This window comes from Sus scrofa, chromosome 12 (assembly GCF_000003025.6).
Source record: "Sus scrofa isolate TJ Tabasco breed Duroc chromosome 12, Sscrofa11.1, whole genome shotgun sequence".
Taxonomy (NCBI): domain Eukaryota; kingdom Metazoa; phylum Chordata; class Mammalia; order Artiodactyla; family Suidae; genus Sus; species Sus scrofa.
The window spans coordinates 21,375,335-21,445,588 of NC_010454.4; the positions used below are offsets into that span (position 1 = coordinate 21,375,335).

Genomic DNA, 70,254 nt, shown 5'->3' on the forward strand with positions numbered 1-70,254 from the left:
TTGTTGTTGAAGGCAAGAGGGTAAATCCAGTACCTGTTGCTCCATCTTGACTGGAAGGGTTAGTCCCTCTCTTCTGTTTTCTCTTTTTTTTCTATTCTTCCATTTTTTATTATTATTATTATTATTATTGGCCACACCCTCTGTGTGCAGATGTTTCCAGGCCAGAGATTAAAGCCAGCCCACAGCAGCGACTTGAGCCAGGTCGGCAGTGACTACGCTGAATCCTTATTTACTGAGCCTCTAGGCAACTCCTAGTCTTCCATTATTTAAAAAAAATAATTTTAATGCAAGCAAATATAGTTTCTGTATTTGTTTCCTTGGCTTTTAGGACACTACAGATGCTTTTCTTCATCTGCTTTATTGTCTCTTAACAATATATCCTAGGAGTTCCCAATGCGGCTCAGTGGGTTAAGAATCTGAGTAGTATCCACGAGGATGGGGGTTCAATCCCTGGCCTTGCTCAGTGGGTGAAGGATCTGGCATTGCCACGAGCTGCAGGTGTGTAGGTCACAGATCAGGCTTGGATCTGGTGTTGCTGTAGCTGTGGTGTAGGCTGGCAGCTGCAGCTCCAACTCAACTCCTAGCCTGGGAACGTCCATATGCCATGGGCACAGCCCTAAAAAAAAGAAAAAAAAAAAACAAAAAACAACACAAAAAACAACGTATCCTGGAGAGTACCTCATAATAGAATACAGAGATAGTCCTTATTAGTTTTCCTGCTGAATAGTACTTCATGATGGGAATGCATCATAGCTTATTCACCGGTACTTTATTGAAGGACATCCAGGTTTGTTGCTGCTTTGTTTTGTTTTTCCAAGTAGCACTGCTATGAAAAATCTTGCATATTTTCATCTTTTCATATTTTTGCTCAGCCCCTTTAGAATCATTTATAAAATGGGGATAGCCAAGTCAAACAATAACACTGCTAGTTATTGTCAAATCCTCCTAAGAAAACTATGAGCGTGCCTATTCCCACATAGTCTTGCTATCAGAGAATGTTGCCAAATTTTGAATTTTTGACATTCTGACAGGTGAGAGGTAATATCCTATCTAATTTCATTTCTATCCTTATGCATGAGATTGAGCATTTTATATGTTGAAGAAAGATTTGCATTTTATTTTTCCATCAGATTTTGGCCTTTTTTTTTTTTTTTTTTTTTGTCTTTTTGCCATTTCTTGGTCCACTCCTGAGGCATATGGAGGTTCCCAGGCTAGGGGTCTCATCAGAGCTGTAGCTGCCAGCCTACACCAGAGCCACAGCAACGCAGGATCTGAGCCGCGTCTGCGACCTACACCACAGCTCACGGCAACGCCGGATCGTTAACCCACTGAGCAAGGGCAGGGACTGAACCCGCAACTTCATGGTTCCTAGTCAGATTCGTTAACCACTTCAACACGACGGGAACTCCAGGATCTAAGTCTACTGTTATCTAACTTCAGATTTTTGGCCTTTTATCTAACTGAATCTAATTAAAAGTGCTTCAGACATTAAGGCTATTAAACCTTTGCCCTTGATATACATTGCAAGTAGTTTTATTTTCATTTAATCATTTATCTTTTTACTTTGTTTATGGAGGGTTTTTTCCCTATGAGTTTATTTCATACAAATGACGGAATTTTCACTATTAGACATTGATTGCCAAATGCGTGTGCAAGTAAGAGTGAAAAAAAAGTGGCATTCCCATGGTGGCTCAGCAGGTAAACGACCCAGTGTTGTCTCTGAGGTTGCAGGTTCGATTCCTGGCCTCACTCAGTGAGCTAAGGATCCAGTGTGGCCACAAGCTGAGGAATAGGTCATAGATATAGCTCAGATCTGACGTTGCTGTGGCTGTGGCATAGGCCTCAGCTGCAGCTCTGATTCAACCCCTAGCCTGGGAATTTCCATATGAAATAATAACTTGCCCCACACAGACCTAATTCTTCCCTGCATCGGGCTCCTAATTTCGCACCCTCTCCTCTACCACAGCTGTTTTCTGCTGTCACTCCTTCAGCTGCAAAGCAGATGCTTTGAAAGTATAAGCTATGACACTGAATTTGGTTACCATGGTGTTCAGCTCGGGGCTGAGACAGGCATCTTAGTGACACGTGTTTGTTGAGTGAAGGAAGGCATTTTGACAGCATAGGGACAGGTAATCATCCTTTAAAAATGTATGTCTTCGCACTGATGGAGAAAAGAGAGAAACATTCCAAACGAAGGCATCACGGCTACAAATGAGGAAAACCACAAGATTTACATGACATGTTCCTGACACCCGATAAAACCCTTTTCTGGAAGTGAAGAGTCTATCTTTAGAATGAGACTTGTTTACCGGTAACCATGGACACCGATGCCTCTATTAACATAGAAATAAGATGGGAAAGACATTAACCCCCCCCCCCCCAGTGGTGACACTGGGTCTCCTTCAGCTCTAGACTGCCCAGTGTTGCCCTTGCTGCTGGAAATAAACATCATTACCTGTTGAAAGCCAATCAGCCAATAGGATCTGCTGAACATCTACTGTCTTTGCTTGAATTCCACCCAAAGCAGAACCTGAGACAGAGGCGCGGTGGCTGCAAGATCCGGGAAGCACAAGTGAGGAAAAGGGAAGATAAGGCAGGAGAGAAAGGGAAGCCCAAATGTTGGTGTTAAGGAGGGGGTTACCGCTGTGGGCTGTTGGGGAACGAACCTGAGGACATGCCTGAGGCTGGAGGCAGCTGACACCATGCTCTTCTGCCTGCCTAGAAGATCCCGCAGAATCCACTGAGCACGCGCGTTAACAGTGAGTGAAATGAAACACAAGGCAGACTTAGACAATCCACAGATTTCTCATGTGCTTAGTCTTAGGGCAGCCGAGTCGAAAGGGACAGAGACTGGAGCCATGAGATCGCAAGCAGGTTTATCGACCAACAGAGTGCCCGGGAGCACGGAGCAGAGAGAACTCAGGCTCCCCGCCAGTAGGGCAAGGGCATTTTTCACAGGCAGGGGTCTGCGTGTTGGGTCATCTGTGTGTTGGGTCACGTAGTCTTAAGGGGGAAGGGAGCTTGGGAAACAGAGAGGGAGGATTTGGGTCCTCCTGCAAAACTGCAACAGTCCCTTTGATTCTGCTTCTGTTGAGGTGGACAGGTCCTTAGGTTATCTTTGTGCTGGGGCCCCCATCCCTGCTGGGCTCTGCTTCCCGCTGGCTTGGTCAGCTGAAACCCCATCTGGAGCCTGGGTGGACTTTTGATGATATGGCCTGGGTGCTGCAGAGCTGACCTGGACACAGGGAGAGATCAAGCTTCCACGGAGGGTCAGGGGACATCTCAGCAGGGTCCCCGAAAGGGGGTGTGGCCTCGGACACAAAGACCAGCTCTGGCAACCCCTGGGCGCTTTCAGCAGATCTGCCTCATTCAGTTACACCCCCTGCCCGGCAGTGCAGGCGGCCCCTCTGGAAGGCAGACTCAAGCCTCTGCTGGAGTTCTCACCATCAGAATAAAGCAGAACAACTGTGTATGAGGACAAAGGAGTCACTGCGTGTGACTCGAAGTAGAACCTGCAGAGACTGGGCTGAACTCTCTATTGGCGCCTTTCATAGGTGAAAAAATATAATAAAATGAAATAAAATAAGATGAGATAACATAAAATACATGCCCCGAAAGCTGGGGTTTTAAAAGATCGTGCATTGTGTTCGATCTTTCCAAAACTTTTCTCCTCTTACTCTATTTCTGTCTCTTTAAAAATGTTTTATTTAATGATTTTTATTTTTTCCGGCAGAGCCGGTTTACAGTGCTCTGTCCATTTTCTACTGTACAGCAAGGTGACCCAGTCACACATACGCATACGCATTCTTTTTCTCACATGACCATGCTCCGTCGTAAGTGACTAGATGTAGTTCAGTGCTGTTCATCAGAGTCTTATCGCTTATCCAGTCCAAATGCAAGAGTTTACGTCTATTAACCCCAGAGTCCCAGTCCATCCCACTCCCTCCCCCTTGGCGACTGCAAGTCTCTTCCCCAAGTCCATGAGTTTCTTTCCGCAGAAAGGTTTATCTGTGCTGTATATTAGATCCCAGATATAGGTGGTATCATGTGGTATTTGTCTTTCTCCTTCTGACTTATTTCACTTAGTTTGAGAGGCTTTAGTTCCATCCATGTTGCTGCAAATGGCATGATTTTATGACTCTATTCATGGATGTTTTATCGCCTCAGGTTAACTCTCCCCCCGCCCCCCGCCACCCAAGGACTAGAAAGTGATGTGTTAACTTGCCTACTTTCCAGACAAAACTAGACAGGGATCCATGTCCTTTAGCATTTATGGGAAGTTGACTAATCTATGCTGTTTGGCAGGGGTAGGCAAAATACAATTACTCAGGACCCAAATGTAAAATCTTTAAAAGAAGAAAGAGTAACAATCACATTCCCTTTTCAGTGCTAGGAGAGACGTTTATTTTCATACATGGAAATACCAATACATAAGCAAAAGTTGTGCAGATAATACCCAGGAAGACTTCGAGGGCTGCTGTGCCAGGGGGTGAAAACCTGTGGCCCCACCAGTGATGGAGCCAGATTCCTGAAGCAGGAAGGATGGATTCCTGAAGACAAGGGGAGGAGTGTAGGGGGAGTTTAATTTCCGAGGAGGTTCTGAATGAGTTCCCTGAGAAGGGAGGGAGTTTGGACGGAAGTAAGAACGTGTGCTCAGTGGGGCTGGGGTCTGCTCTGGAGACCCAGGAGATCAATTCTCGCGAGCAGGCCGCATTTAAAGAGGAGAATCAGCATCTTTGGGGAGGGAGGAGATGAGGAAGCAGTGTGTCCAAAGGAGAGATTCAGCAGCAGGAGGAGGCACAGCACGTGGGGCGGGGGCAGGTGGAGATGACACAGATGGGGCGGTAGCAAGTGGTGTGGCAGGAGACCCGGCCACAGACGGGGCGCAGGCAGCAGCAGGGGTGGCAGCAGCTGGAGCCACAGGGGCTGGAGCCACAGCAGGAGGGCTGGCAGCACTGGGGCCTGCAGCAGCTAGAGATGCAGCAGCGGGGCTGAGAGCAGGAGGGCTGGCAGCACGAGGACTGGCAGCACGGGGGCCTGCAGCAGCTAGAGATGCAGCAGCGGGGCGGAGCAGGTGGGCTGGCAGCACACAGACTGGCAGCATTGGGGCCTGCAGCCGCTGGAGATGCAGCATCTGGGGCGGCAGCAGGTGGACACACCGCAGCTGGGGCGGCAGCAGGTGGTCCTGCAGCAGGTGGTCTGGCAGCAGCTGGGGCTGCAGCAGGTCTCCTGGCAGAGGTCTTGGCCACAGCCCTGGTCAGAGCAGACGGAGCCACAACACGAGCTGACCATGGTGTCCGAGGGTGGAGGTTGGGGGTGCGTTTCCAGGGCAGTGAGCTTCTCGAGTTTGGGAGGCTCCCTGGCCCTTAGCCCCCTTTATACCCTGCTGAAGGGCTGCTCGGATTATGTCATCATTTCCTTGTTATTATTTATCCTACTAGAAAAATTAATCACGTAATCACCCAGTGGTGTGCTTCTGGTTAAGTATCCAAGATGGAGACAGTAACCATTTCCTTTCCCCGGTGCGCCCCCGTCTCCCACGGAAAGCCTCGTCACATTTCCTCCTTGGTGGTGTCACCTTTGTCCCTGGTGGGAAAAGCACTTGTCACATGACTCTGACATTGTATCTGGGACTGTCATGGTCCCTCCGCCCCCTGCCCCCTGAATATCGTGGAGACTAGTTCTGAGGCTGCTCGTATATCTTTTATTGTCAGGGACGAGGGGAACGTGCGAGAGGCTGGAGAGGAATTAGAAAGAAAGACACACTTGGGGGGAGGGCGTCCCACCTGCCACGAGGATGCCTGTGGGCCTGTGGGGCATCTTGCTTGGGCGGGGAGAAGGCTGGACCCCAGGGAAGGTCCCAACTCCATGTCTGATCTTATTCCACTGCCTCAGGCTGAGGCGCTGAGTGATTGATGACTCACGGCATCTATTTATTTTACTTTTATTGTATTGTGTTGTGTTGTCCTTTGACTAAGTCAGAAATGTTTGTTTTTATTTGTTATCCAAGTGTAGTGGATTTACCATGTTGTGCCTATTTCTGCTGTGCCACTTAGTGACCCAGTCATGCATATACACTCATTCTTTTTCTCATACTATCTTCCGCCGAGTCCTATCCCAAGAGATTGGATATAATACAGTAGGACCTCACGGCTTAGCTATTTTAAATGTAATAGTTGGCATCCATTAACCCCAAACTCCCAGGCTGTCGCTCTTCCCCCCCCCCCCCGGGCAACCACCGGTCTGTTCGCTCTGACTCACTACTTTTCAATAGTGAAAAACACATTTTTGCTCTATGTCTTCCAGGACAGGCATGTCGAGTGGGAAGTTTTGCTTTCTCTTTAAGTCATCAACCTTATACAAGGGATATTTATTACAGAAGCACTCATTATATGCAAACCATATTTAGAGTGATTACGCCTTCCATAATATGTATCCAAGGCATTTTGTGGGTATCAAGAGAACCTAAGAGACAAACCGTCATCTTTTTCCTGTAGATATTTGAATAAGACACATGCATAGGAAAGAGTTTGGCAACAGTGAAAAGAATGACAATTATTTAGATGCAAGAACTAAAATCAGGAGTTCTCGTCATGGTGCAGAGCAAACAAATCTGCCTGGGAGCCAGAAGGACGCAGGTTTGATCCCTGGCCTCACCCAGGGGGTTAAGGATCTGGCGTTGCCAAGAGCTGAAGTGGAGGTCGCAGATGTGGCTCGGATCCCGTGTGGCTGTGGCTGTGACGGAGGCCAGCAGCTGTAGCTCCAAGTCAATCCATAGCCTGGGAACCTCCAGATGCCTCAGGTGCGGCCCTAAAAAAGAAAAAAAAAAAAAAAAGAACTGAAATCACAATATGGAGTGTGTGGGTATGTTCTATACACCTTCAGGAAAAGGTGAGGAAATAAAAACACTTATCGGTTGTAAATTATTCACTCTGTACTGGGCATACAGAGTGAATATCTTCTTATATTTGTTTTTAATCTTGAAGGTGACATATAAAGTAGTGTGTATTTATGCTACTCCTTTAAGCAGTGGGCAAAAGAAGCATAGAGAACTTAAGAGGAAAAAAAAAAGCTGTGCAGAATTAAACAGAAAGTGAGAGTGTCTTAGTCTTAGGACACCTGAGGAAAGGTAAAGAGTAAAATCTGCAAGCCTTTGCTGAAGTTGCTTCATCTTCCCGAACTGTTTCTCCTTTCTTCTCATCTCTGCAAACTCCTATTCCTCTGTCAAAACCCCAACTTCCCCCTTATGCTCCCCCCTCAATAATAACTTGCCACATACAGACCTAATTCTTCCCTGCATCGGGCTCCTAATTTCGCACCCTCTCCTCTACCACAGCTGTTTTCTGCTGTCATTCCTTCAGCTGCAAAGCAGATGCTTTGAAAGTATAAGCTATGACACTGAATTTGGTCACCATGGTGTTCAGCTCGGGGCTGAGACAGGCATCTTAGTGACACGTGTTTGTTGAGTGAAGGAAGGCATTTGGACAGCATAGGGACATGTAATCATCCTTTAAAAATGTATGTCTTCGCACTGATGGAGAAAAGAGAGAAACATTCCAAACGAAGGCATCACGGCTACAAATGAGGAAAACCACGAGATGTACATGACACCTTCGTGACACCCGATAAAACCCTTTTCTGGAAGTGAAGAGTCTATCTTTAGAATGAGACTTGTTTACCGGTAACCATGGACACCGATGCCTCTATTAACATAGAAATAAGATGGGAAGGACATAACTCCCCCCCCAATGGTGACGCTGGGTCTCCTTCAGCTCTAGACTGCCCAGTGTTGCCCTTGCTGCTAGAAATAAACGTCATTAGCAGTTGAAATTTCATTCAGGGCAATTGCTAAGTACCGTATCTATTAAGACGAATCAGACACTGTCTGATCTCATGGGTGCAGATAAAAGAATTGGAAATAAAGATGCAAATCAATTATCACGTGTGATACCCTACATCACAGGCATATCTTGGAGCATAAGGGAGGGAAGGATTCATTTTAAATGTGGCAGATGTCAAGAAAAATATTAGAGATGAGTTGGGATCTGGACTGGATGTTTAAGTATGAGCAAGAATTTGATGAGATGACAAAGGGAGAAATCCTATTTACACAAATGAAAGTATTAATCTATATACCCTCTTTGAACATCCCGCAGGAAAACCACCTTCCCTGTTGACTGTGTGACTTCAATCTCTCTGAGCCTTAATTACCTCATGTCTGAAGAATTAAGAAAATTGTATCTGCCTCACAGAGTCCTTGCCCAATGTAAACAAGATAACAATTATAGAAGACTCGGAAAATTCCTAACAGACAGCAGGCACTCCAAAATAGTAGCTATTAGTCTTGTATTTCTTTAGAGGCTTGTGAATTTAAATACATAATTGTTATTTTGTTTACTAATCACTCAACCCTCTAAATTTTTACCAAACTTTTGTTTGTGTGTCTTATTTGCTTTACTTAAGTGCCTCTGGGACAGAAATTAAACCTTAACCCCTTAATCTCTCATTTATATCAAGGGAAAAAAAACTCAACTCTATCTTGCAGAGATAATGCCTCAGAGTATAAGAATATATTTCCATAACACTTCAATTATAGATATCATTGGGTATGCTGACCTACCAAAACATAGATAAAATATACTCACTTACCATATGTTATCTTTGAAGAACACGTCCACAATAATTTAATAATTTTATGAAGGACTCATCCATCAGGCACATATGTTTTTTACTACTTAAAAGTGGTGAATCACTGCACTAGAACACTTTGAGTATGAATAGATTCAAGAAGGAGAAAAGAGGAATTCCCGTCGTGGCTCAGTGGTTAACGAATCCGACTAGGAACCGTGAGGTTGAGGGTTCAATCCCTGGCCTGGCTCAGTGGGTTAAGGACCCGGCGTTGCCGTGAGCTGTGGTGTAGGTCGCAGACACAGCTCGGATCCCGAGTTGCTGAGGCTCTGGCGTCGAAGGCCAGTGGCTACGGCTCCGATTCGACCCCTAGCCTGGGAACCTCCATATGCTGTGGAAGCGGCCTAAGAAATGGCAAAAAAGACAAAAAAAAAAAAAAAAAAAAAAAAGGGAAAAAGAAGAAAAGAAGAAGGAAAACAGATAGGAAGTCTGTCGGGATCTTTGCACTTCACTGACTCTCCAGGAAATACAGAGAAATTGGAGCGTTCTTCGCTATAACGAATGATTCCTTCCCTCCAACCCAGTTCTGGCTCCAAGATGGGTCTTTTATGCATTTTCCTATCAGCAGTTCATGTGACTTAACCCCTTTGACAGCAGAGAAGACTTAGTCCTCTTAAAATCCACTCTCGAGAGTTCCCATTGTGGCTCAGTTGTAAGGAACCTGACTAGCATCCTTGAGGGCGCAGGTTTGATCCCTGGCCTTCCTCAGTGGGTTAAAGATCTGGCGTTGCCATGAGCTGTGGGGTAGCTCAGGATCTGGCATTGCTATGGCCAGCAGCTACTGCTCTGGTTCGACCTCTAGGCTGGGAACTTCTATAAGCTGCAGGTGTAGCCCTAAAGAGTCAAAATAAATAAAATAAAATAAAAGTAAAATCCACTCTCAGTGTATTATCCTGGAGTTAAGTACATGAAGAAGTTAATACCTGTGAAATCCAGTGAAACAAAGTCCTGTAATGGGTCTTCTTTAGAAGACCCATCAGATAAGGAAGAAATAGGAGAGTTAATTCACATAATAAACAGGAAAAGGAAATATGCCTTATCTATATTTAGGACTATTTACCAGATACACACAATTATCTAATTTACTGAAATGAATTAGTCTTCTATTAAGATGAAAAACAACAAAAAGAAGGGTCCTGCACCTGGTCAAAGGAGCCCTCAGTAGGGTATAAAAGGGACAGAGGACAAGGGGAGATCACACTCAAGAAGCTCACTGCCCTGGAAACCCACCCCCAACCTCCACCCTCGGACACCATGGTCAGCTCGTGTTGTGGCTCCGTCTGCTCTGACCAGGGCTGTGGCCAAGACCTCTGCCAGGAGACCTGCTGCAGCCCCAGCTGCTGCCAGACCACCTGCTGCAGGACCACCTGCTGCCGCCCCAGCTGCGGTGTGTCCACCTGCTGCCGCCCCAGATGCTGCATCTCCAGCGGCTGCAGGCCCCAATGCTGCCAGTCTGTGTGCTGCCAGCCCACCTGCTGCCGCCCCAGATGCTGCATCTCTAGCTGCTGCAGGCCCCCGTGCTGCCAGTCCTCGTGCTGCCAGCCCTCCTGCTCTCAGCCCCGCTGCTGCATCTCTAGCTGCTGCAGGCCCCAGTGCTGCCAGCCCTCCTGCTGTGGCTCCAGCCCCTGTGGCTCCAGCTGCTGCCACCCCTGCTGCTGCCTGCGCCCCGTCTGTGGCCGGGTCTCCTGCCACACCACTTGCTACCGCCCCATCTGTGTCATCTCCACCTGCCCCCGCCCCACGTGCTGTGCCTCCTCCTGCTGCTGAATCTCTCCTTTGGACACACTGCTTCCTCATCTCCTCCCTCCCCAAAGATGCTGATTCTCCTCTTTAAATGCGGCCTGCTCGCGAGAATTGATCTCCTGGGTCTCCAGAGCAGACCCCAGCCCCACTGAGCACACGTTCTTACTTCCGTCCAAACTCCCTCCCTTCTCAGGGAACTCATTCAGAACCTCCTCGGAAATTAAACTCCCCCTACACTCCTCCCCTTGTCTTCAGGAATCCATCCTTCCTGCTTCAGGAATCTGGCTCCATCACTGGTGGGGCCACAGGTTTTCACCCCCTGGCACAGCAGCCCTCGAAGTCTTCCTGGGTATTATCTGCACAACTTTTGCTTATGTATTGGTATTTCCATGTATGAAAATAAACGTCTCTCCTAGCACTGAAAAGGGAATGTGATTGTTACTCTTTCTTCTTTTAAAGATTTTACATTTGGGTCCTGAGTAATTGTATTTTGCCTACCCCTGCCAAACAGCATAGATTAGTCAACTTCCCATAAATGCTAAAGGACATGGATCCCTGTCTAGTTTTGTCTGGAAAGTAGGCAAGTTAACACATCACTTTCTAGTCCTTGGGTCGGGGCGGGGCGGGGGGGAGAGTTAACCTGAGGCGATAAAACATCCATGAATAGAGTCATAAAATCATGCCATTTGCAGCAACATGGATGGAACTAGAGCCTCTCAAACTAAGGGAAATAAGTCAGAAAGAGAAAGACAAATACCACATGATACCACCTATATCTGGGATCTAATATACAGCACAGATAAACCTTTCTGCGGAAAGAAACTCATGGACTTGGGGAAGAGACTTGCAGTCGCCAAGGGGGAGGGAGTGGGATGGACTGGGACTCTGGGGTTAATAGAAGTAAACTCTTGCATTTGGACTGGATAAGCGATAAGACTCTGATGAACAGCACTGAACTACATCTAGTCACTTACGACGGAGCATGGTCATGTGAGAAAAAGAATGCGTATGCGTATGTGTGACTGGGTCACCTTGCTGTACAGTAGAAAATGGACAGAGCACTGTAAACCGGCTCTGCCGGAAAAAATAAAAATCATTAAATAAAAAATTTTTAAAGAGACAGAAATAGAGTAAGAGGAGAAAAGTTTTGGAAAGATCGAACACAATGCATGATCTTTTAAAACCCCAGCTTTCGGGGCATGTATTTTATGTTATCTCATCTTATTTTATTTCATTTTATTATATTTTTTCACCTATGAAAGGCGCCAATAGAGAGTTCAGCCCAGTCTCTGCAGGTTCTACTTCGAGTCACACGCAATGACTCCTTTGTCCTCATACACAGTTGTTCTGCTTTATTCTGATGGTGAGAACTCCAGCAGAGGGTTGAGTCTGCCTTCCAGAGGGGCCGCCTGCACTGCCGGGCAGGGGGTGTAACTGAATGAGGCAGATCTGCTGAAAGCGCCCAGGGGTTGCCAGAGCTGGACTTTGTGTCCGAGGCCATGCCCCCTTTCGGGGGCCCTGCTGAGACGTCCCCTGACCCTCCGTGGAAGCTTGATCTCTCCCTGTGTCCAGGTCAGCTCTGCAGCACCCAGGCCATATCATCAAAAGTCCACCCAGGCTCCAGATGGGGTTTCAGCTGACCAAGCCAGCGGGAAGCGGACCCCAGCAGGGATGGGGTCCCCAGCACAAAGATAACCTAAGGACCTGTCCACCCCAACAGAAGCAGAATCAAAGGGACTGTTGCAGTTTTGCAGGAGGACCCAAATCCTCCCTCTCTGTTTCCCAAGCTCCCTTCCCCCTTAAGACTACGTGACCCAACACACAGATGACTCAACACGCAGACCCCTGCCTGTGAAAAATGCCCTTGCCCTACTGGCGGGGAGCCTGAGTTCTCTCTGCTCCGTGCTCCCGGGCACTCTGTTGGTCGATAAACCTGCTTGCCATCTCACGGCTCCAGTCTCTGTCCCCTTCGACTCGGCTGCCCTAAGACTAAGCACATGAGAAATCTGTGGATTGTCTAAGTCTGCCTTGTGTTTCATTTCACTCACTGTTAACGCGCGTGCTCAGTGGATTCTAAGGGATCTTCTAGGCAGGCAGAAGAGCATGGTGCCAGCTGCCTCCAGCCTCAGGCATGTCCTCAGGTTCGTCCCCCAACAGCCCACAGCGGTAACCCCCTCCTTAACACCAACATTTGGGCTTCCCTTTCTCTCCTGCCTTATCTTCCCTTTTCCTCACTTGTGCTTCCCGGATCTTGCAGCCACCGCGCCTCTGTCTCAGGTTCTGCTTTGGGTGGAATTCAAGCAAAGTCAGTAGATGTTCAGCAGATCCTATTGGCTGATTGGCTTTCAACAGGTAATGATGTTTATTTCTAGCAGCAAGGGCAACACTGGGCAGTCTAGAGCTGAAGGAGACCCAGTGTCACCACTGGGGGGGGGGGGGTTAATGTCCTTCCTATCTTATTTCTGTGTTAATAGAGGCATCGGTGTCCATGGTTACCGGTAAACAAGTCTCATTCTAAAGATAGACTCTTGGAGTTCCCGTCGTGGCGCAGAGGTTGACGAATCCGACTAGGAACCATGGGGTTGCGGGTTCGGTCCCTGCCCTTGCTCAGTGGGTTGACGATCCGGCGTTGCCGTGAGCTGTGGTGTGGGTTGCAGGCGCGGCTCGGATCCCGAGTTGCTGTGGCTCTGGCGTAGGCCGGTGGCTGCAGCTCCGGTTGGACCCCTGGCCTGGGAACCTCCATGTGCCGCGGGAGCGGCCCGGGAAATAGCAACAACAACAACAACAACAACAACAAAAAAGACAAAAGACAAAAAAAAAAAAAAAAAAAAAAAAAAAAAAAAAAAAAATAAAGATAGACTCTTCACTTCCAGAAAAGGGTGTCATGTACATCTTGTGGTTTTCCTCATTTGTAGCCGTGATGCCTTCGTTTGGAATGTTTCTCTCTTTTCTCCATCAGTGCGAAGACATACATTTTTAAAGGATGATTACATGTCCCTATGCTGTCAAAATGCCTTCCTTCACTCAACAAACATGTGTCACTAAGATGCCTGTCTCAGCCCCGAGCTGAACACCATGGTAACCAAATTCAGTGTCATAGCTTATACTTTCAAAGCGTCTGCTTTGCAGCTGAAGGAGTGACAGCAGAAAACAGCTGTGGTAGAGGAGAGGGTCTGAAATTAGGAGCCCGATGCAGGGAAGAATTAGGTCTGTATGGGGCAAGTTATTATTGAGGGGGGAAGCATGGAGGGGAAAGTTGGGGTTTTGACAGAGGAATAGGAGTTTGCAGAGATGAGAAGAAAGGAGAAACAGTGCGGGAAGATGAAGCAACTTCAGCAAAGGCTTGCAGATTTTACTCTTTACCTTTCCTCAGGTGTCCTAAGACTAAGACACTCTCACTTTCTGTTTAATTCTGCACAGCTTTTTTTTTTTTTCCTCTTAAGTTCTCTGTGCTTCTTTTGCCCACTGCTTAAAGGAGTAGCATAAATACACACTACTTTATATGTCACCTTCAAGATTAAAAAGAAATATAAGATACTCAGCATAATAAATATAAGATATTCACTCTGTATGCCCAGTACAGAGTGAATAATTTACAACCGATAAGTGTTTTTATTTCCTCACCTTTTCCTGAAGGTGTATAGAACATACCCACACACTCCATATTGTGATTTCAGTTCTTTTTTTTTTTTTTTTTTTGCTTTTTTAGGGCCGCACCTGAGGCATCTGGAGGTTCCCAGGCTACGGATTGACTTGGAGCTGCAGCTGCTGGCCTCCGTCACAGCCACAGCCACACGGGATCCGAGCCACATCTGCGACCTCCACTTCAGCTCTTGGCAACGCCAGATCCTTAACCCCCTGAGTGAGGCCAGGGATCAAACCTGCGTCCTTCTGGCTCCCAGGCAGATTTGTTTGCTCTGCGCCATGACGAGAACTCCTGATTTTAGTTCTTGCATCCAAATAATTGTCATTCTTTTCACTGTTGCCAAACTCTTTCCTATGCATGTGTCTTATTCAAATATCTACAGGAAAAAGATGACGGTTTGTCTCTTAGGTTCTCTTGATACCCACAAAATGCCTTGGATACATATTATGGAAGGCGTAATCACTCTAAATATGGTTTGCATATAATGAGTGCTTCTGTAATAAATATCCCTTGTATAAGGTTGATGACTTAAAGAGAAAGCAAAACTTCCCACTCGACATGCCTGTCCTGGAAGACATAGAGCAAAAATGTGTTTTTCACTATTGAAAAGTAGTGAGTCAGAGCGAACAGACCGGTGGTTGCCCGGGGGGGGGGGGAAAGAGCGACAGCCTGGGAGTTTGGGGTTAATGGATGCCAACTATTACATTTAAAATAGCTAAGCCGTGAGGTCCTACTGTATTATATCCAATCTCTTGGGATAGGACTCGGCGGAAGATAGTATGAGAAAAAGAATGAGTGTATATGCATGACTGGGTCACTAAGTGGCACAGCAGAAATAGGCACAACATGGTAAATCCACTACACTTGGATAACAAATAAAAACAAACATTTCTGACTTAGTCAAAGGACAACACAACACAATACAATAAAAGTAAAATAAATAGATGCCGTGAGTCATCAATCACTCAGCGCCTCAGCCTGAGGCAGTGGAATAAGATCAGACATGGAGTTGGGACCTTCCCTGGGGTCCAGCCTTCTCCCCGCCCAAGCAAGATGCCCCACAGGCCCACAGGCATCCTCGTGGCAGGTGGGACGCCCTCCCCCCAAGTGTGTCTTTCTTTCTAATTCCTCTCCAGCCTCTCGCACGTTCCCCTCGTCCCTGACAATAAAAGATATACGAGCAGCCTCAGAACTAGTCTCCACGATATTCAGGGGGCAGGGGGCGGAGGGACCATGACAGTCCCAGATACAATGTCAGAGTCATGTGACAAGTGCTTTTCCCACCAGGGACAAAGGTGACACCACCAAGGAGGAAATGTGACGAGGCTTTCCGTGGGAGACGGGGGCGCACCGGGGAAAGGAAATGGTTACTGTCTCCATCTTGGATACTTAACCAGAAGCACACCACTGGGTGATTACGTGATTAATTTTTCTAGTAGGATAAATAATAACAAGGAAATGATGACATAACCCAAGCAGCCCTTCAGCAGGGTATAAAGGGGGCTATGGGCCAGGGAGCTTCCCAAACTCAAGAAGCTCACTGCCCTGGAAACGCACCCCCAACCTCCACCCTCGGACACCATGGTCAGCTCGTGTTGTGGCTCCGTCTGCTCTGACCAGGGCTGTGGCCAAGACCTCTGCCAGGAGACCTGCTGCAGCCCCAGCTGCTGCCAGACCACCTGCTGCAGGACCACCTGCTGCCGCCCCAGCTGCGGTGTGTCCACCTGCTGCAGGCCTCAATGCTGCCAGTCTGTGTGCTGCCAGCCCACCTGCTGCCGCCCCAGATGCTGCATCTCTAGCTGCTGCAGGCCCCTGTGCTGCCAGTCCTCATGCTGCCAGCCCTCCTGCTGTGGCTCCAGCCCCTGTGGCTCCAGCTGCTGCCACCCCTGCTGCTGCCTGCGCCCCGTCTGTGGCCGGGTCTCCTGCCACACCACTTGCTATCGCCCCATCTGTGTCATCTCCACCTGCCCCCGCCCCACGTGCTGTGCCTCCTCCTGCTGCTGATGCCCTGTGACCCCTGTCTCTGTTTACTTCTGTCGCCAAGTGTGTAGACCCTCCTTTTGTGCTGACCCTTAGTTCACATGGAGTCTGATTGACTCATTCAATTATTTGGGCCCCATGAGTATAAGGAGTCCACCACGGTCCCACTGACCCTGTGAGCACAATCTGGTTCATGTTAAACTCTCTCTTGCCATCTCTTCCTTTCAGTATCGGCACCAACTAGGAATTAACTGGCAATCCAACAGGTAAGAAATAATCCCCACCCTCTATATCTCTCCTTTCTCACTCTGGGGGGCTAGATTGTCCTGCCAACAAGTTGACTAAATCGTCAGCAGCCCCTGGGTGGCACTGACTCATCCGTCATCCTCAGACCCAGGCTCCACTTATACCATGTATTTCCTCCTAGAGGGACTTTCTTATGTTTTGTTGCTTCTCTGCTTTCTAATAAACTTTTCTGCATATAAGAATTCATTGGCATTGTTTCCTATTATTTTCATGATCATGATTTGCACTTAACCACGTGACTTGCTTTGGCCAATGGGATGTCAGAGGACATGACTCCAGCAAAGACTTGAAATGGGTTTGCGTGACTGGGATTGCTCCCCTGTTTGTCTTTTTTTTTTTTTTTTTTTTTTAAGAGTATAGTTGATTTACAGGGTTGTGCCAATTTCTGCTGTACCTCATAGTGAAACAGTCATGCATATGTGTACATATTTATATATATATGAACACACATATATACACACATTTATATATATATGAACATATATATATACACACACATTGTTTTTCTTATCTTAGCTCCCATCATGTTCTACCCCAAGACATTAGACAAGGTTCCCTGTGCTGTAGAGTAAGTCCTCATCAGTAATCCATTCTAAACAGAATAGTCTGCATCTACCAACCCCAAACGCCCCGTCCATCCCACTTCCTCCCCCTTGGCAACCACAAGTCTGTTCCGCATGTCTGTGAGTCTCTTTCCGTTTTGTAGATAGGATCACGGGTGCCCTTTTTAGAATCCACATATATGATATAATATGGTATTTGTCTTTCTCTTTCTGAAAGACATACTTTCTCTCACTTAGTATGAGAACCTCTAGTTGCATCCCTGTTGCTGCAAATGCCATTGTTTTTGTCCTCTTTATGGCTGAGTAGTATTCCATTGTATATAGGTCTTCTTAATCCATTCATCGGCTGATGAACATTTAGGTTGTTCCTGGGCATATATCCAGACACAGTTTCCATTCAAAAAGATAGCTGCACCCCTATGTTCATTGCAGCGTTAGTCACAGTAGCCAAGATGTGGAAAGATCCCCCCTGTTCCTGAGCAGTCAAAAGTAGAGGTGTCAGCTAAAATACAAGATGTCTTGTTAAACTGGAATTTCAGATAAACAGTAAATAGTTTTTATGTAACTACCCCCAAGCATACTTAGATATACTTACACTACAAAATTATTTGTTGTTTATTTGCAATTCAAATTTAACTGAGGGATGTGTGTTTTGTTTGCTAAATCATCTGGCAACTCTAATTCCGAAGAAAGTCCAAAAACTAACCTGCAGCCAGAAGCCAAGGCCAGCTTTCAACAGACAAACCCAACTGGCCCGTAGACAACTGACCAAGAAATAAAATGCTTGTTGTTGTATGTTATGAGAGTTTGTGGTTACTTTTCATGCAGCCATAGCTGACTAATTCGACCACAGCTGCAATGAGAAACTAGCGAATACACCCGTTCCTATGAAAAGATTAAAAGATAGTTTTCCACAAAGAAAATAAAAATTGGGGAGCTCCCAAGTGTTTGTTTAGGGGTTGAGTTTATTTCATCAAACTTTCTAGAGGATCTAAATAATAATCTATAGGTTGGTAGATAAAATTAAGCTCTTATGGATAATAAAAAGGGCATTTATTCCCCTTACATTGAAGGAAAATCCCACTGGATTTTATAAGCATATTTTTTACAACACAGGCTTAGGGGTCAGGCATGCTTGGGTTGAGTCCAAACTCCTGTTATTCAAGAGATGTGTAAGTTTGGGCAAGTTACTTAAACTCTCTAATTTTCAATTCTTCATCTACAAAGTAGAAATAATAATACCCAACTCAGGTGGCTGTTATGATGATTGATAAGATCGGCAAAAAGGAATTCTCTTGTGGCAGAGTGGGTTAAGAATCCAGCACGTGGAGTTTCCGTCGTGGCATGGTGGTTTACGAATCCAACTAGGAACCAGGATTGCGAGTTCAATCCCTGGCCTGGCTCAGTGGGTTAAGGATCTGGCGTTGCCGTGAGCTGTGGTGTAGGTTGCAGACGCGGCTGTTGCTGTGGCGGCTATAGCTCCGATTCGACCCCTAGCCTGGGAACCTCCATATGCCGTGGGAGCGGCCCACGAAATGGCAAAACGACCAAAAAAAAAAAAAAAAAAGAATCCAGCACGGTCACCGCAGTGACTCCAGTCGCTGTCGTGGTGCATGTCCAAAAAATTTAATTCATAAATAAGATACGTAACGATACCGATTACAGTCCCTGGAACATACTTAGTGCTTGATAAATATTAAAGTTCTTACATATTGAGAAGAAAAGCAGGAACTGATATCCAGCTCTGGCAAAGAAACAAACACACCATCCAGAGGGAACTGTTATAAACTGTCCTTAGAGGAAAATGGATCTAAGCTTCCAGGAAGAGCCTGGTTAAGAAAGCAAATCTGAGTCCACGTAAAACTGTGATACATTTAGTTGAAAGCAGCGTGGGGCCAAAAATGTCCACAGAATCTTAATCATAAATAAAAGCTATTTGTAAACAAATCAGAAAATATTATCGTCACATCAAATAAAAAGCTGATGTTGCCTAGAACATTGTATGGAATTCTAGCCACATTCTCTCAGAGAACTATTTCACTTCTACAGTAGAAATTAACTAATAATATAAAAGGAGCCAAGAGGGAATCTTGGCATAAGGACTATAGAGAATGAACTATATGAATTACTGTATAGAATAATTCATATGCATGGTCTCTTCCATAGCCCTGTTGAAGCTAAAACTAATACCCCCATGACAACCACAAAAAGCTTCTCTCTCCATTGAGGCTTGAGGAAGGTAATGGTAGGACAAATGATGTTTGGTGTTTGGTTTGGGGGGGTTTTTTGACCCTTCATTCATCTCTATTCTTTTTTAATTTAATTTTTAATTTTGTATTGGAGTATGGCTTTGCAACGATGTACAATGTTGTGTTAGTTTCAGGTGTATAGCAAAGCGATCGGTTATGCATGTACATATATCCATTCTTTCTCAGATTCTTTTCCCCTATAGGTTATTACAGAATATTGAGAAGAGTTTCCCGCACTGTATGGTGGGTCCTTGTTGACTATCTGTTTTATTTTATTTTATTATTTTATTTTTATTTTAGTATAGTTGGTTTACAACATTGTGCCAACTTTGCCGTATGACCCAGTCTTACATCCATATATATATTCCTTTTCTTATATTATTTTCCATGATGGTCTATCCCAAGAGACTGGATACAGTTCCCTGTGCTATAGCAGGACCTCATTGCTTAAAAGGATGTTTTAAAAGTATTTTATTAGTGATTGGCAAGCTCTCGGCCCCTCTTTTTTCATTTGGTAGTATGTGGTTGACTGGCCAGGATTTTTTTTTTTTTAATTCAAAGGAAAAGGTAAATTGACTTCATACATGAGAAGTAAATTTATGGGAACTCATCATAAAGCATAAGGTGTAGGCTGAAGGTACAAGTAAAAAAAACAATAAAGGAAATTAGCCAAGTGTATAACTCACAGTGCCACCATGCGTTATCAAGGGAAACCAAACTATACTTTAAGATTGCTTGGTTCCCGCCGTGGTGCAGCGGAAACGAATTCGACCAGGAACAATGAGGTTGAGGGTTCGATCCCTGACCTTGCTCAGTGGGTTAAGGATCTGGCGTTGACGTGAGCTGTGGTGGAGGCTGCAGCTGTGGCTCTGATTAGACCCCTAGCTACATATGGGACCCTCCATATGCCATGGGTGCAGCCCTAAAAAGCAAAAAAAAAAAAAGATTGACTCTTGGGGAAAAAAGCAGCACCCCAACTCCAACAGATCAACCTCAATGGATGCTCTGTGCTGGTGCACGGGTCTGACCCAGCATGCAACCCCGGAGGCCCTTTTGGCTTATCTGTCACTGGGGTAAGACAGCTCCTAATTCCCTTCCAGTATCACTTTTAGTGATGCTACTTGAGATAGTACTGTATCTTAATAAAACTGGGGAAGAAGAAAATACTCTTGATGTTCTCCTGTCTGAAGACTGTCATCTCTGGAGCCTGATAAGCATAAAATTCATAGCAGAGGCTGCTTACTGAGGAAGGCAGAGACTGGACCCATCAGGTGCCTATGGTGACCTCACCTGACCTTGCCTGTGAAATGAGGAGAGAGGTCTTTGTATTCTCTGTCATCTCGTCCCAGAATCTAGAGCGACAATGACTAATCCTAAATAAATTACACACGAAAAGTCTTGATGCCTTTTTTTTTTTTTTTTTTTTTTTTTGCTTTTACGGCTGCACCTGCAGCATATGGAAATTCCTTCCCAGGCTAGGGGTCGAATTAGAGCTACAGCTGCCGGCCTACGCCACAGCCACAGCCACACCAGATCCAAGCCATGTCTAGCTCTTGGCAACACTGGATCCTTAAGCCACTGAGCGAGGTCAGGGATTGAAACCGCATCCTCATGGATACTAGTTGGTTCATTTCCGCTGAGCCACAATGGGAACGCCTGCAATGGATCCTTGAGGGTTTTCCAAGCAAGGTAAAAGGTGAGGTTGTCTTGGCAGATGAGGAGGGCATTCTAGGTGGCAGAGACAATGACAACCACAGCAGGACACCACCGCCTCCCAGGCCCTCCCAGGGTGGGGGGAGTAACTAAACTAGGTGGCAGCGATCCAGGGGGGCATGTGGTCCCTCCTCATCGGGAAAACCACAAGGCTGCCTGGCAGTGAGTCATGGAAGGAGATGCCTGAGAAGCAGGTGACCGCTGGGCTGCACTGCCGTGCTGCCATGAACCTGCTACCTTCACGTGCTCAGCGGCTGTAAACACCAAGTCACTGTTTGGATGGCAATTATGCGAGTCTTTGAAGTCCAGGAATAAAATGTGAACTTCAGGGCCAAAGGGTAGGGTGATTAGATAACCCTAATAACTTAGAAAACACATTCTTTTTTTATGAGTTAGGAATATTTCAAAGGAACACTCACTAGACTCTAGGTGTAGATTTGGTGTAAATAAACAATACAAGAAAATGGAAAATATCCCTGGTGCGTCTGCAGGGCTATTTTTGTGGCCCGAGTGTTACCAAAACCACTATCATTAGTCAATGCTAAGTCCTCTCTTAATTGATCAGAATATTCACAAGGAAATGACCTCGTGTGGTGAGGGTCATGAGCACCGGCCAGGGTATATAAAGGGCCCAGGGCAGGAGGAGGACAGTCACACCTGAGAACCCTCCGCTCCTCTCACCAGCTCCACCCACCTCAGCCCCAGGCACCACCATGACCGGCTCCTGCTGCGCCCAGCCCTGCTGCCAGCGCGACCCCTGCTGCTGCCGCCCCGTGTCCTGCCAGACCACCGTGTGCCGCCCCGTGACCTGCGCGCCCCGCTACACGCGCTCCATCTGCGAGCCCTGCCGCCGCCCTGTCTGCTGCGACCCGTGCAGCCTGCAGGAGGGCTGCTGCCGCCCCATCACCTGCTGCCCCTCGTCCTGCCAGGCCGTGGTCTGCCGCCCGTGCTGCTGGGCCACCCCGTGCTGCCGGCCGGTGTCTGTGCAGTCCCCGTGCTGCCGCCCGCCCTGCTGCCAGCCCGCCCCCTGCCGCACCGTCTGCAGAACCTTCCCCTCTTGCTAAGAAAACTCCCTCATTCCCCCAACCTCCTGCAAAATGCCCACAGAGCCACACCCTGGAGCCTAAGCATCTATTCTGCATTTTATTCAGGTTGGAAGAAAACTAGTCATTTTTACATCTTACCGTCCGGGTGCATAAACAGATGTCCACCACCAGTCTGAGTCAAATTCCCAGGTGTCTTCATTAGCAGAAGACATCAAGGATCATAAATCCATCTTTAAAAGTCCCAGGAGTGGGCGATGTTGCAAAGCCATCCTGGATTCCAGAGACCACGCGACCTCCCCCCCTTCATCTTCCATAATATGCTGCTCACTTGTTTTCAATAAACTGATTTTTCCTGTAAACCCCCTTGCTACCCGATTCATTCTTCAGTGCATGGCTGTTAGTGTTCACAGATGAGCAGATGATGAAAACAGAGAGAAGGGGAGCACGAGGGAGACGGGAGAGGGACAGAGGGAGGAGCTAGGCATCTTGGTATCAGGCTTGGGAGGTGGTACAGGACCAGGAGGCTATCCTGGGATCACTCACATGGGTAGGAAATCTGAGCACATCAGGTCCTCTGTGGCCTGGCTTTTGCCCACAACTCCAGGGTCATGTCTCGACACCCCTACTGAGTTCTGCTTTAAGCCACACTGATCTTCTCTCAATAACGGGTATAAACCACCAAGTTCCATGTCTGTGCTTTTGTCATGGTCTTCATTTATTTGGAATATCCTTTCGCCCACCCCTTCCCTCTACCCTCTTCACCTACTCAACCCTGAGTCACTTCCAAGATTCAGCTTGATCCTCCCCAATAGCCCTGTCCTAAGCCCTCCACCACACAAACACACAGGCACATACATACGCACATGAACATGCATGCACACACGAGCGCAAACACACACACACACAAGCTAGGTTAGGTGCCCCCTAACATGTGCCAATAGCATCCTGTGCTTACTTCCCTCCCCCTCAGGCATTGCATTAAGATTATCTTCTCTGGCCACCTGTGAATTTATTTGCTCTGGTTCCCAGGTTTGAGCTCCATGTTTAGAATACAGCTGGTACTAGATTTCTCTCTATTGAATCAAAATAAATTAGAAGAGAATTGGCTTTATGGTAAGAATTCTAAAAGACAGATATTCACTTAAAGCAAAAACTTCAGCATCAGTATAACTTTTAGCTTTTCTGACCCTTGGGTTTCTTTATCTGTAAAATGGGAAAATTAATACTTAGCCATGTAGATGGCTGGATAAATGAAATAGCTTTGTTTCTATAAACTGCCTGGCACATAGTAAGCACCCAGACTGTTACAAAACCAGTCTTGGATCTGCTCACCCATGCACCGTAAAGCCAATCTGTTGACCCTGGGTGGTGGTGAAGGAGGTACAGAGTTTATTGCAAGGAATCCAATATGGCGCCATGCAAGGGGAATAGGAAGCTTACGCTCAAAAGATCTGAACTCCCCAATGGTTTTTAGGAAAGGGTCTTTTAGAGTCAAAGTGAGGGAGAGGGTGCAGAGTCAATGATTAGCTCAGGCTCAATTCTTTGGTTGATGGTAAGGTAACAGGTGATATTCTGGGAATTTTCTGGTCCCAACTGGTCTGTGGTCAGCATGCAGGCACGCAGTTAACGTCTTCCACCTGCTGGGGTTTTAGCAGCTGAAAAACAGTCAGAGGGTATGGCTCAGAATATTATCTATAGCCCTTGAGGAGGAACTAGAGGCCCTTGACTTTGTTTTATGGCTAAACAATTACTATTTTGTTTTGTTTGATTGTTTTCCTTTGTTTCTGCATTTTCTCACTTCTCTAATTTAATTCATTCTTTGGAACTCAGAGGAGGCCAAGGAGCCTAAAACGTTTCTACAAACAAGAAGCAGGCAGGGGACACAGGGGATTTGTCTCTGGGAAGACCCCGCAGGTCTTCCTCAGGTTGATGGCACCCCTTTTTGCACAGTTGACCATCACGCTATGAAACAGCCTCAAAATGTGTGCTATTTATTACATATCATGTCATTCTGAGCAGGAAAAGATTCAGGGGGAGGTTTTTCTTCAGGGTCGTCTACATCCAGGGGCAGAAACAAATTTCCTATTAAATATAATAAAAAAGGCAAAAAAAAAAAATCCTCAGATTGGGGCTGTCACAGGATGCGAGGGCTCTGCAGAGGCTCATCTACAAGTCCATAGGAAAGAGTCCTAGATGACAGAATTTATAAATAGGGGTTTCAGGACCAAAGAAGAACTGGGGATAGTTAACTTTTTTCCTTTAACCCTGAACCACCCCAAGGATTTAAATAACTCAAAGCTGTGAAAGACTCTAGAAGATTACTTGTTTAGTCTCTTGTGATTTTCAGCAGATAAATATTTAAACCACTTGGAAGAGACTTGTCTTTTTTTAATTCTAAAAATAAATCCCACCAGTTCCCTAAATTATGTAGGGTTTTTCTCTTTTCCAACTAAAATAGTTTCTCTTTTCCATTAATAATACCCATCTCTGGAGTTCCCGTTGTGGCTCAACGGAAACGAATCTGACTAGCATCCGTGAGGATGTAGGTTCGATCCCTGGCCTCGCTCAGTGGGTTAAGGATCCTGTTTTGCCCAAGGTGCGGCATAGGTTGCAAATGCAGCTTGGATCCAGTGTTGCTGTGGCTGTGGCGTAGGCCTGCAGCTGCAGCAGTGATTCGACCCCTAGCCTGGGAACTTCTGTATGTGGCAGGTGCAACCTTAAAAAAAAAAAAAGAGAGAGAGAGAGAGAGATCATTTTGGAGAACATGGAATGCATATTCTATTTTCAGAATTTTTTTAATGTCCTAACATCCAGTGGCCCCCAAACTAGTTCTTAACAGAACACAACTCATGAAACTATTAAGATAAGGGTGTGGCTTTTTCTGACCATCGGAAAAGTTCATCAACACCATCTTTTTTTTCCTTCTAATCACAAAACTCCCACAATTTAACACCACATTGGTTAGCATTTACTTGCTCCCACTCTAGTGATTTTGCTCTTGCAGAAGGTCTTGAATTTAAAGAAATGACTAAAAAAGCCCACGTCATCAAGACCAGGGACACATCTCTTATACAACAAATTTGGTCCATTAATGTGCTACAGCAAGGGAGACCACATCGCCTTAGGACCCCAGGACATCCCACCAAATGAACAGCTTTTATAAGATTTTGAGCAATGGTAGAGGAATTTAGGTAACATTACAAGAAATGGTGTCTGATAGAGTCAGAACAAATCAGGCCTTTATGCAAAAGGATTAACATCAAGAGTGGGCTTTCAGGAGTTCCCATGTGGTTCAGCAGGTTCAGGACCTCATGTTCACATTGCAGTGGCTCGGGTTCGATCCCTGGCCTGGGAACTTCTGCATGCTGCTGGTGCAGAAAAAAAAAAAAAAAACCTGGGCTGTGAAAAGGACTTAGTCACCTGAAACTAACATAACATCATAAGTCAACTCTACGCCAATGAAATTTTATTTTATTTTATTTTATTTGGAAAATAGCAAATTAAAAAAAAATTTTTAATTTAAAAAATTTTTAAAGTACTCAATGAAATTTACTACACTTATAATTGTACAACCATCATCACAAGCAAATTTCATGGCATTTCCATCCCGAACCCTCAATAAAATATATATATATAAAAGATTAAGAGCATTTAAAAAATAGAGGCTGGAGTTTCCATTGTGACTCAGCGGAAACAAATCTGACTAGCATCCATGAAGATGCAGGTTCAATCCCCTGCCTTGCTTGGAGGGTTAAGGATTCAGCATTGCCGTGAGCTGTAATGTAGGTCACAAAAGCGGCTCGGATCCTGTGTTTATGGCTGTGGTGTAGGCTGGCAGCTATAGCTCTGATTTGACCCCTAGCTTGGGAACCTCCACATGCCTTGGGTGCGGCCCTAAAAAAAAGACCAAAAAAATTTTTTTTAAATAAACTAATTGATTAAAAATAGAAGAAAAGAGAAGGACTTAGTGTCTTCTTTCTCTAGAAACCACAAGTTAAGGTAACTGGAGAATGTTGTCTGAAAATCTCTTACCTGAAACTCTGCCTCTGGGTTGAATATTGCAACTGCTTCTCTGTGTTACAGTGACCAAGCCCACTCCAGTCAATAGGATATTCGCTTCTTACTGACGTGACTTCAAACAGCAAAGTCTGGCAGTCTATGACTGTAGAACACAGGATTTCTTAGAACTATGCCTTTCTGTTAGCTAACAAAAGCAATGAGTTTACTGATATATTCCTATTCCTAATATCTGGATCTCTCTATATGTTCTTTTTTTTTTTTTTTTTTTTGGTCTTTTTAGGGCCACACCCTCGGCATATGGAGGTTTCCAGCCTAGGGGTCAAATTGGAGCTGTGGCCGCTGGCCTACACCACAGCAACACGGGATCCGAGCTGTGTCTGTGACCTACACTACAGCTCATGGCAACGCCAGATCTTGAACCCACTGAGCAAGGCCAGGGATCAAACCTGTGTCTTTATGGATGCTAGTTAGACTCACTTCTGCTGAGCCTCGATAGGAACTTTCTATATATTCTAAACCAAATAACAATACGCTAAGCTCCAAATCAAGCAAGCTCTGATTTTATTTCCCTAGATGAGAGAATGTTTGATAATGACTAGAACACATTCACTATTTTAAGGTGACTCAGAGTTGGAAAAAGACTGGGGCCATGCCTCAGCGTTTATACTTCACGGCAGACGTGTAGTATGGTTAAAGCTTTGCCACTCTTTTTTCTGTATGACTCTGGAGAAACCAATTTGGCCTCTGAAACCGGGGATGGGTCACAAACTCAAAAGCCTTTAAAGACCAGGGGTAGGGCGGACCAGAGAGAGCATACAAAATGACCACACCAAACAAAACACACTTCAGAGGCAAATTTGATCTGAGAGCCACCCACAACCCTTGGACAAGGTTCTTTTTTAACCTTTCTTCCTTCCACCTTGTACATTTATTTTCTATATGTCTATTTTTCTTAGCTGTGGCTGAAAAAAAAAACAAAAACAAAAAAACAAAGTTATCTTATCAGTCACAAGCACTTAGTTGCTCTTGTTTTTCCCGAGGCCAACTTCACACTTCATAAGCAATCAAAACCCTCAACCAACAAACCAAGCATCTCTACAGAAAGATAACTGGTTCCTTTAGAAATATTTTCAGGGAGTTCCCGTCATGGCTTCGTGGTTCCTGGTCATGGATCCTGACTAGGATCCATGAGGATGCAGGTTTGATCCCTGACCTTGCTCAGTGGGTTAAGGATCCAGGGCTGCCGTGAGCTGTGGTGCAGGTCGAAGACCTGGCTCAGATTCTGTGTTGCTGTGGCTATGCTGTAGGCTGGCAGCTATAGCTGTGATTTGACCCTGACCCAGGGACTTCCATATGCCTTGGGTGCAGCCCCAAAAAACCAAAATGAAAAAAGAAAGGAAGGAAGGAAGGAAGGAAAATATTTTCAATAGGTATTGTAGAACTCAGCAAAGTCCGTGCAAAGTCACACCTAGAAACAACAAATATTCCAATTTAAATGTTATTTCTCAGATTGCTCTCAAGGAGGACACTCATAAAGATACAATGTAAATAAAACTCTACTGAAGAAAAATTGTTCTCCTTTCATTGATTTCTTGCCTTTGTCTTGCCTTCCTAAAATCTGTAATTACTCTGTGATGAGAAATTGAGTACAGCCTTGTTTACTGAGTAAGTGTCCCCTAAGTCACTGTGAAGTTAGAAGCCAACCCTGGTCACTAAACAGTATCACTTCAGTGGCTTTAGTGGACATTCCCTTATAAACAGGGTGAAGCAGTCTGTGGTTTTACAGAAGCACTGGGCCATTCTTTCCATAGCAGAATCAGTACGCATCTCCTTTTATAAGCCATTGTGGTTTTTAGAAATTCTTTCTGCATTTCTCTGTTTATCAGAAACCAGGCTTCTGACTTCATCGACATTAGAGGGGCGGGCTTAGTCATGGACGGTGAACAAGAAGAAAGTGTGATGGTGGCAACACTGGATTCTTTAGCCTTTCAACTTGTCTCTCTGTCACATGACATGGTCTGCTCTGCAATGAGTAATTGCTCTGATGATATTAATCATTAAGTATTCATGCCAGGGGAAAAAGACAGGAAGGAAGGAAAGCTTCCTTCAGTGATGCTGGAATTGCTGCCTCAGCCTTTGGATCCACCAATCTGGGGTTCCTTCTCATTTCAGTGGACAACCACAACTCCAGGAAATGACCTTGTGTGGTGAGGGTCGTGAGCACCCGGCCAGGGTATATAAAGGGCCCAGGGCAGGAGGAGGACAGTCACACCTGAGAACCCTCCGCTCCTCTCACCAGCTCCACCCGCCTCAGCCCCAGGCACCACCATGACCGGCTCCTGCTGCGCCCAGCCCTGCTGCCAGCGCGACCCCTGCTGCTGCCGCCCCGTGTCCTGCCAGACCACCGTGTGCCGCCCCGTGACCTGCGCGCCCCGCTACACGCGCTCCATCTGCGAGCCCTGCCGCCGCCCTGTCTGCTGCGACCCGTGCAGCCTGCAGGAGGGCTGCTGCCGCCCCATCACCTGCTGCCCCTCGTCCTGCCAGGCCGTGGTCTGCCGCCCGTGCTGCTGGGCCACCCCGTGCTGCCGGCCGGTGTCTGTGCAGTCCCCGTGCTGCCGCCCGCCCTGCTGCCAGCCCGCCCCCTGCCGCACTGTCTGCAGGACCTTCCCCTCTTGCTGCTGAGCAGCCCTGCAAGATAGCTTCCCAGGTATTAAGACACACGAGCAAATCCTTCCCACACCCCCGCCCCATGCATGGGCTAAGTGACACCGCTTTTGCAACCTACCTGCCTTCAAACAACCAACAGCAACTATCCACTTTCCCACATAATTATGCAGCGAATCCTGGCCCTCTTTGACCGTCTTTAGACAAATTCCAGCTTTCAGCATTTGAATTCCTGGCTTGAAAAAAAAAAAAGAGTAAACAAAGATCAAAGTTGCTCTTGAATTGGAGCTCTATCCCACTGACTCATCATCACTTTGCTACTCTTTCAAGAGGGGATATTTTTTCCAGGATAATGTTATATTTTTAGGGCTTTGCACAGTGAATAATAAACTTTTATTTCTGGGAAGCAAATGTGTTTCTCTTTATTGTTTTTGGATCTTAAAAAGCTTATTTTTACCTTAAGTGATGATATGCAAAATCAGAAGAACCAAAAGAAGAAGGATTTTCCAAGGACTTTTTTTTTTTTTTTTTTTTTTTTTTTTTAGTTTTAAGAAAAATTCAGGCAAAGGGGCTATAATTTTAATAGCAATTCAGAACCTCTTATGTGAAGCACCTTCCTATTTCAAGCCATAGTTTTCCTGGGGAGGCTGAGGAAATGCACGTCTCTCTGATCCTGAACTTGACTAATGCCTCATCCTCACACAGGTGATGGGTTGGGGGTGGGAAGCCTAAGTCATGATCCCATTTGTTCCCCGATTTAGAAAACTGTGCAAGGATTCACATCCATGGATACCTGGAATTCCTAAGCACTGAAATGCCTGACCTGGAACAACCACTCACTATCCCATCTTTTCCTGGCTCCCTCCAGCCAAGCAGGGAGACAAGTAGTTTCTTTGGAACCCTTCTAACTTAGAACTCGAAATAATTTGACCAGTAAAGCCATGCCAAAGTGTGGATTTGTTTTTGTCATTAAACACTCTTAACCCTGGTCGGGAAACTAAGCGTCGTTGTTTTCCTGAGAAATAAATATTGACGTCCCAACATTCCATCTCCAAGTGATTTTGGAATGTGCTTCTTGTATGCTTGGCTGTGTCTACCTGCCCAGCCAGAGGCATCAAGCAAGGAAAGCTTTGTGAAGGCCCAGATCTTGATGGATTTTGTTCACTGCCGGATTCCCACTGTCCCACACCGTATATGGCACAGAGTATATAATCAAAAATTATTTGTTGAATGATTGCATGGATACGTTCTCAGGGGTGGAACAGAGAAAGACTTCATCTCACCCCAACTCTCACCTCCAGCTAGATACGTGCATTCTTACAATAAAGCCATCAGCTACCTCAGGAAGGAAAGTATTTTTCTTGAAATACGGTAAAGGCTTCTCAACAACTAGCCCCACTACGTTGAGAACTTTCACACTGTCGGTATGCGCACTATGGAGTTTGCTCTTAATTGAGTTTGATTGTTTACTGGTGCAGTTTACAAGTTCAATTTCTTTCTACATATTCTGGATCACCATGTTTCTAAAATTTAAAGAAATATTTTTTCCTTCTTACGACTGCACCATATGGAATTTTCCAGGCCAGGGGTCAAATCAGAGCTGCAGCTGAGGCCTATGCCATTGCCATGGCAACACCAGAGCGGTGCTGCCTCTGCAACCTACACAGCAGCCTCGGCAATGCCAGATCTTTAACCCCCTGAGAGAGGCCAGGGATTGAACCTGAATCCTCATGGAGACTACATGGCGTCCTGTACTCATTGAACCACAATGAGAACTCCAAAAAAATTTAAGTTTTTTTTGGTTTGTTTGTTTTGTCTTTCTAGGGCCACACCTGCGGCATATGAAGGTTCCCAGGCTAGGGGTCTAATCAGAGCTGTTGATGCCGGCTTTCACCACACCACAGCTCATGGCATTGCTGTATCCTTAACCCACTGAGCGAGGCCAGGGATCGAACCCACAACCTCATGGTTCCTAGTCCGATTCGTTAACCACTGAGCCATGATGGGAACTCCTTTTTAAAGTTATTTTTATAAATTCTCCACTACATCTGTTTTCCTCCTCTCAGAATTACCCCTGTGTGCCTTTGAGAGATTTGCCCCTCTTACAATATTTTCTCAGATGCAGAGAGAAATTTGCTTCATACTTCACAATACTTTCTCCAGCATTTGTTATTTGCAGACTTTTTAATGACCGTCATTTGGCCCCATGTGAGATGGTATCTCATTGTAGTTTTGATTCATATTTCTGTAATAATTAGTGATGGTGAGCATCTTTTCATGTGCCAGTTGGCTCTATGTATGTCTTCTTTGGATAAATATCTATTTAGGTCTTCTGCCCATTTTGTTGTTGTTGAGTTAAATGAGTTGTTTGTGTCTTTGGGAGATCAGCCCCTTATCAGTTGTATCATTCGCAAAGATTTACTCCCATTCTGTGGGTTCTCTTTTCATTTTTTTTTAAAGGTTTCCTTTGCTGTGCAAAAGATTTTGAGTTTACTTAGATCCCATTGGTTTATTTTTGTTTTTATTTTTATTCTAGGAGGTGGGTCAAAAAACATGTTGCTTAGATTTATGTCAAAGAGCATTCTGGGAGGTCCCGTCGTGGCGCAGTGGCTAACGAATCCGACTAGGAACCATGAGGTTGCGGGTTCAGTCCCTGCCCTTGCTCAGTGAGTTAAGGATCCAGCGTTGCTGTGAGCTGTGGTGTAGGTTGCAGACGCGGCTCGGATCCCGCGTTGCTATGGCTCTGGCATAGGCCGGTGGCTACAGCTCCGATTCAAACCCTAGCCTCCCACATGCCGAGGGAGCGGCCCAAGAAATAGCAAAAAAAAAAAAGCATTCTGCCTATGTTTTCCCTTAAGAGGTTCATAGTATCTGGCCTTACATTTAGGTCTTTAATCCATTTTGAGTTTATTTTTGTGTTAGATAATGTTTGAATTTCATTCTTTTACATGTAGCTGTCCAGTTTCCCCAGCACCACACACTGAAAAGACTATCTTTCCTCCACTGTATGTGCCTGCCTCCTTTGTCATAGATTAGTACTTGGGTTTATGTCTGGGCTTTCTATCCTGTTCCATTGATCTAGATTTCTGTTTCTGTGCCAGTACTGTTTTGATAACTGCAGGTTTGTAGTATAGTCTGAAGTCAGGAAGCCAGATTCCTCCAGTTCCATTTTTCTTTTTCAATATTGCTTTGGCTATTCAGGATCAAACCCACGTCATCAAGGATACTATGTCAGGTTCTTAACCCACTGAGCCACAGATTATTTTCCATTATAGGCTATTAGAAGAATTGGGTATAGTTTCCCCTGCTATACCATAGAATCTTGTTGTTTACCTATTTTATATATAGTAGTGTGTATATTTTAACCCTAAAGTTTCTAATTTATACTCCCCCACCAGTATAAATAGGTAGCCTGTGTCTCATAGGATTTTTATGAAGAATAAATTAATACATGTATTTCTTTTTGCATAATGCTTCAAATGTAGTTAGAACTCCATGATTCTGGCTATCATGAAGGTACTAAGTCATAAATAAATAGTAAAATTCACCATGGTTTGGAAAGATACAACTACGGAAATTAACGGCCATGTATCTAAGACAAAAAAAAAAAAAGCCAAACTCATATTAACAGAGAGTAGAACGGTGTTTTCCAGAGGCTGGGTTTATATTCCACATTTTACACATAAGGTAACAGAACTGATTTGCCTAAGGTCACAGACCTGGTTGGGTTGGAGCCAATAATTATGGGCTGTGAAGGGAAAAAGAGATTTGATTTCTTTTTAAAGTTACTATGGTGGTTTCCACCGGGAAGAGGAGGTCTTGGGGAGTTGCTTCATGGATGCAGAATTTCAGTTTTGCAGGATGAAAAGAGTTCTGGGGATGGATGGTGCTGACGGTGGCACAATATGAAGGTGCTTAACTATCACTGAGCTGCACACACAAACACGGTTAAGACAGTAAGTTTTCCCTTATATGCATTTCACCACAAAGGGGGGGGGGACCCTGCAGATAATAAGAGTTCTACTAAGATGCTTTCTTATAGCTTCCAAAAGTAAACTGGAAATTCTTTTAATGACAAACCATGACTTTTAAAATATCCCTAGAGTAGTTTTCTGAACTCATGCTGCCCAGGAAGCTCAGCAGTGGAAAAGGACACTCACAACTTGGGGAATTCATTTCCACTATTAGGAAGTCACCCTCGGAGCATGACAACTACTCTGCTATCAAAACATGAACAGGCAAAGCCATCGCTGAATTATAGATAATTGGAAACTTTGAAGTTACCCTCATTAAGTTCCTACTTGAGCCATAAATAGCAAAAGACAACGAGTCTTCACTAAATAAGGAAAACAAATGGTCTTTTATGAGTTGCTGAGCATCAGAAAAAAATGTTAGAGAACTTACTGACTTGCCAAACCCAATCGAAAAGAATAAACAAAAATCAGGAATGACCTTGTGTGGTGAGAGTCGTGAGCACCTGGCCAGGGTATATAAAGGGCCCAGGGCAGGAGGAGGACAGTCACACCTGAGAACCCTCCGCTCCTCTCACCAGCTCTACTCGCCTCAGCCCCAGGCACCACCATGACCGGCTCCTGCTGCGCCCAGCCCTGCTGCCAGCGCGACCCCTGCTGCTGCCGCCCCGTGTCCTGCCAGACCACCGTGTGCCGCCCCGTGACCTGCGCGCCCCGCTACACGCGCTCCATCTGCGAGCCCTGCCGCCGCCCTGTCTGCTGCGACCCGTGCAGCCTGCAGGAGGGATGCTGCCGCCCCATCACCTGCTGCCCCTCGTCTTGCCAGGCCGTGGTCTGCCGCCCGTGCTGCTGGGCCACCCCGTGCTGCCGGCCGGTGTCTGTGCAGTCCCCGTGCTGCCGCCCGCCCTGCTGCCAGCCCGCTCCCTGCCGCACTGTCTGCAGGACCTTCCCCTCTTGCTGCTGAGCAGCACATCCCAGGCGGCATCACCACTAAGGTCCCTCCGTAGGTCCCCGGTCCATCCTGCTGTCCCACAGCTTCGCAGCCCAACGATATGGGGTTAGTTGGTTGGTTTTTTGAGAAGCCCACTCCTCGTCTCTTCGAACTTGCTCATAGGGAGAAACCGAAGACACTTTTCAAACTAATTACTGAGAAAGCATATCCTGCCCTCTCAACACCCAGCTTGCCCCTGTATCATGTTGCTGCTTTTCTAATAAACTTAGCACTCCCAGCATAAAAATCATGGTCTTGGTCATTTTTCCTTTCAATAGATTCTATTTTGTCCAGAGATATTCAAAGCAAGATGTGAAAGAATCCTCTTTTTTGAAAAAAAAAAAAAAAAAAAAAAAAAAAAACTATTGAAGCAGAGTTGATTTACAATGTTGTGCTAATGTCTTTGGCACAGCAGAGTGATTCAGTTATACACACATATATATATGTGTGTGTGTGTGTATACACATTCTTTTTCATATTCTTTTCCATTAAGGTTTATTACAGGATATTGAATACATTATTAGAGGGTATTGAATACAGCAGAACCTTGTCATTTATCTATTTTACATACAGTAATTTGTAGCTGCCATCCCCAAGTCCTGATTTATCCCTCCCTGCCTCCTTTCCCCTTTGATAACCATTCGTTTGTTTTCTTATGTCTGTGAGTCTGTTTCTATTTTATAAATAAGTTCATCTGTGTCATAGTTCAGATTCCATATTGTAATAATCCTCTTCAATTGTTCTTGAAAATAACTTAAGTCTGGGTGGTGTCCTTATTACCACAAATGGCACGTACAGGGAACAGTAGCAGAGTAAGCAAGGGGCACCTGCCTGGCTCTAATATCCTCACCATATAGCGTCACTTGTGCCCAGAGTTCTAGACACATGGCAGGTACCTAAGAAATGTCCCTCAACGGTGGCCAGGAAGGAGTCCGAGTGCTCATTTGCTGAATTCACACATTTTAAGCCCAGTAGGTGAGAGGGGGAAGAACGCTTGGGTGGGCATCTAGCCAGTCACTGTATCTTGAAGCCAAAGAACAAGAAGTAATGAAAGTTCATATAAGTTTCTTACCAATATAATTATAATGCAGTCGTAATCACTGATGTTCAGAAAAGACCCGGGAGGATGCAAGCCCCCCAACCTTAAGCCTTTAAGCCAAACACGTCCTCTTGGTAGGATCGATACGTGTTCCTCTGCCCAGGAACTTGTACTCTCTGACCAAGTACAACTGCCTCCTCTGATAATGCGCTCCCTTCTGTGTGTACAGGTCTCCTTGTGATTCTGAATGTTATTTGCAATGTCAGCTTGTGTAGATATTCAATCTATACTGGCTTTCAAGGGCTGCTCAGCTTTGTGCACAGGAATTGGGCTTTGATGGCATTTTGCAAGCAAACTAATCAATCACTATCCATCTACACATATGTATTGAACATCTATTATGAATAAGACACTGAGTTGACCACCCTGAGGAAATACAAAGGAAGAAAAGCGGGTCCCTGCTGCAAATGATTATAATCTACTCATGGAGATGAGATATACATAAGAAATAAGGCAAGTAGCAGATAATTGAAGCAATATAAATATAAAGGAAGTACCCGAAATGGTTAAACATAGTTAAACAGGGAGCTGCTGTAGAGCACGGAGAACTCTACCCAATATTCTGTGATAATCTATGTGGGAAAAGAATCTGAAAGAAAGTGGATGTGTGTACATGTATAACTGAATCATTTTGTGGCACAGCAGAAATTATCACAACATTGTAAATCAACTATACTTCAATAAAGCCTTAAAAATGCAAAAAAAAAAAAAAGCTGAAGATTGCAAAGCTAATAGGAAACCTCATGCAATTGTCCTGTCATTTTTATTTTTTATTTTTTTGTCCTTTTAGGGCTGCACCAGCAGCACATGGAGGTTCCCAGGTTAGGGGTCCAATTGGAGCTGTAGCTGCTGGCCCACACCACAGCCATAGCAATGCCAGATCCAAGCCATGTCTGTAACCTACCCCACAGCTCACTGCAGTACCGACTGAATCCTTAACCCACTAAGTGAGGCCAAGGATCGAATCTGAGACCTCATAGTCACAAGTCGGATTCGTTTCTGCTGAGCCACAATGGGAACTCCAAATAGAGGAAGCTTTATATCTTCCTTCAAGATATTTTCATTTTATGTTATTAGTGAAACTCTCACTGCATAATCTTATTTAATATGGTGACTGAGCAGAAAACTGGCTGCCGGCCATATCAGATACATTCATCTTTGTTCTAAATTCAAACTTTAGAGTTTATATGGCACCAATGTAACATGACCTATTAAAATATATTTACTAACAAATCCAGAGTTCCTGTCATGGCGAAGGAGAAACAAATCTGACTAGGAACCATGAGGTTGCAAGTTCGATCCTTGGCCTCACTCAGTAGGTTAAGGATCTGATGTTGCCATGAGCTGTGGTATAGTTCACAGAAGCAGCTCAGATCTGGTGTGGCTATGGTGTAGGCTGGTGGCTACAGCTCCAACTGGACCCCTAGCCTGGGAACCTCCATATGCCACGGGTGCAGCCTTAAACAACAAAAAGTCCGAACCCCCCCCCCCAAAAAAATACAAGACACTTACTAAGCGCCAGGCACTGTTCTTAGTGCTTGACATTTATGAGCTCATTTTATCCTCACAACAGCCTTGACATATTTCTATTATTAGCCCTCAAGGCTCAAGGACACATAGTAAGTGGCAAAATTTTCAATGAGTGTTGTCTGGTTTCAGGATAAGTGGCTTTAGAAAATAGCATATGACTTGCCACCAGTGTCAAATCATAGAGCTCAGTGACATGAATTATTCAGACATGACCCATGTATTTTCTTCCTGGAAATGAAACTTGGTTATGGAGTAGGATGAGTATCTTAGACTGAATAAGCACCAGCATTGCTTACTGAAGCACTTGTGGCTATTTTGGGGGCTATTTGTAAAGAGGAAGGAAAAATCTTTTAAGAATAATTTTGGATTAGAAGTATTTGGAGTAGAGAAATTAGTCTTCTTAACTGAGGTTATCCTCCAAAGAGGTTCTCTTTGCACAAAATATGATCATTATGAAGACACCCCACCCCCAGCATTGGGAAACACTGATTAAGAGATGATGTGCCTTCAAATGAACCTATCTACAGAAAAAAAAAAATCAAAAACAAAAACTCATGGACATGGAGAAAAGACTTGTGGTTGCTAAGGTGGGGTGGGGGAGGGAATGGGATGGACTGGGAGTTTGGGGTTGGTAGATGCAAACTATTGCATTTAGAGTGGGTAAGCAATGAGATCCTGCTGTATAGAATAAGGAACTATATCTAGCCACTTGTGATGGAAAATGATGGAGGATAATGTGAGAAAAAGAATATATATATATATATATATATATATATATGTATCTGGATCGGGTTGCTGTACAGCAACAGAACATTGTGAATCAACTACAACAAAACAATTTTAAAAAGCTATTTCATATAAAAAAAGAGACAATCTGACTTGAGCAAATCATAAGCAACAAAAGCAAAAATCAACAAGTGGGACTCTCAAACTACAAAGCATCTACACAGCAAAAGAAATGACCAACAAAATGAAAAGGCAACCTACCAAATGGGAAAAAATATTCTCAAACTATATCTGATAAGCAGTTAATATCCAAAGAATATAAGGAACTCCTACAACTAAACAGCAACAAAACAAAAAACCAATTCACTTTAAAAATATCAGAGGATTGGCGTTCCCATCATGGCTCAGTGGAAATGAATCTGACTAGTATCCATGAGGACGCAGGTTCGATCCCTGGCCTCCAGTTTGATCCCTGGCTGTGGTGTAGGTCACAGATGCGGCTCAGATCCTGCATTGCTGTGTCTGTGGTGTAGACTGGCTGCTATAGCTATGATTAGACCCCTAGCTTGGGAACCTCCATATGCTGAGATGCAGCCCTAAAAAGACAAAAAAAAAAAAAAAGAGAGAGAGAGATAGAAGAAAAAATAAAAAGAATAATGATTAAAAAAAAAAAAGAAATATCAGATTTGTAGACTTTTTTTTTCAAAGAAGACATAGGGGTGGTCAAGAAGCATAGGAAAAGGTGTTCAGCATCATTAATCACCAGGGAAATGCAAATCAAAACCATAATGTGATAGCACCTCACACCTCTTAAAATGGATATTATCAAAAAGACGAGATAATAAATGTTGGAAAGGATGTGGAGAAAAGGGAATTGTCCTACATGTTGGTGGGAATGTATATTGGTACAACCACTATACATGCACCCCAATCTTCATTGCAGCACTATTTACAATAGCCAAGACATGGAAGCATCCTAAATGTCCATCTACAGAGGAATGGATAAAGAAACTGTGGTACATATATACAATGGAATATTACTCAGCCATAAAAAAGAATGAAATCATGTCATTTGCAGACAAGAATGGACCTAGAGATTATTATGCTTTAGCATAATTATACTTCATTTATGAAGTATGTCAGACAGAGAAAGACAAATATCATGTGTTACCATTTATACGTGGAATCTAAGGAGGGATATAAGTGAACTTATTTATAAACAGAAATAGACTCACAGACTTTGAAAACAAACTTAGACTTACCAAAGAGAAAAGGTAGGGGGTGGGGAGGCATGGATTGGGAGTGTGGGATTGGCATATGCACTCTCTTGTCTAGGGAATGGATGAAGCTTGGTACACTGTTGGTAGGGATGTAAATTGGTATGGCTACTAAGGAATATATGGAAGGTCTTCAAAAAATTAAAAATAGAACTACCCTATGATCTAGCAATCCCACTGAAAGGAGATGAAATCATTATTTCTAAAAGCTATCTGCCCTCCCGTGTTCATTACAGCGTTGTGCATAACAGGCAAGACATTGAAACAACATAAATGTCCCAACACAGATGAACGGACAAATAAAATGTTTTCTATATATAATTTAGCCATCCGAAGAAGCCTCTGGGACAACATGGATGGACCTTGAAGGCATTAGGCTAAATGAAGTAAGTCAGAAAGAGAAAGACAAATATTGTATGACCTCCCTTATAGGTGGAATCAAAAATATCAAACTCAGAGTAACGGAGTAGAAAGGGCCTGAGGGGTAGGAGAGACGGGGAGATGCTGGCCAAAGGATAAAAACTTTCAGTTATAAGATGAATACATTCTGATGTAGGTCATGGTGACTCTAGGAAATAATACTGCAGTTGACCTTGCACGCTTGGGGGTTGGGGCCCTGATCCTCTGCACAGTCAAAACTCTGAGTATAACTTAGACTCTATCCTCCATGGTCAAGGCTCCATTTCCATGGTTCCTCTCTATTTGCATTCCCTCCATATCTATGATGACACCAACCACTGTCTGTGTGGTACCGGAGCATTTACTATTGAAAAAAATCTGCCTATAAGTGAAAAAATATCTGCTGATAAGTGGGTTCATGCAGTTCAAACCCATGCTGTTCAAGGGTCAGCTGTATACTGTATACTTGAAACGTGCTATGAGAATAGATTTTTAATGCTCTCATCATAACAACAACAAAAGGATAATTAATTCAGGCGAGGGACATATTAACTAACCTTATTGTGGTCAACATTTTGCCATGTATTAACCTGACCAAGCACACCTTAAACATTACCCACCATGCTATGTCAATTATGTCTCAATGAAGCTGGGAAAAAGGGAAAAAAGAGCAGAAGATACAAGCTTTTATTTAGGTTCTGGTTTCTGCTTTGAAAAAAATCATGAGGGAGTTCCTGCGGCGGCACAGTGGAAATGAATCTGACTAGGATCCATGAGAATGAGGGTTTGATCCCTGGCCTCGCTCAGTGGGTTAAGGATCCGGCGTTGCCGTGAGCTGTGGTATAGGTCGAAGAGGTGGCTCAGATTCTGCACTGCAGCGGCTCTGTTCGTAGGCTGGCAGCGGCAGCTCTGATTTGACCTGTAGCCTGGGAACTACCATATGCCCTAAAAAGCAAAAAAAAAAAAAAAAAGAAAAGAAAAAAGAAAAAAAATCACGAGTGTCCATGGACCACAGAGAGACAGAGTTAAGAGTCTTCCTCAATGAGGTTCTGCTTTATTTCTTCCTCCTCTGTTTCCCCAGTTGTGACTCTATGTTCAGTCAATTTACATGACTTTAAAGTTTTGAAATTATGTTTGAAATTCCGTTGAGGGAGCTTTAGCTTCTGGGGCCTGCAGCACATTCTTTTAAATAATGCGAATGATTCTAAAGTGATCCAAACGCTGGTCTGGTGAATAATCAGGAGAGTAAAGCTGAAAGAAGGAGACCATTTCTGTTTCCCCCAGGCAATTCCTCAACTGCCCGTGGCAATGATGCCCAAGGAAGCCTGTCCAGCAGTCACACTTCCAGCTGTGCCATCACGGAACAGCTGCATAGCCTCTCCACCCACCCCTCTCTGCACAGGGTATATGTTTTCCATGTTTGTTGGAAAAAACCTCCATCCTGTCATTTTCTGGTTGGAGCATCCATGTCAAGAGATACGAAGAAAAAAAAAAAAATTCTCATTACATGATTCTTTACAAGGAAGGCAAGTTAAAAAAAAAAAAAAGTCATGCCTTGGAGATATAATCAGCACTCTGTGACCAGAAAGGCCAGAATTGCCACAACCTGAACTGGAAAAAAAGAAAAGAAAAAAAAAAAAAATGAAACGGAGAGCAGTCTTGGATTTTTTAATTCTAATACTTAACTTGGTTTATAAAAGTAAATTTTTTCTTTTCCAATACAAGCATATGAGCTGCGGGCTTATTCAGGGCATGTACATTTCATTTATCAGGTTGAAACTGAAAACACCTCTGACTCGAACCTAGGGAGAACCCCGATTGGGACTTGAACCCGGGGTTTTTTAAATTAGAATCACTCACCCAGTGTCTGGACTTAACTGAGGTTCAGGTTCTTTGTGGTTCGGCCCAGAAGGAATTCAGTAAGAGAGAATATGATAGGCGAGAGATAGATTTATTAAGATAGGACGCCTGTGAGACAGACAAGCAGGCAGGCTAGGAAGCTCTGCCCGGAGGATGAGGTGGGCTACATTTTTATAATCCAAGGAAAGAGGGGAGGGAGAAAAGAGCTCCCTTGGCACCTGGTAAGACGTCAGACTAGGACTGTCAAGCCGCTTATTCAAATCAGCAGAAAGGTGGTGGCATATGCTAAAATATGTTGAATCGGCTCTGGATTCCATATATGAGGGTCCCCTACTCTGGAATGTCATCTTTCTCTTAAACTCCTGTCCTTGGTCCTAAGGATCATTATCTTGTGAACTTGAATACAGGTCTCATTTTATCTTTTACTTAATGTCCTGAGGCCTATCTCGTGCTTTTATTTATGGTTTTATAGTGAAGCAAGCCTGCTTCATTCCACCACGTTCTGCTGGCTTTCTTGAGGGACCATGAACTTACATTGGTCTCCCCAAGGTCCCTAAGTTTCCCTGTCTATGGTCCCCTTCTGGGACTTCTACAAGACCTGTGTAACTATCCTATGCCACCCCATTCAAAGCGATATCCACACCCGTCTGACTCGCAGGTAGGCTTTTCAGGGGATTTTTGGGGGTGATGGATAGGAAGTAGTCAGGGCTCTAGAAACCCCCTTGTGTGTAATTTCTGCAAATACTGCAGCTCATGTAGGACCATTTTGGCCAGGGTTTGTCACACGCCATCTACTCAAAATAAGCATCAAGAGCTGTCATCACCCCCAAATGGCCCCAAATACTTAGATTTTGATGATGAACGGCATGAATACATTCATAGGGAGGAAGCAGAAAATGTGCTTTAACGAGACCATGAGTATGTCACCAGCAATGCAGCCACGAGTCAAAACAAGTTTCTACTTAATTGGCCAAAAGATAAACAAGAGGGGTTCATGAGCACCGGGCCAGGTATATAAAGGGCCTGGGGCAGGAGGAGGACAGTCACACCTGAGAACCCTCCGCTCCTCTCACCAGCTCCACCCACCTCAGCCCCAGGCACCACCATGACCGGCTCCTGCTGCGCCCAGCCCTGCTGCCAGCGCGACCCCTGCTGCTGCCGCCCCGTGTCCTGCCAGACCACCGTGTGCCGCCCCGTGACCTGCGCGCCCCGCTACACGCGCTCCATCTGCGAGCCCTGCCGCCGCCCTGTCTGCTGCGACCCGTGCAGCCTGCAGGAGGGATGCTGCCGCCCCATCACCTGCTGCCCCTCGTCTTGCCAGGCCGTGGTCTGCCGCCCGTGCTGCTGGGCCACCCCGTGCTGCCGGCCGGTGTCTGTGCAGTCCCCGTGCTGCCGCCCGCCCTGCTGCCAGCCCGCCCCCTGCCGCACTGTCTGCAGGACCTTCCCCTCTTGCTGCTGAGCCACGCACGGACTGCCAGGAGCAAACAACCAACCTTCTGAAAAAGTTCTACTCTCATTTCTCTACCTGACAAACTTCTTGCCCTGAACCATCAAGACCCCAAATCAACCAGGAGTTGAAAAGGATCCAGATTCACCCATTAAGCCTTGGGCTGTTCTCAAGGAACAGCAACAACTTCTTCTTCCCCTCTGAGATCTTAAGTCTTGCAGCATGATCGTTTTCTAATAAACTTCTCTTTTTTTGGCCTGGCAACCACAGCTTTGGTTTTACTTATTTATTCTCATTTTTTTTTTTCATTAAACGTAGACCTAATAAAAATGCACTGATTGTCTACCATCTGTGAGCCATAGACTGTATGGTACACAACAGAATTTAAAATTGAGTTTAAAATGTTCCCCTGTCCAAGAAACTCCTAGGGAGATGAATCAAATTCACAACAACTCACCTACAGATCAGAGTATGGAGGGAGTTCCCACCGTGGCTCAGCAGAAACGAATCTGGACGAGTATCCATGAGGACGCAGGTTCCATCCCTGGCCTTCCTCAGTGGGTTAAGGATCCAGCATTGCTGTGAGCTGTGGTGTAGGTCACAGATGCAGCTCAGATCTTGTGTTACTGTGGCTGTGGTGTAGGTCTCAAATGCAGCTCGGATCTCGTGTTACTGTGGCTGTGGTGTAGGCCGACAGCTACAGCTCTGATTCCACCCCTAGCGTGGGAACCTCCATATGCTGTGGCTGTGGCTCTAAAAAGACCAAAAAAAAAAAAAAAAAATTAGAGTATGGAAAAAAAATACAACACATGGTCTGGTGTCCACAGAGAAGTTGCTATTCATTAGGGAGAACAAAAAAGATTGAAAGAAGCTAACAGTTCATGGGGCTTAAGATTAAATGTGCAGATTTGTTGGGAAGACGGCATTCTTAATCATGGAAATGGTATGCACAAACGTACATGGAGTTGTTCAGAGATCGTTTGACTGGGAGCCCTGGGTACATGTAGACTAATAATGAAAGATGAATTTGGAAATTTTGTGTACTTTGAATACTAGCCAAAGGAGGATGCCCTTAATGCAAAAATATAAGCACCAAAGAACTGTTGGCACACTTGGGGCAGAGGAATGCATAACAAGACTTGGGCATAAGGATGATTCTTCTGGTAGCTGCTTATAAAAATAAAAGGCCAAAGGCTAGACCTATAATGACTATACAGTAACAAACCAAGAGGCCATTATCCTGGTCCAACTGATAGCCTGTGAGAGTTAACTTAGATGATGACCATGGAATAAAGAAGACACAAAGAATATGGCAGACATAGAAACCTAGAGGGAGTATTAAATCATCTGAAGGTAGGAAACAGGAATTAATTAGGGATAAAATCATGGGGTACTAAAGGATTATTAGAAGGCAAGACCCAATCTGTCTGCCTCCTATCTTGCTCTAGTGCACAAATCAGCATGGTATTGCCACTCTATAGGAATTCTTCTGGCCAGAGATGCTTAAAAGAATTTTTTTTTTTAATTTTATTTTCCCACTGTACAGCAAGGGGGTCAGGTTATCCTTACATGTATACGTTACAATTACAGTTTTTCCCCCACCATTTCTTCTGTTGCAACATGAGTATCTAGACATAGTTCTCAATGCTATTCAGCGGGATCTCCTTGTAAATCTATTCTAGGTTGTGACTGATAAGCCCAAGCTCCCGATCCCTCCCACTCCCTCCCCCTCCCATCAGGCAACCACAAGTCTCTTCTCCAAGTCCATGATTTTCTTTTCTGAGGAGATGTTCATTTGTGCTGGATATTAGATTCCAGTTATAAGTGATATCATATGGTATTTGTCTTTGTCTTTCTGGCTCATTTCACTCAGTATGAGATTCTCGAGTTCCATCCATGTTGCTGCAAATGGCATGATGTCATCCTTTTTTATGGCTGAGTAGTATTCCATCGTGTATATATACCACATCTTCCGAATCCAATCCTCTGTCGATGGACATTTGGATTGTTTCCATGTCCTGGCTATTGTGACCTGCAATGAACATGCGGGTGCATGTGTCTCTTTTAAGTAGAGCTTTGTCTGGATAGATGCCCAAGAGTGGGATTGCAGGGTCATATGGAAGTTCTATGTATAGATTTCCAAGGTATCTCCAAACTGTTCTCCATAGTGGCTGTACCAGTTTACATTCCCACCAACAGTGCAGGAGGGTTCCCTTTTCTCCACAGCCCCTCCAGCACTTGTTATTTGTGGATTTATTAAGGATGGCCATTCTGACTGGTGTGAGGTGGTATCTCATGGTAGTTTTGATTTGCATTTCTCTTATAATCAGCGATGTGGAGCATTTTTTCATGTGTTTGTTGGCCATCTGTATATCTTCTTTGGAGAAATGTCTATTCAGGTCTTTTGCCCATTTTTCCATTGATTGATTGGTTTTTTTGCTGTTGAGTTGTATAAGTTGCTTATATATTCTAGAACACACCCTCACACCATGCACAAAAATAAACTCCAAATGGCTGAAAGACTTAAATATACGACAGGACACCATCAAACTCCTAGAAGAAAACATAGGCAAAACACTCTCTGACATCAACATCATGAATATTTTCTCAGGTCAGTCTCCCAAAGCAATAGAAATTAGAGCAAAAATAAACCCATGGGACCTCATCAAACTGAAAAGCTTTTGCACAGCAAAGGAAACCCAAAAGAAAACAAAAAGACAACTTACAGAATGGGAGAAAATAGTTTCAAATGATGCAACTGACAAGGGCTTAATCTCTAGAATTTTAAAAAATCTACGCTGACTTGCTGTGCATTTGAAACCATAGCTCTATAGTGTATTCTGCCACCACTGATATTTCTACTCTTGAGCTATTATAAAATGTTAGGGGAAAAAGCACAGAAAACAATGAGTTTTGCTGATTTCTATTGATCTTGGAAGGCAGTGGGTTATAAATACAACAAACTGATCTAGGAATGAGGGCTAGGTGTTTTATACCCAGCTTTTCTAGCTGCATACTGGCTGTGAGAATGGAGCAAGTCACTTACATCTCCAAAGTGCAGCCAATCCCAGGCTCAAGAGTATTCTAACATCAGCTGCTGCAAAGAGGAAATTAAAATTGTAGTCCACACCACAATACCAATGTTCCAATTTAAAACTTTGAGACCGAATGATTCTGTTTCCCTCTTTTTGACAATAAATCTGGCCTACGGGTACCATGCTGATTTGTGCACTAGAGCAAGATAGGAGGCAGGCAGATTGGGTCTTGCCTTCTAATAATCCTTTAGTACCCCATGCTTACTAAGATTTAATAAACATGCGCTATTTATAAAAAAAGAATGATGTCAGTTTCTACACCTATGAAATTAAATTGTTGGGCAAGATGGTTTATTAAGTTTTTGATCTCTAACATTTGGTGACTACCCTAACCATCTTTCAACTTCATACCTGTAGTCATGGTTACCATCTGACATGAATGTCTTTATTGGACACTGGCATGAATCACACTGTAATATAATTCTATCACTGTCCAAACCAATCCCTCTACCTCATAAAAGCTAACTATGAACTTCTATTTATGCTTGGAAGGCAAGAATAAACCTACACAAGTAGAAATAATGTTTTCTTTTGGCCACTACTTTTTTCATTTTCTCCCACATAACCCTAAACTTCTACACGAAAATCACCTTCTTTTCTTTAACAACCACCAGGAATTGTTTCAATTTTTATTTTGTTGAAATTTATCTTAATCTCTTTGCACTTACGCTTATTGAATTATATTTGTTCCTCCATTCCCTAACCTACCTATAAGACTATGATTGGAAAAGGTATTTCATAATTCCTACTTTTTCTTTGATTGGTTCCCCTCCATAAATTCAGTTGTCATGATCTTTGGTCTAGTGTCATTCTTTCATAGGAAATAAGTTGTAGTTACATAAAATGACATAAATTGAAAATGAGGAGTTCCCTGGTGGCTTAGCAGTTAAGGACCCAGCATTGTCATTGCTGTGGCTTGGGTTTGATCTTTCGCCTGGGAACTTCCACATGCTTTGGGCGTGACCAAAAAAAAAAAGAAAAAGAAAAAGAATCCCACCTTTAAGAAATAAATGTCCAGATAATTCATACAGCAGTGTCTTTTTATCCTTCATAAGAAATGTCAGTTATACCTAAAATTTCTTATGATTTTCCCCTAATTTCTGGATATGAATTTTAGCTCTTCTTTTAAATTTGTGCTAACAAAATATCCACAGTAAATTGGAATGGAACAGATTTTGTTTCATATACCCTCCTCAGTGATAAATGTTTCTTCATTTATCATGTCTGAATGTGTGAAGTGCAAGAGAGAGCACAGAAATTGGAAAGATCTAATTTCTGGAAAGATCTATGAACTCCTATGAATGCAGAGTTTATCAGAGTTTCTATCTGGCTGATTGTAGAAACTGTAATCTTAACGATCTAAAAAGACGGAGAGATAGGTTTACATGAAGGAAAATTCATGGTTCATAATTTTATCCTGGAGACTAGGAGTTAGTTAGGTGAATATGACCCCTAAGTCACATTGTCTAATGAGTGACAAGCGATGTGATCATAAGCACAAAACAGAGGCTGAGGCTTGAGAAATTACAGCATTGTTTGAAAACAAAACATGACTATTTCCACCAAGGACAAACACATTTGGTGAGTATTAGTTGAGCAATAAGGAAAAACCAATTTGGAAATATATTTAAAATAACACAGTATTTGATCAATCAGAGGGTCCTGGAAAAGCTTGTTTAAAGAGTAAGGAGATAAAAATGCTGTCTGTCACAAACACAGGAACTGGCCAAGGCCTATAAAAGGCCCGAGTGGAACAAGCAGATCTCAATCAGAAACGTCTGCAAGCACCACAACTCTCAGCCCAGCTCCTGACACCATGTGCTGTTCCACGAGCTTCTGTGGATTTCCCATCTGCTCCACCGGTGGGACCTGTGGCTCCAGCTGCTGCCAGCCAAGCTGCTCCCAGACTAGCTGCTGCCCATCAACCTGTAGCCAGACCAGCTGCTGCCAGCCACCCTGCGTCCAGACCAGCTGCTGCCAGCCACCCTGCGTCCAGACCAGCTGCTGCCAGACCAGTGGCTGCGAGATCGGCAGTGGCATTGGCGGTGGCATTGGCTCTGGCCAGGAGGGTAGCAGTGGAGCTCGGAGCTACCGCATCAGGTGGTGCCGCCCTGACTGCCGCGTGGAGGGCACCGTCCTGCCACCTTGCTGCGTGGTGAGCTGCACGCCCCCCACCTGCTGCCAGCTGCACCACGCCCAGGCGTCCTGCTGCCGCCCCTCCTACTGTGGGCAGTCCTGCTGCCTGCCAGCCTGCTGCTGCCAGTGCTCTGAGCCCACCTGCTGTGAGCCCACCTGCTAAAAACCTCTTCTGCCTAGAATCTTAAGCAAATCGGCCCTTCAATATTAGCCAGTGCAGAGACCCAACACACTTCTGAGCTCTAACAGCCATAGCCCAGCCTGCAACCTTGTGTCACATGGCTATGATATTTCCCTAAGATGGATATTGATTTATAAGAGAGGATCAAAAATATTTCATAGACCTGGATATCAATAGAAGCCCTACCATGTGAAAAGAGATGTCTTAATACTTTACTGTAATTATCACCGGGAATATTTCAACAGCTCATTGGTTTTGGATTTAATAAAACTTTTCATTCTTCAGAGATGAAGTCGTTGTTGCAGCTTTCTTTCCTTTGGTATTTTTTACCGATACTGGGGTACTAGGATTTTTTAAAATGCCAATAAATGTGGCACAGCACTATGGTTTTTCTTTACTGTTGGGCTTTAAATAGTGGCCTTTAAAAGGTAGTTTACTTTGTTTTGTCATTAAATAGTCCAATATTCTGCAGCCATATATGTGATGAAAAGAATACATCACTATTTAGAAACTATGTCCCCAAATCCTCACACACGGAAATTGATGGGTCGGGGGTTCCAGAAGACTGGTTACGAAAAGGAATTGTATGTCATTTAGCTTCTTGAGCTGTTGCCAAATCTATTTAGTTCATTCCTACATGACTCTGCAGACAATTCTTTCAGCCATCAAGGGTATAAAAGGGTAATACATAATTGGAAAGACAGTTATTAACATAAGGTGCAGGAGTTCCCATCGTGGCTCAGCAGAAATGAATCTGACTAGTATCCATGAGGACGCAAGTTTGACCCCTTGGCCTTGCTCGGTGGGTCGGGGATCCGGCGTTGCCTGAGCTGTGGTGTAGGTCACAGATGTGGCTTGGATCTGGTGTTGCTGTGGCTCCAGTTGTAGGCTGGCTACAGTCCCGATTCGACCCCTAGCTTGCAAACCTCCATATGCCGTGGGTGTGGCCATAGAAAAAAAAATAAGGTACAAAGGCATCTGAGTTCTGGTCCCCACTTTGTAACCCGAAATCCATGAACTCCTGGGCAAGTCCCTGCCCTGCCTGGACACTCGTTTCTAACCTGGAAAGTGAGAGAGTTGAGTTTTATTACTCGCAGTGTCCTTCCAGGCACAGATCATTTTCTAAAGAGGTGGCGCACCGACAATTAGTCCCTTCAGATGCCCAAAGGGGAGAAAATATTCAATGGTTAAACAATGCTGTATGCACTGTCACCATTTTTTTTTCTTTTTTTGCCTTTTTCCAGGGCCTCACCCTCGGCATATGGAGGTTCCCAGGCTAGGGGTCTAATCGGAGATGTAGCCGCCAGCCTACACCACAGCCACAGCAACTTGGGATCCAAGCTGCGTCTACAACCCACAGCACAGCTCACGGCAACGCCGGATCCTTAACCCACTGATCAAGGCCAGGGATCGAACCCGAAACCTCATGGTTCTAGTCAGATTCGTTAACCCCTGAGCCACGACGGGAACTCTGTCACCATCTTGGAGGTTTATGCAGCACATTGGAATAGAAAGGGGACTGAGACGTCCTGTAATAAAGGAACTTCTATAACCGTCACTCCCCAAACGATTTCACCATGGAATCCTCTCTGCCTTTCTTAGCAACTAACATTAGCATCACCAGCGAATATGCTGTCAGGTTCCACTGGTTATTACCTGCCCACATTTGTTGTTAATGCTAAGGTTGCTCAAAATACACTTTGAAAAATGAGGGAAGCGGGGCCCATTGTGGCTCAGTGGTAACAAGCTCAACTAGTATCCAGGAGGATGCAGGTTTGATCCCTGGCCTCGCTCAGTGGGTTCAGGATCCAGAATTATGGTGAGCTGTGGTATAAGTGGCAGATGTGGCTAGGATCCCGCATTGCTGTGGCTGCGGTGTAGACCGGCAGGTGCGGCTCCGATTCTACCCCTACCCTGGGAACTTCCATACGCCCTGGGTGCGGCCCTAAAAAGCCAAAAGAAAAAGAAAAATCAAGAAGGGGAATTTCTACTACTCTTTTGATGTTTTTATAATACCTGCACAATTCTCTTATGAATTGCAACGTAGAAAATACATGTCCATTACAAGGTTGGGTATGTAAATGGACATGATGTTGGCATCCACTCTCCCCCTTCTTGTTGAATCTCCAGACAGCATTCTAGAAAGAGGCAAGGATGAAATAACAGACACTTAATGGAGCTTCCATTCTAATGGATGAAATCTGTGGTTATAAAATCAAAGTGGTGAATCAATGGCTGGAGGTAGGGAAGAAGAGGAAGGATTCTTAAAAGCTGTTAGATGTTGAGGATTAAATGAGATGACAGGTGAAAGACCCTGTGGTACAGGGTCTTATCGAGCGTTTGCTCAGTAGGTACCACCTGTTTTAACGAACACGAACACAGTACAATGACAGAGACAGGAGGGCCATTACTGGAGCACAGTCTGGGGGCCCCCACCCTGGGTTTCAGAGAGCATTTCTGGAGGAACTGACTCATAGAGAATGGCTTTAATAAATGGCTTGTTCATAAAAAAATTTTTAAAAATTGTTAGATGTTCTTCTGGGGCGATGAAAAAGTTTGGCAGCCGGAGAGAGATGTGATAGTTGCACGACACTGTGAATGCCCTAAATGCCACTCAGTTGTACACTTTATCTTTTAATTTTATTGGAAAGGAAAGGAAAGAAGGAAGATAATAGCTAGGAAGATAAATAGATAGATCCCAGCACTTAGGCTTCTCTGGAAAACCCAAATATACCTTACTCTTGGGTTTTGTTTTGTCGCTCTTTAGGGCCACACCTGCAGCCTGTGGAAGTTCCCAGGCTAGGGGTCTAATGGGAGCCACATCTGCTGCCTACACCACAGCCACAGCAATGCCGGATCCTTAATACACTGAGCGAGACCAGGGATCGAACCGGCCTCCTCATGGATACTGGTGGGGTCCGTAGCCTGCTGAGCCACGGTGGGTTATACCTTACTCTTCACAATTCTCTAAGGGCAACCAAAGACCAGAAACATGAAAATTGAGGTAATTTTTCCCTGAGGGAGATGTCACACACAGTGCCACAGTGGAAAAGCAAACTAAAAAATGGAAATATGACAGACAAGACTATTATCTCCAGTGCCCTAATCAATATGCATTTCAACTCCTCAAACATTTGAACTTTTTATGGGGAGAAAAATCCGTTTAGCATAAAACTTCTGCTGAATTTTGCTCTGAATTAAATCGCTGCAGAGATCATAATAATGACAGATCCACATATTTCAAACTTCCAAGGTGGGAAAAGTAGCTAATCAAAGCATCTGTGTTACAGATTTGTTTAAGGAGAAGCAGCAATACATTCACAAAGAAACGTACCAAATCGGATGTGGGATTCAAAAAGGCTTAATTCAGACTTAGAGTTATGATCTCAGCTCAAAGCTGGTCGTTCCTGGAAAGGCGCAATGAACACTTGGGGTTCTGGTTTAAACCCCACAAGTGGCATTTTGACTTCTGTTCCCTGCAAGAATCCATACTCCATGGAGACCGGGTCACCTTTCATTGTACCTAAATCAAACCTGCATCTTCACCTTCATCGGCTGCCTCACTGAAATTATGTAAATTCTCCAGCTAATTGGACTGCTTTCTAACCTCTGCAAGAAACTACTCACTGAAGCTCTAATGTCCTATAGTATGCCACCTACTCTGGTACGAATACACTAAGAGTGTGATTTTTCTGCAGTTAAGAATATTTAAATCTGGAGTTCCCATCACGGCTCAGTGGTTAACAAATCCGACTAGGAACCATGAGGTTGCGGGTTCGATCCCTGGCCTCCCTCAGTGGATTAAGGATCCAGCGTTGCCGTGAGCTGTGGTGTAGGTTGCAGATGCGACTTGGGTCTGGCGTTGCTGTGGCTGTGCTGGAGGGTGGCAGCTGTAGCTCTGATTCGACCCTTAGCCTGAGAACCTCCATATGCTGCAGGTATGGCCCTAAAAAGACAAAAGCCACCCCCCCAAAAAAAAAGAATATTTAAATTTAAATCTATAGAAGAGCCTAAGATCAAAGCATAGATGAAGTCATACGTCGAGGAGGGTAACTATTTTTAGGACTTGAGATGTCTTTGAAGTGCGCTTGTATGCAGTTAAAAAAAAATCGCTACCCAACAGTGTTATTACTCACCCTAAGTTCTGCCTGTCTTCCCTTCACTCTAAAAAAAAGTCTAAAAAAGTGGGCAAAGTGGGCACCGCTTTCTTTCACCTGTTGATTTTCCTTCCAACAATTGCTTACCTGGAAAAGAGGGAAGGGACTAGAGTGGATAAAAGGGTTTAGTCTGCAGTCCGATGGTGTGGGTTCCAGAAGCAGGTTCAGACTTGTGGGTGTGACTTTGGACACCCTGTTTGTGTCTGTTTGTGGCTCGGTTTTCTCACATGGATCTTGGGAATGGCAATGACACCTCTCCTATAGAACTGCTGTGATAGTGAAGTGAATTGATAAGTGAAAAATCTCAGAACCTTTGGGGTGCATAAGAAGTGCTCCCAAAAGATTATCAGGAGCAAGTCATTCACCTGTGTCTGAGCCCTCAAGAGAGGACCCCTGCCTGACCAGCCTCACAGTCAAGGCCAAGAGGAGAAAAGCAGAGAATGGACAGCATTTAACACGAGAGGCCGCCTAGCTAGGAAGCAAACCGTCCCGTGAGACCCAAGCGCTCAATTATAAGGGTCAACATTGAGTAATGCTGACACTCAAAGGTGAAGCAATCATCAATTCTTCTTTGGGCAATGAGAAAATTTTAACAAACATATAGAATTAGGGGTTGTGTACCCAATGAATGCGGATGACTATTTGACTATGGTGAAGAATCCTACCCAAAGACCAAATAAAATTAAATTTTAAAAGCTTTTGGAGGTTGAACAAACAACACAGGGACAGGCCAATTACCATTCAGAGACAAGTCCTTTTAAAACAAACAAGGAAAGGATGCTAAGCATTATGTAAACAGCAGGAGGGTCAAGACTTATAAAAGGCCCAACGTGGAAGTCACCGTCAAAACCCAAAAATTCCTCCAAGCAACTCAACTCTCAGCCCAGCTCCTGACACCATGTGCTGTTCCACGAGCTTCTGTGGATTTCCCATCTGCTCCACCGGTGGGACCTGTGGCTCCAGCTGCTGCCAGCCAAGCTGCTCCCAGACTAGCTGCTGCCCATCAACCTGTAGCCAGACCAGCTGCTGCCAGCCACCCTGCGTCCAGACCAGCTGCTGCCAGCCACCCTGCGTCCAGACCAGCTGCTGCCAGCCAACCTGTGTCCAGACCAGCTGCTGCCAGACCAGTGGCTGTGAGATCGGCAGTGGCATTGGTGGTGGCATTGGCGGTGGCATTGGCGGTGGCCAGGAGGGTAGCAGTGGAGCTCGGAGCTACCGCACCAGGTGGTGCCGCCCTGACTGCCGCGTGGAGGGCACCGTCCTGCCACCTTGCTGTGTGGTGAGCTGCACGCCCCCCACCTGCTGCCAGCTGCACCACGCCCAGGCGTCCTGCTGCCGCCCCTCCTACTGTGGGCAGTCCTGCTGCCTGCCAGCCTGCTGCTGCCAGTGCTCTGAGCCCACCTGCTGTGAGCCCACCTGCTCTGAGCCCACCTGCTAAAAACCAGGTGGCAGATTTTCAACTTGAAATTTCAACTTCCAACTCAATCCACGAAGAAATTATCTCCTCAACCACCCCCGAACCACCACCACGTTCTTAAACTTTTATTCAACTTCTTTTGAAGGGTTACCAAATATTTGGACCTCACAGACCTATCTGAGTCCATTCGACACTAGAAAGATCTTGATCTCTATGCTGAGGCTGCTGAAATATCAATTTGACCCCAGAAATGGGAAGACCAGTTGGCCCTGGGTTTGGCCTTCAGCAAGCCTCTTATCTCCATCTCAGTGCTGCCAAGACTGATGAAGAACCATCTGCCCTTCTCAGATGATTTCACCTCCTAAACTCTACAGTCCTGCAACTTGCACTTTCTGTGAAAGGGGACTAGTATACCAAGGTCTAATAAATTATATATCTGGTACAGCAAATATATCTCTTTTTCTTCACTGAGTGTGTTCATGATGTATATATTTCAGAGAAAGTCACACAAAAGATTCTAATTCGGCTTTGATATCCCACTTGGCTCTGCTTATACCATGTTAGCAAATATTAAATCCAGGGTCAATTGATCCCATAAAAATGTACAGCAAAGGTGGTTTACAAAGGCCTTAAAAAATGGTACAGGCTCGGAGTTCCCACTGCAGCTCAACAAGTTAAGAACCTGACATAGTGTCCATGAAGATGCAGGTTGGATCCCTGGCCTTGCTCAGTGGTTTGAGAATCCAGCATTGCCGCAGGCTGCCGGGGTAGGTCACAGATGTGGCTCAGATCCGGTGTTGCTGTGGCTGTGCATAGGCCTGCAGCTGCAGCTCTGATTCGACCCCTGCCCCAGGGTACTTCCATATGCCACAGGTGAGGCCCTAAAAAGAAGGAAAAAAATGGTACAGGCTTTATTATCATATCCTGACCTCACACGATGTTTTCACATCCAGAAACTCAGGAAGGTCAGGACCTTCTGAATCTAGAGCAGAATGTGATTTATCTCTTCAAGTCTGTAAGTGAAATACACTCTTTCACACAATCTTCAGAGATTATTATTCGTGTGTGTGTATTTGTTTCTGTCTTTTTTTTTTTATGGCCACACCCACAGCATATGGAGGTTGCCAGGCTAGGGGTCGAATCTGCCAGCCCACACCACAGCCACAGCAATGCAGGATCCAAGCTGAGTCTGCGACCTACACCAGAGCTCACAGCAACGCCAGATCCTTAACCCACTGAGCAAGGCCAGGGATCGAACTTGCAACCTCATGGTTACCAGTCGGATTCATTTCAGCTGCGCCACAAGGAGAACTCCGTAACGGCGATTAATTATACTAATAAATCACACTCCTTTACATGTCATCTCACGGAGTAAAGTAAGTAAACTCTAGGTTGGGGAAACCTCTAGGAGGAGGTTTTTATACCCCACCCAAAAAATGTTTCCCTAGTTTCTAAACGGGAAGTGAGAATAATAAATATTTTGTTCTGGGAGTTCCCTAGCGGTCCAGTGCTTAGGGCTTAGAGCTCTCGTCGTTGCAGCTCAGGTTCCCAGATCCCTGGTCTGGGAACTGCTGCACTTCGCAGCAAAAATAAATAAATAAGTATTTTGTTCTATTTTTAGAATAAACTTAAATACTTTGTCATAAAAATGTTCACTTAACAGAAATACACATATATTTATTATACCTATACATGCATTTGTATATAATGCACATATGTAATACATTCATATACACTTAAACACAACTATCAGGGAATGCTTCATAAATGTGGTGATTTTGGGGGAACAGAATCAAAATCAACGCCTAGTTCCTTGGACTTTGAGCTGAAGAAGACGGCAAAGTATTCTTTTTTTATTAATAATATACATGGTTACCATTATAATGCTTTATTCATTCAAGCGTTCATGAAAATCAAGACATTAGCCTCGCTCAGTGTGTTAAGGATCCTGCGTTGCGATGAGCTGTGGTGTGGGTCACAGACACGGCTCGGCGTCGATGTAGCTGTGGTGTAGGCCGACAGAGCTGATTCGACCCCTCGTCACGGGTGCAGCCCTAAAAAATGACAAAAGCCAAAAAAAAAAAAAAAAAGAATAGAAACACGAACTAGCCTCTTGCTCCTTTGATTTTAACTACTGACGCTTTTAGGTATCCCTACCTAAGAGCTCTTGTTGAGGAGAAAAAAAAAAAAAAAACATAAAATAAAATGACAAGTGGAACCCTCTTACACTGTTGGTGAGAATGTAAATTGGTACAATAATTATGGAAAACAGTATGGAGGGCCCTCAAAAAACTAAAAATAGAACTATCATATGATCCAGCCATCCCCCTCCTGAGCAGCTCTCCAGAGAAAACTGTAATTTGAAAAGATACATGCACCCCAATGTTCATTGCAGCATTATTTAAAATAGCCAAGACATGGAAGCCCATCTACAGAGGAAGGGCTAAAGGAGATGTGGTACATGTACACAATGGAATATTACTCAGCCATGGAGAAGAATGAAATAAAGCCATTTCCAGCAACATGGTGGACTTAGAGATTATTAGACTAGGTGAAGTTAGACAGTGAAAGACATATCACTTATATGTGGACTCTTTAAAAAAGGATACAAATGAACTTATTTGCAGAACAGAAACAGACTCACGGACTTTTTGAAAAACGTAGGGTTACCAAAGGGAACAGGTTGAGGGGGAGGGGATGGACCGGGGGTTTGAGATTGGCTTGTGCACACTGAGGTATACGGAAGGATTAGCCAACAGGGACACGCTGTATATACAGCACAGAGAACTCTACCCAATATTCTACGATAATCTATGTGGGAAAAGAATCTGAAAGAAAGTGGATGTGTGTACATGTATAACTGAATCATTTTGTGGCACAGCAGAAATTATCACAACTAGGCTTCAATATAACTTTTAAAAATGAAAAAAGAATAAAATTACAAGTGACTTTGGTAAAATGCACATTTGGCTGTCCATTGTTACCATACACAGCTAATCATTCATTCCCTCTTTCATTTACCAAGCATTTACCGAGCACCTATCTACATGCCAGATGGCCCGGAAAGCACTATGTAGGCTATCAAGGTGAAACCAGACATAAGTAGATCCCACCCTTAAGGAATGAATGATCTGGCGGGACAGCTACAGAATTTTAGCCCTACAGGTGCCTGAGATGTCATCTCATTTTACAGATGAATAAACACATGCTCAGAAGGGATTAAGTGGCTTTTCTGAGATCATATAGTCACTTCATAGTAAGAACCAGTTTGAGAAGCCCATTTAATTTAATTAACCCCATTAGCTCTCAGTTAAGAGCTCAGTCCCCTATATCATATGACTATTCACAATCTCCTAAAGCTGGACCCATTTAAAGTCCCTTTCAGCTTAAAATTCTATGATTTTCTTTTTTTGTTTGTTTGTGGGGTTTTTTAAGGGCTGCACCCACAGCATATGGAGGTTCCCAGACTAGGGGTCAAATCAGAGCCATAGCCGTTGTCTCATGCCACAGCCACCGCAACAACAGATCCAAGCCTTGTCCATAGTCTATGCCACAGCTTACACAACATCAGACCCTTTAACCCACTGAGCAAGTCCAGGAATCGAACCCGCCTCCTCATGGATACTAGTTGGGTTCTTGACCCACTGAGCCACAACAGGAACGCTCCATGATCTTCTTAAATCCAAAGGTACAACAAACTAAAAATAGTTGAGGGTTTATCAATGGGGGATGATTGAAAAAAGTGTGGTATGATCATACTCTGGAATATTACATAGCTATTTAAAAGAATGAGTAATTATGCATAGGATAGACTGACAAATTGAATAGCCTAGATGACACAGATCAATTCCTAGAAACACACAACCTATTGAAACTGAGTCATGAAGAAAGAGAAAATCTGAACATATCTCTAGCTAACAAGGAGATGGAATCAGTAGTAAAACTTTTTGACAAAAGAATCCTGGTCCCAGAAGGCTTCACTGGTGACTCCTAGCAAACATTTAAAAAAAAAAAAATTAAGCATCAATCCTCCTTTGCCAAAACATCGAAGATGAAAGCCATCTTTCAAACTCATTCTACAAAGCCAGATTTACTCTAATATCAAAGCCAGATAAAGATCTGACAATAAAGCAAAATTACAGAGCAATATCCCTGATGACTACGAAAATTCTCAATGAAATACTGTCAAACAGAATTCAATAGCAAGTTGAAAAGGATTATACACCATGACCAAGTGGGATTTTATCCTAGAATGCAAGAATGGTGTAACCCACAAAAACCAATCAATGTAATACATCATATAACACAAGAAGGCAGGAGGGGACACTTGGTTATCTCAACAGATGCAGAAAAAGCATTTGCCAGAATTCAACACTCTTTCATGATTAAAAAAAAAAAAAAAACAACAACAACTCAACAAACTAGGACTAGAAGGAAACGACTTCAGCATAATAAAAGCTATATATGAAAAGCCCACACGAATGTTAACTCAGCAGTGAAAGACTGAAACTTTTCCTCTCGATCAGGAACAAGGGAAGGACACCCACTTTCACCTGTTCTATTTATCACAGCACTGGAAGTCCTAGCCAGAGCAACTAGACCATAAAAAGAAATAAAAGACACTCAAATAAGAAAGATGTAAAATGGTCTCTATTTGCAAATGACATGATAGTATATTTAGAAAGCCCTAGACTCCACCAAAAAAAAAAAGATACAACTAACCAACAAATTTAGTATAGTTACAGAATATAAAATCAATATATAAAATTAGCTGCATTTTTATACACTAACAACAATCTCTCAGGAGAGAAATTAAAGAAACAATCCCATTTACAGTAGCATCAAAAAAGAATGAAATACTCATAAATAAAGTTAACCAAGGAAGTGAAAGATCTGTACACTGAAAACAGTAGGGCATTGATGAAAGAAAACGAAGACACAAATAAAAGGCAGGTATTTCATGCTCATGGTTGGAAGAATTACTATTGTTAAAAATGTCCATAGTAGTCCATACTTTCCAAAGCAATATACAGATTCAATGCAATCCTCTTAAATTTTTAATGGCATTTTTCACAGAGATAGAACAAACAATCCTAAAATTTGTATGGAACCACAAAACACCCTGAATATGCAAAGCAATCTTGAGAAAGAAGAACAAAGCTGGAGGTATCACACTTCCTGGTTTCAAACTATACTACAAAATTATAGTAATTAAAACTGAAATAAAGGCAGATATATAGACAAATGGAATAGAATAGAGAGCATAGAAATAACCCTTACATATATATGGTCAAGAGATTTTCAACAAAGGTGCCAAGACCATTCTACATGAGAAGACACTTTTTTCAACAAATAGGTATTGGGAAGACTGGATACCCACATGCGAAAGAATGAATTTGGACTCATCTTAAAATGTCTACAAAAATTAACTCAGAATAGGTCAAAGACTTAAATATAAAACCTAGAACTATAAAGCCCTTAAAAGAAAACATAGAGAAAAAGCTTTATAATATTGGATTTAGTAATGACTTCTTGGATATGAGAAAACGAACAGGCAACAAAAGTTTAAATTAACAGATAAATGAATTATATCAAAATTTAAAACTTTTATGCATCAAAAGACACAATTAACAAAATGAAAGGTAATCTCATATATCTGATAAGGGATTCATATTACAGAATATATAAAGAATTCTTGCAACTCAATAAGCACAACAACAAAACAATTAAAAATTGGGCAAAGGATATGAATGGACATATCTTCAAAGAAGATATACATAGGCCAAAAAACATGAAAAGATGCTCAGTATCACTGGTCATTAGGAAAATACAAACCCAAATCACACTAACCTTCCACCTCATATACACTTGAATGGCAACTCTCAAAAAACCCAAAAAGTGTTTGGAACCCTTGACATTGCTGGTGGGGTATAAAATAATATACTCATTATGGGAAACAATATGGCAGTTACTCAAAAAAATCAAAAACATACCATACTTCTATTCTACTTCTAGACATAGACCCCAAAGAATTGAGAGCATGGTTTGAAGAGATGTTTGCACACCCATGTTCCTGGCATCATTGATTACAATAGCTAAAATGTGGAGTTTCTGATGTGGCTCAGGAGGTTAGTAATCTGACTAGTATCCAGGAAGTTGTGGTTTGATCCCTGGTCTCAGTCAGTGAGTTAAGGATCTAGCGTTGCCACAAGTTGTGGTGTAAGTCACAAACTGTGTCATAGGTCACAGATGACACTCAGATAAGGTATTGCTATGGTTGTGGCATAGACCTGCAGCTGCAGCTCCGACTTGACCCCTGGCCTGGGAACTTCCATATGCTGCCGATGCGGCCCTAAAAAGAAAAAGAAAAGTAGCTAAAAGGTGGAAGCAACCCAAGTGTCATTGATGGATGAATGGATAAACAAATTGTGGAATATACATACAATGGAATATTATTTAGCCCTAAAAAAGGAAGGAAACGCTGTCATATTCTATGATATGGATCTATCTTGAGGGTATTAAGCTAAGTGAAATAAGCCAGTCACAAAATGATAAATACCATACGATTGGACTTATATGAGGTACTTAGACCGGTCAAATTCATCAAGACAAAAAATAGAAGGATGATTGCCAAGAGCTTGGGGAGGGGAGAATGGGAAAGTTGCATAATGGATGTAGAATAATAGTTTTGAGAGGAAAAAACTCTGAAGACTGCACATCAATGTGAATATGCTTAACACTAGTGAATTGTACACTTAAAATGGTTAAGATGGTAAATTACATTAAGGGTATTTTATTACAATTAACGGTTTAAAAAAAAAAACAAATAGGTAGAGGAGACCCCAACTTGACTAAGCTAGATCATATACGTATACATGCACTGGTTTATGTTTGCAATGGCAGGGAGAACTATTCAAAGAAGGGACACCCAAACTGTTCCTATTGATTATCCCTAAAGTACTAGTTTTGGAAGGAATGTGTATGTTTTGGAAAAGGGAGGAAGAACATTAGCTTTTCTTTGTATGCCTATTAACTGTTTGACTTATTAAAATACATATTTTAATGTTAAAGAAGTTAAATTTAACTTATTTAAATGTGTTATTAAAATGTGCATCATTACTAACATATTTTTAATTTAATAGGATCAGAAAACAATCTACAAGCAAAAGTCATTAAGGGTTTCATTGGGAATATGGACATTGATGACTGAGGGCAAAAATACTCAGTGCTCTGAGGAATCTGTAAATTGCACAGACAACACAGAAAGGCATATTTCTTTTGACGATCAATCAGGTGCTAGCTCATGCTTTAATGACACGAATGGTAGTCATACCAAGTCTGGACAAATTGTTTATGAAACCATGGAGTGACCACTAGGAAGAGAATGCTCAGTTTAGGTAAACTCTGCCTAAAGGTTATAGAAGGGCATTCATGACGAAGCAAGTAAGGGCAATGGTTGGCCCAAGTCTAGCCTGTCATGTGACCTGCATAAAAAGTGCGGCTGTGGTTGGCTTCCATAATGAACCTTCGCTTGATCCAAAGGGCAAAGAAGAAACAAAAGGAGAGTTAATTGAACAATGACCAAAGCAGGCTATTATGAATGCTATTTATAACTTTCTAAACAACTCAGGGATTAGCCAATGGGAGACTGACTTTGCAATGGTATCCAGGAAAAAATGCTCACTGTTGGGGAAATACACAGTTCTCCAGAATATATAAAAGGCCAGATGTAGAAGCTACAGTGGAAACTCAGAAACTTCTCCTAAAAACTCAACTCTCAGCCCAACTCCTGATACCATGGCCTGCTGTTCAACCAGCTTCTGTGGATTTCCCATCTGCTCCACCGGTGGGACCTGTGGCTCCAGCTGCTGCCAGCCAAGCTGTGTCCAGACCAGCTGCTGCCAGCCAACCTGCGTCCAGACCAGCTGCTGCCAGCCAAGCTGTGTCCAGACCAGCTGCTGCCAGCCACCCTGCGTCCAGACCAGCTGCTGCCAGACCAGTGGCTGTGAGATCGGCAGTGGCATTGGCGGTGGCATTGGTGGTGGCATTGGCTCTGGCCAGGAGGGTAGCAGTGGAGCTCGGAGCTACCGCATCAGGTGGTGCCGCCCTGACTGCCGCGTGGAGGGCACCGTCCTGCCACCTTGCTGCGTGGTGAGCTGCACGCCCCCCACCTGCTGCCAGCTGCACCACGCCCAGGCGTCCTGCTGCCGCCCCTCCTACTGTGGGCAGTCCTGCTGCCTGCCAGCCTGCTGCTGCCAGTGCTCTGAGCCCACCTGTTAAAAGCCAGATGGCTGATTACTTAAGAAGGAAAGGGGAAGCAGAGCAGAACTGTGTTGATCTCGGAAGAAATGCTCCGTTTTATTTGGATGCTAAGTGTCATGATGTTTCTAAGGTACACAGAAATGAAGTCTTAGGACCCTCTTGGAGGTTCTGAATTAGCACACTGAAAATATGCATCATGGTGTCTGGATATCCTGCCTTGCTGGAGCAAGGTACCAGGGTGGAGTAGTTCACTTCAGTGGCATCTCTGGTTCCCCCTTCCCTCCAACTCTTGATCCCCACATATTTTCAGACCTGCTTTCACCTCGAATAGCCTTTGTTAATTTCAAATAAAATACTTAAATATGCAAAGCAAACAGCGTTATTTTCTTCTTTCTACCTTCAAGCTTGTCCACCTTTAGCTGGACTTCAGGAAGAGTGAATTTGCATTATGATAATAATACGAAGGCGTAAACATGAAGTTTAAACCAGAAAGATGAAATACAAATTACACGCTTGAGTCCATCAGTTAATAAAATGTTCCACGTATTAAATCAACTTTATAGTTATTCAAATACCAACCTGACCTCATCTATTATGCTCATGGCTAAATCAATAAAGCCGCTTCTGGAGTTCTCCTTGTAGGACCTCGGAAACAAATCCGACTAGTAACCATGAGGTGGTGGATTCAACCCCTGGCCCCAGTGGGTTAAAGATCTGGCATGGTCGTGAGCTGTGATGTAGGTTGCAGACATGGCTTGGATCTGGCGTTGTGGCGTAGGCTGGCAGCTGTAGCTCCAATTCGACCCCTAGCCTGGGACCCTCCTCATGCCGTGGGTGTGGCCTTAAAAAAGGCAAAAAAATGAATGAATGAATAAATAAATAAATACAGCCACTTCTACCTAAAATGTTCAGGTTGATCAAAGCTATGGGATTTCCACCTAGATAGACTTCCACAATTTTTAATCTCCTTCCACTTAACATAACAGATGTTCTCCTTCACCCACACCCCATATCTACAAAAATTGTAATATCTACTAACTAGATTTTAAAATATTTACCAGATGCTAGCTATTGGATACTACCTATTTTCCAAGAGCATTTAGGTTTCATTCCTATACTCTCGCCGATTATTTTCTCCCCACTGATGCCCAGATTGCTGGCTAAGCTTCAACTCCTAACATGTATCGGTATTTAGAAAGTGTACCTATGGTCTAAATGAGAGTAGGACAAATAGCTGTGACGATACCCAGTGAATTCCACCATCGCCGTTCGTCAGACATGTGCCTTAGAAATCTGAAACAGCTATGTAATTTACAACCCACTTTGAAAAATGTTCTCTTAATAAGTTAACGCAGATCTAGACCACAAAATACAGTTTACCATTGAATGTTTCAAATTCTTCATTAAGTATTTGAGAACAATATACACAATACAATAGGGTAAAACCTAGGACACCTTCAGAAAAATGTTTTCTGAGATATTTACAAGCACCCAGCCCTTACCCCTCTCATTCAGTCTGTAGCAAGGATAGATCACACATTTCTTCTCTGTGCATTTCAGAGAAGAATAAAGCAGATGGCACTGCATTCTTCTAACTGCCATAGCTTGTAGATTTGTTTTTCCTGAGCCTTAGTTGGACTCTTAAATGTAAAATTTTTTCAGCATTTCCTATCCTCTTTTGACAACAATAAGGACTCCTTCATGAGAGGAGCTACAGGTTGAAAGTTCTATTTCATCATTTATTAGTGGTACAGGCAGCCATGAATCATGCCTTTTACTCCACTCATTCAAAATCAGAATCAATAAATATTTACTAAGGTTCTATCAGAAGCTAAGCTCTGTGCAAGTTACTTTTTAATTTAATTTAATTTTACTTTATTTTATTTTTAGGGCTGCATTTGCAGCCTATAGACGTTCCCAGGCTAGAGGTCACATTGGAGCTACAGATGAGGCCCATGCCACAGCCACAGCCACAACAATATGAGATCAAAGCCACATCTGCGACCTACACCACAGCTTATGGCAACACTGGATCCTTAACCCACCGAGCAAGACCAGGAATGGAACCTGCATCCTCATGGACACTATGTCAGGCTCTTAACCTGCTGAGCCACAACAGTAACTCCCTGTGCTAGTTACTTTTATGTATACATCATTTTGTTCACCAGAAAATATTTCTGACCTAGTACACGAAATAATATTGACACATTTCAATTTGGTTGGAATCAAAAGAACTGTGACGATAATTTGATTTGCTGTTAGAATAAACGAGTTGCAGGGAGTTCCTGTCGTGGCCCCGTGGTTAACGAACCCAACTAGGAACCATGATGCTGCGGGTTCCATCCCTGGCCTCGCTCAGTGGATTAAGGACCTGGCGTTGCCATGAGCTGTGGTGTAGGTCACAGACTCGGCTCAGATCCTGCGTGGCTGTGGCTGTGGCATAGGCTGGCGGCAACAGCTCCAATTCGACCCCTAGCCTGGGAACCTTCATATGCCGCGGGTGGGGCCCTAAAAAGCAAAAAATAAATTAATTAATTAAAAAAATAAATTTAAAAATTTTTTTTAAAAAGAATTAACGAGTTGGAAGCTTTTAATTATACATGACCAAAGGTTTTCTTTCAATTCCGTAGATGTCCTAATATCCTAAATTGGAGAGAATTCAGTCTATATATCCAGAAGAAAAGAATAATAGTTAAAAATAGGAGCACAATTACTCTCAGCCTAGAGATTGGACAGAGTATCACAGGGAATAAACAACTCTACAAAACAAGGGTATTGACGTGGACTAAAATGGGAGGACTCTTTGAACCTGGGAAACCACACACTTACTCCAAAGGGCAAAAGACCCACACGTGGAGCCCAAATGAAACTATAAAACAAAGTAATTTCTAAATTGCTGCTCATAATGTATCATAACCATTTCAGTATAAGCCAATCAGAGGACCACTATGGAATAAATTTAAACAAAAACAAGGAAGACAGGCTAAGAATTTTATAAATAGCAGTTGGCCCAGATATATAAAAGGCCCGACCACAGAAGTCAGCACCAAAATTCCTCCAAGCAACACAACTCTCAGCCCAGCTCCTGACACCATGTGCTGTTCCACGAGCTTCTGTGGATTTCCCATCTGCTCCACCGGTGGGACCTGTGGCTCCAGCTGCTGCCAGCCAAGCTGCTCCCAGACTAGCTGCTGCCAGCCACCCTGCGTCCAGACCAGTTGCTGCCAGCCACCCTGCGTCCAGACCAGCTGCTGCCAGCCACCCTGCGTCCAGACCAGCTGCTGCCAGCCAACCTGTGTCCAGACCAGCTGCTGCCAGACCAGTGGCTGTGAGATCGGCAGTGGCATTGGCAGTGGCATTGGCGGTGGCCAGGAGGGTAGCAGTGGAGCTCGGAGCTACCGCACCAGGTGGTGCCGCCCTGACTGCCGCGTGGAGGGCACCGTCCTGCCACCTTGCTGCGTGGTGAGCTGCACGCCCCCCACCTGCTGCCAGCTGCACCACGCCCAGGCGTCCTGCTGCCGCCCCTCCTACTGTGGGCAGTCCTGCTGCCTGCCAGCCTGCTGCTGCCAGTGCTCTGAGCCCACCTGCTGTGAGCCCACCTGCTGTGAACCCACCTGCTAAAAACCAGGTTGCTCATTTTCAGTTGCCCAGGATGCAGTATCTCTGAACAATTTATCCCCTTAACCACCTAAGGAACACTAACAAATTCTTAGACTTCCGTTTTGGTTTTTGAGTTCTCTTTGATTCCACTCTGCAATGAATATCTTGACTTTCCACTGTGGACACAGAAATGCTGCAGACTCACCTGCTGACCAGTAAATTGCTTTGGATATACTATTTCTGATTTTCATGCAAGGTTGAAAATTACCAACATATTATGGAACTTATCTTTATGAACTGTCCGCAGCCTCTTTTTCCATGCTTCACGATCTAGTTTTAGCTTCTGTTGACCTGAAAAGTTTTCCAGCATCCAAGCCACCAGAGTATAGCCAAGTGTGAAGATGTCACCAGCAAGAATGGAAGCTCTTCACCCAACACTCAGCCTCTAAGACGGAACCTAGACTTTTCGATATTTCACCACCTGATTCCAGGTCCCTTTTTTGGGTGGGGGTGGTGGCATAATGATCCTGCCTGTTGGCTATTTCAATTATAATCTGTGACACAGTGTCTTCTGTCATTTCTTAATAAATGGTCTATACTGGGCAAAAAAACTATGGTCTTTGTTTCCACTTGTACAGAAAAATGGGTTAATTTCCAGGCAAGGATGCCTACTTGAAAGCAATACATTTGCTTCTTTTTAAAAGAAACTGAAGCCAGATAGAGTGTAGCCATTCACTCATTCATTTCTTCAGTAAAAAATTATTGGCCACAACTTCTGAAGCAGAAACGATGGAAATCAGAACAATGAAGAATTCATTCTTGGGAGTTCCCATTGTGGCTCAGTGGTTAAGAATCTGACTAGTATCCATGAGGACATGGGTTCAATTCCTAGCTTCGTTCAGTAGGCTAGGGATCTGGCATTGCCGTGAACTGTGGTGTGGGTTGCAGATGTGGCTCAGATCCTCTGTTGCTGTGGTCGTGGCATAGGAAAGCAGCTGCAGCTTCAAATCAACCCCTAGACTGGGACTTTCCATGTGCCACAAATGTGGCCCTAAAAAGCAAAAGTAATAAAAATAATAATAATAATTAATTCTTATCCTTGAGGATAAGAATTAAAAGTAATAAAAATAATAATAATAATTAATTCTTATCCAGAAGGAAAAAAGACTTATGTATGAAAACAGCTACATACAATGTGATAAGCTAAATTACAGTCCCCTAGCAGTTAATAGAAGAAAACTCCCCCATCTTAGGGATAGATGCGTGTGTGACCTTAATAGTTTGAGAGTGAACTTTCCATAGGTTCAGCCGCATGGGACAAGCATGCTGGCAATCTCCAAGCCTCAGAGAAGGATGTGAAAGAATTACACATAAGACAAAGAGGGGACTATTTTTATGCCATAAAGGGACTGAGAAGAAAAAACAAAGAGAGGAGAGATCTGTTCAGGAAGTTATGAACATGACGCTTTTATCCTTCGCCATTAAGCTACCAAACTCACAGACTCCTTGCCGCTAGGTCAAATTGCTTGTGGAAACCAGTGAAGGAGCTGAGTTTCATGTCTGGGTTTCATGATTCAGAGGAATGTGGAGAAAGCCGAGAGACAGAGAGAGGGGGAACCTCTAAGAAAGTGACGCCTCAGGAACTCTCAGAAATTGGGGAGGCGTTTGGATGGCCATGTAGAAGGTAATATCTTGGTTATGTAGACATCAAAGAAAACAGAAGGGCCGGAAACAGGATTTCAAAAAGGAAGAGACCACTTTGGGACCAGCAGGGGCTATGCTGGTGGAAGCATCGGGGAAGGCTTCATGAGGGAGGTAATCTTTGAAGTGGGCCCTGAAGGTCATTCTAAAAGGAAGGAAAAGAGTGAGTTAAATACCTTCTTGGTTACATCATTTGCAACTATTTTCTCCCACTCAGTAGGTTGTCTTGGCGTTTTGTCAACAGTTTGCTTTGCTGTGCAAAAACTTTAAGGCTTAATTAATTATTTGTTATTCCTGCTTGCTTGCTTTCTTTTGCCTTAGGAGATAGATCAAAAAAAAATATTGCTATGATCTATGTTAAAGAGTGTTCTGCCTATGTTCTATTCTAGAAGTTTTATGGCTTTCAGTCTTCCATTGAGGCCTTTAATCCATTTGGAGTTGATTTTTGTACACTGTGTTTTTCTGTGTAGCTGTCCAGTTTTAGCAGCATCACTTACTGAAGAAACTGTCTTTTTGCCTTTGTGTATTCTCCTCCTTTGTTGTCAATTAACTGACCATAGGTCCACAGGTTTGTTTCTGGGCTCCCTATTCTGTTCCACTAGTCAATGTGTTTGTTTTTATGTCAGTACCATGTTTTGATTATTGTAGGTTTGTAGTATAGGATGGTAGCTCCAGCTTTCTTCCTTTTTCTCAAGATTGCCTTAGCAATTCAGGGTCTTTTGTGAGTCTACATAAATTTTAGGATTATTTGTTCTAGTTCTGTGAAAAAATGTTATGGATATTTTGATAGGGGTTGCATTAAATCTATAGATTTCTTTGGGTAATATGGCCATTTTGACAATATTCATTCTTCCAACACAAGTGCATGGGTTATCTTTCCATTTCTTTGTATCATCTTCAGTTTCCTTCATCAGTGTTTTATAGTTTTCAGAGCATAGGTCTTTTACCTCTTCAGTTAAGTTTTTTCCTGATATTTTATTCTCCAGGCCGAGCTTTCTAAGGATCTCACAGGCTTCTGTCACTTGCAGGCTCCTGGATTAAATCCTTTCCTCACCACTGTCACCAGATTCTCACAGCCAAGGTTCCTTGACCAGTCAAGGAAATGCAAGCCACTGATCCTGACTTAGTTGAGCCTCTAAGCTTAACTGCCTGCCTGTGAACATAGGTCCTTTGATCAAGCCAATATTTATTGGCTTTTCCAAAACTGGAGACCAAGAACATTCCTAACTGTTTTACTTAAGCAATAGTCTGCAATACATTCTCAAAATGGCATCTTCTTCTATAGAACACATAAGAAGGCTTGAGATATATAAACAGTTGATTTATGGCAAAAGACCATCAATTACAAGCACTAAGGCAAGAGTGCAAGATTTTTTTATTGAGGTTCATTGGCCGTAACATGAGTAGATGGATAACAAAAAAGATGGGAGAAAGTATGAGGGAGAAAGGTTAAGGTATTAAAAATGAAAAAGAAAAGAACAAAATAGAGAAAAGACAGAAAAAAGACACAATGAAAAAGACCAGAGACAAGAGGCAAAAAAGAAAACGAGGAAGAAGGATGATGGGGAAGATACACATGAAGGAGAAAGATGGGAAGCAAGGTGACCTTATGTAATACGGCACGTGGTACCATCTGCTAAATATACTTCATGTGAACTTTATTTCATTTAACACTTAACATCAGTCCCATGAAATAGACATGTTACCCTGGCTTGTAGATGAGGAAAGTAAATCTTTTTTTTTTTTTTTTTTTTTTGTCTTTTTGTCTTTTGTTGTTGTTGCTATTTCTTGGGCCGCTCCCTCGGCATATGGAGTTCCCAGGCTAGGGGTTGAATCGGAGCTGTAGCCACCGGCCTACACCAGAGCCACAGCAACGCGGGATCCGAGCCGCGTCTGCAGCCTACACCACAGCTCACGGCAACGCCGGATCGTTAACCCACTGAGCAAGGGCAGGGACCGAACCCGCAACCTCATGGTTCCTAGTTGGATTCGTTAACCACTGCGCCACGACGTGAACTCCGGAAAGTAAATCTAAATGGAGCTACATAGCTTGCCTAAGTCACATATTCTTTTCTTTTTTTTAAGTCACATATTCTTACAAGTAAAAACAAAACAAAACAAAAACCTAAAATCTGAACCCAGTTCTGTCTGACTCCAAAACTCATAGAGAATGAAATTAAAAAAAAAAAAATAGCAAAGGAAAGTGTGGGGGAGGTTCAGCCGATTTAAAGATCCTTATTTTGGAAGCTATAGGCTTTAGATAAGTTCCTCCTTTGATCCGGTTAAGTTACTCTCTTCTTAACCCATTTGGGTATTCCAGGACACCGTTCATATTTTAAAGTCGACTGCTTAGTTGCCTTAATTATGTCTCTGAAGTTCCTTTTGAACTATAAAATAACATATTCATGAGTGTAAAACAAAGGCTTAGAGGTCATGGGGTCAAAATTCCGCCTGCCACAGGATAATTAGACACCCAGTTTACACTCATTCCTAGAGATCCAAAATGTCACTCTGATTCACCAATAAAACTGGTGGCTGCAAAGTGTGGCCAAGATACTAGACCCTGAGCCCACACACACACACACACACACACACACACACACACACACACACCCCGCCAAGGGGCACACCAAAATTACAATGATCTACAGAGCAGCAATCTAGAAAGACCTGAAGACTAGTAGAAAAGATTTCCCACAACTAAAGTTATGCAAAGGGACAATCAGATGGCTAGGAGGGGCAGAGATGCAGGATAGTCAAGATCCAAACTCCCCAGATAAAGTGACCCACAATGGAAGGATAATCACAACTCAGAATTTTTCCCCAAGAAGCCAAGGGTCTGAGACCCACATTGCACTCCCCAGCCAGGGGGTCCTACACGAGGAAGACAAGCCCACAACACGTCTGGCTTGGAAGCTAAACGGCTCACCAACGGGTAAGCCAGAGGGCTGTGGGAAACAGAGACCCTGCTCCAAAAGGGTGCACACAAAACTTCGCACAAGCCGAGTCTCAGCGCAGAGGCAGCAACTTGAAAGGAGCCTGGTTCAAAGGGACTAGCTGCTCTTGGAGAGCCTCCCAGAGAGGCAGGAGGCAACTGGGACTCTCCCTGGGGACATAGGCTCTGAAAGCACCTGTTTTGGGAAACCGGTCCTACCTCTAGGACACAGGCACTGGCAATGGCCTTTTAGAGTCCTCCCTCCAGCCTCCTAGCCCCAGGGACTTACCCGACCACCAGAGGGCTGACACCGGTCCTGGAAACCCCTTGGCCCTGCAACCAGCCCTGGAGGGGACATGCGCCCACCCATTAACTAAGGCTTATGACAGCCATGTGAGAGTTGGAGCCTTAGCCCTCATTTTTTATATTTAAAAAGTTTTGTATGGGAGTTCCTGTCATGGCTCAGTGGTTAACGAACATGACTAGTATCCATGGAGACGCATGTTTGATCCCTGGCCTCACTCAGTGAGTTAAGGATCTGGCGTTGCTGTGGCTGTGATGTAGGCAGTGGCTGCAGCTCTGATTCGACCCCTAGCCTGGGAACCTCCACATCCCGCAGGTGCAGCCCTAAAAAGACAAAAAATTTGTGTGAAGAGAGGTGAAGGAAGTAATTAATGCTTATACAATGCTACATACAATGCTTATTAGATGTTTGAGGGGGTCCATTCATTATCTATATTTTAAATTATTTTTTATTATTTTTACTGCAATATAGTGATATACAATATTATGATAGTTTCATGTGTGCTACATAATGACTTGACATTTGCATTAATTTTGAAATGATCACCA

The 70,254-nt window shown here is 44.0% G+C and overlaps 8 protein-coding genes, 1 long non-coding RNA gene and 1 pseudogene across 9 annotated transcripts; 8 read left to right on the forward strand and 2 right to left on the reverse strand.

The window, feature by feature from the left end:
- Positions 4,376-5,572, reverse strand: LOC100517852 (annotated as a pseudogene).
- LOC100517304 (keratin-associated protein 4-8) lies at positions 9,583-10,861 on the forward strand. Its single transcript, XM_003131445.3, has one exon. It carries the CDS (start codon positions 9,943-9,945, stop codon positions 10,453-10,455), a length of 513 nt encoding a protein of 170 aa, XP_003131493.1. The 5' UTR covers positions 9,583-9,942; the 3' UTR covers positions 10,456-10,861.
- LOC100523463 (keratin-associated protein 4-8) lies at positions 15,612-16,545 on the forward strand. The gene is made up of 2 exons (XM_013980979.2): positions 15,612-16,120; positions 16,286-16,545. Exon 1 carries the CDS (start codon positions 15,659-15,661, stop codon positions 16,079-16,081), a length of 423 nt encoding a protein of 140 aa, XP_013836433.1. The 5' UTR covers positions 15,612-15,658; the 3' UTR covers positions 16,082-16,120; positions 16,286-16,545.
- On the forward strand, positions 21,551-28,870 carry LOC102163700 (keratin-associated protein 2-4). Its single transcript, XM_005668838.3, has 2 exons — positions 21,551-21,915; positions 28,597-28,870. Exons 1-2 carry the CDS (start codon positions 21,602-21,604, stop codon positions 28,634-28,636), a joined length of 354 nt encoding a protein of 117 aa, XP_005668895.2. The 5' UTR covers positions 21,551-21,601; the 3' UTR covers positions 28,637-28,870.
- On the reverse strand, positions 23,418-28,862 carry LOC110256007. The gene is made up of 3 exons (XR_002337108.1): positions 28,740-28,862; positions 25,967-26,096; positions 23,418-23,589 (listed from the first exon to the last, which is right to left on the reverse strand). It is a non-coding gene; the product is annotated as an uncharacterized LOC110256007 (long non-coding RNA).
- On the forward strand, positions 28,209-42,187 carry LOC100518930 (keratin-associated protein 2-4). The gene is made up of 2 exons (XM_021067007.1): positions 28,209-28,623; positions 41,918-42,187. Exons 1-2 carry the CDS (start codon positions 28,283-28,285, stop codon positions 41,928-41,930), a joined length of 354 nt encoding a protein of 117 aa, XP_020922666.1. The 5' UTR covers positions 28,209-28,282; the 3' UTR covers positions 41,931-42,187.
- LOC106504189 (keratin-associated protein 2-4-like) lies at positions 33,124-33,827 on the forward strand. Its single transcript, XM_021067008.1, has one exon. The coding sequence runs from the start codon at positions 33,200-33,202 to the stop codon at positions 33,551-33,553; it is 354 nt and encodes a 117-aa protein (XP_020922667.1). The 5' UTR covers positions 33,124-33,199; the 3' UTR covers positions 33,554-33,827.
- Positions 46,759-61,540, forward strand: LOC100523088 (keratin, high-sulfur matrix protein, B2A). Its single transcript, XM_005668845.3, has 2 exons — positions 46,759-47,306; positions 61,164-61,540. Exons 1-2 carry the CDS (start codon positions 46,830-46,832, stop codon positions 61,182-61,184), a joined length of 498 nt encoding a protein of 165 aa, XP_005668902.2. The 5' UTR covers positions 46,759-46,829; the 3' UTR covers positions 61,185-61,540.
- On the forward strand, positions 52,315-53,371 carry LOC100523275 (keratin, high-sulfur matrix protein, B2A). Its single transcript, XM_003131478.5, has one exon. The coding sequence runs from the start codon at positions 52,386-52,388 to the stop codon at positions 52,923-52,925; it is 540 nt and encodes a 179-aa protein (XP_003131526.4). The 5' UTR covers positions 52,315-52,385; the 3' UTR covers positions 52,926-53,371.
- Positions 64,180-65,377, forward strand: LOC102164863 (keratin, high-sulfur matrix protein, B2A). The gene has a single exon (XM_005668844.3). The coding sequence runs from the start codon at positions 64,260-64,262 to the stop codon at positions 64,785-64,787; it is 528 nt and encodes a 175-aa protein (XP_005668901.1). The 5' UTR covers positions 64,180-64,259; the 3' UTR covers positions 64,788-65,377.

What these genes read in the sequence shown, in the direction of transcription:
- LOC100517304 (XM_003131445.3), top strand. Translation starts at nt 9,943, where the DNA reads ATGGTCAGCTCGTGTTGTGGCTCCGTCTGCTCTGACCAGGGCTGTGGC.
- LOC100523463 (XM_013980979.2), top strand. Translation starts at nt 15,659, where the DNA reads ATGGTCAGCTCGTGTTGTGGCTCCGTCTGCTCTGACCAGGGCTGTGGC.
- LOC102163700 (XM_005668838.3), top strand. Translation starts at nt 21,602, where the DNA reads ATGACCGGCTCCTGCTGCGCCCAGCCCTGCTGCCAGCGCGACCCCTGC. An exon ending in CCCTGCTGCCAGCCCGCCCC is followed by an intron (nt 21,916 to 28,596) that starts CTGCCGCACCGT and finishes CCAGCCCGCCCC; the next exon opens with CTGCCGCACTGTCTGCAGGA.
- LOC100518930 (XM_021067007.1), top strand. Translation starts at nt 28,283, where the DNA reads ATGACCGGCTCCTGCTGCGCCCAGCCCTGCTGCCAGCGCGACCCCTGC.
- LOC106504189 (XM_021067008.1), top strand. Translation starts at nt 33,200, where the DNA reads ATGACCGGCTCCTGCTGCGCCCAGCCCTGCTGCCAGCGCGACCCCTGC.
- LOC100523088 (XM_005668845.3), top strand. Translation starts at nt 46,830, where the DNA reads ATGTGCTGTTCCACGAGCTTCTGTGGATTTCCCATCTGCTCCACCGGT. An exon ending in CCACCTGCTGTGAGCCCACC is followed by an intron (nt 47,307 to 61,163) that starts TGCTAAAAACCT and finishes TGCTGCTGCCAG; the next exon opens with TGCTCTGAGCCCACCTGTTA.
- LOC100523275 (XM_003131478.5), top strand. Translation starts at nt 52,386, where the DNA reads ATGTGCTGTTCCACGAGCTTCTGTGGATTTCCCATCTGCTCCACCGGT.
- LOC102164863 (XM_005668844.3), top strand. Translation starts at nt 64,260, where the DNA reads ATGTGCTGTTCCACGAGCTTCTGTGGATTTCCCATCTGCTCCACCGGT.